At 40.7% G+C, this 72,089-nt stretch overlaps 3 pseudogenes; 2 read left to right on the forward strand and 1 right to left on the reverse strand.

Annotated features, from left to right (window-relative positions):
* Window positions 1-6,025: 6,025 nt before the first annotated feature.
* LOC128598351 (BAG family molecular chaperone regulator 3-like) lies at window positions 6,026-6,870 on the reverse strand (annotated as a pseudogene).
* Window positions 6,871-8,473: 1,603 nt separating this feature from the next.
* Window positions 8,474-11,091, forward strand: LOC128598352 (phosphatidate phosphatase LPIN2-like; annotated as a pseudogene).
* Window positions 11,092-15,452: 4,361 nt separating this feature from the next.
* On the forward strand, window positions 15,453-16,226 carry LOC128598353 (BAG family molecular chaperone regulator 3-like; annotated as a pseudogene).
* The last annotated feature ends 55,863 nt before the right edge of the window (window positions 16,227-72,089 follow it).

Raw genomic sequence — 72,089 nt, forward strand, 5'->3', positions numbered from 1 at the left:
AATGAGTTCTGAAAACAGGAAGTATAAGACCTCCAACTTTGTATTTTTCAAGATTGTTTTCTTTGGGGTCACTTGAGATTCCATATACCTGAACCTTTCCTAATTTTGCTTTGGTTTTTATAGTACTTTTAGGGAATCTTCAGTGTTTTCTACATATGAGATCACGTCATTTGCAAACTGATTACTTTACACCTTCTTTTTCTATTCAAGTACCTTTTCTTTCTTTCTCTTATCTAATTGTTCTTTCAGTTATTGGTGTCTCCACATTACATGTGTCTGAAACATCCACTCATAATAGCCTTAAATCAAGCACAAGACACAAACAGTACTAGGCTTTATCACTGTCCATGTATTTGCCTTTACCAGACATCTTTATTTCTTCATCAAGCTTTGGGTTCCTGTCTAGTGTCCTTTCTTTTCAAAAGAAGGACTCCTTCCATTGTAGGGCAGGGCTGCTGGTGCTGACCTTTTGGATAGCTGACAAATGTCTTAATTTCTTCCTCATTTTTGAAACACAGTTTCTCAGATGTTGGACTCTTGGCAGACAGACCTTTTTTCCCCCCATGACTTTGAAAATTTCAACCCATTGATATCCTGACTCCAAGGTTTTTCATGACAAATCTTATCTCAATCACGTGGAAAAATGATGAGACTCATCTTCCAGCAGCTCACTAGATGTTAATAAGGGACCTTGTTGTGCATCACACACCCCAGAATATTTCTGTATAGTATCATGATGGCAGCTATTTGTAGCATCCTTCCAACACTAATTCAAATTTAAAGAAATAGAAATTGAATATCTCCCATATAGACAGTATAAAGTCTCTAAAAACCTAGTTATTATAGGTTTTCAAACTATAAATGAGAAGGCCATGGATATGTGGTACGGGTTTTAATTTCTAATAAAAATTATCAATCTCTATAACCCATGTAAACAAGAAACACTTGTTTCTCTTTGAAGACGAAAATGCTTTTGTGCCTACGTAAGGGGAAAAAACCCTACCCTGTGTTATCCCCAGCCCTGATTGGTCCATTTCCCCCTGCCTCTGACCTCATAGAGAGCCATTGAGGCTGAAACCTATATAAGCCCCTGTCTGGGCTTGGGTCTTTGGTCGTTACAGCCCAGGAAGCTTCTTTCGGTGACCTGTGGACTTGACCTCCAGATAGCGTGTTTCCCTGATCGTAGTTCTTGCAGTTATCCCAGTGAGTAGTTTAGCATAGTGTACATAGTCTTCTTAGCGTAGTGTTATTTGTTTTGTTAGCGTAAGTTCACATATTATTTTTATCCTAGTTAGCTTTCATTGCTAGTGTTAGCCTATTTAGTGCCCCAGTTAGTATAGTTTGTTAGTGTTTTTAGCATAGTGAGTATAGTTGTTTTTCATTAGTTATTTACTGTAGCTTATATAGCGTAGTGGTAGCGTAGTCAGGCTCCCCATGGAGCCTGGGGCGTCCTCCGTGTCTCTGGACAAGGAGGTCCTCCAGGACTACGAGTTCTTAAGGACCCTTGGCCAGGGCGGCTTCGCTGAGGTGAAGCTCGCCCGGCACCGTGGAACTGGCACTGAGGTGGCGGTGAAGATCCTCAACAAACGCTTTATCGAGGGCCTCATGTCTGTGTCTTCAGAGATTGAGATCATGCAGAGACTGGACCATCCCCACATTCTCAAACTGCTGGAGGTCAGAGAGGGTAAGGAAAATATCTACCTCATAATAGAACATGCAGGTGGTGGTGACCTCTGTGACAGAGTAATGACATCTGGTCAGATGGAGGAGGGGGAGGCCCGAGCCATATTCTTGCAGCTACTGAAAGCCATGGAGTACCTTCACCAAGAGGGCATCGTGCACAGGGACCTGAAGCTTGAGAACATATTATTGGATTCCGAAAACAACGTCAAACTCGCTGACTTCGGCAGTGCTGCAACCTTCAGCGAAGGTAAGACCTTCACAGACTTATGTGGGACCCCCATGTATTTGGCCCCTGAAGTTTTCCTGGGCCCGAACTACAAGGGACCAGAGGCAGACATCTGGAGCCTTGGGGTCATCCTCTATTCGATGGCATCCGGGCTCTTCCCATTTAAAGGACGGGACCTCGATGAACTGCAAACGTCTATCTTAAGAGGCACCTATAGAACACCTGCTTTCATTACCCCCAAATTAAAATCATTTATCCACAAGATCCTAACCCTCGACCCCAGCAAGAGACCCACCCTCCGCCAGATGATGGACGACCCCTGGCTCCAGTCTCCCCAAGACAGCATGAGGTCACACAGGGCAATGGTGGACATGCTACCAGAGGCTGTCACCCCACTGGAGGCCTTCACCCCACTGGAGGCCTTCACCCCACTGGAGGACTTCACCCCACTGGAGACTGCCATCCCACCGGAGGCTGCCACCCAACCGGAGGCTGCCACCTCACCGGAGGCCGCCACCCCACCGGAGGCTGCCACCGCATCAGAGGCCTCCACCCCACTGGAGGCCGCCACCCCACTGGAGGCTTCCACCCCACTGGAGGCCTCCCTCCCATCGGTGGCTACCACTTCACAGGAGACTGCCTCCTTACCAGAGGCGGCAACCCCACTGGAGGCTTCCACCCCACCGGAGGCTTCCACCGCACCAGAGGCCTCCATCCCATCGGTGGCCACCACCTCACAGGAGACTGCCACACCACTGGAAGCCTCCATCCCATCAGTGGCCACCACCTCACAGGAGACTGCCACCCCACCGGAGGCCTCCACCCCACCAGAGGCCCCCATCTCATCGGTGGCCACCACCCCACAGGAGGCCACCACCCCACCGGAGGCCGACACGCCACCAGAGCCCTCCATCCCATCGGTGGCCACCACCCCACAGGAGGTCACCACCCCACAGGAGGCCACCGCCCCACAGGAGGTCACCACCCCACAAGAGGCCACCACCCCACCAGAGGCCTCCATCCCATCAGTGGCCACCACCGCACAGGAGGCCGCCACCCCAGAGGAGGCCACCACCCCACCGGAGACCTACATCCCATCAGTGGCCACCACCCCACAGGAGTCCACCACCCGACCGGAGGCTGCCATCTCACCGGAGACCACCACCACCCTGGAGGCCACCACCCTATTGGAGGCTGCCAACCCACCTGAGGCTGCCACCCCACTGCAGGCTGCCACCTCACCACAGGGGGACACCCTATCAGAGACCTCCTCCCCACTGATTCACCGTCCCCGTTGCACCCCCCAGCCTGGCCCCGTGTCCTCTCCCTCCAGCACCAGCCACCTGAGAGGAGGCCTGGCTGGAGACACAGGAACTGAGGGAAGTCCCCAACAGAACTATTCCCTTCCAGCTGGGCAGGTAGTGGAGGACGAACCCACTGAAGCGGGCCAGGGCCGGCGGGGGTGCGCTAGAAGGATTTTGAACTTTTTTTGCAAAATGTTCTGTCTCCCATCGGCTCAAAAGAAGCACCGCAGGAACAAGGTGGTGCCTGGGACCAGCCAGCGGACTTGAGGTCGAGACCAGGAGGCGAGTGTGGGGCGTCCAAGCCCCGCTTCCTCCTTTCATTTCTTATTGGATTTTCAATAAAGAGATTGAAATTGTATCTTTTACTGTGTGTACATGTATGGGGAACAAGGTGAAGTTCAAGTGTGTGTGGAAAGCTAACACCCTCATCCCCGCAGGCAGATGCAGCATGCTGTCACTGATGTGTTGCTGCTGAAAAGCTGACCTCATAGAACATTTGTGACACGGGGGTGAGAGGTACAGGGAGGGATTGGGGTATGTGTGTGGGGGAGTGTTTGTCACAGGGAACAAAGTGTTCAGACAGGATGAAGAAACCATGACATCCATTGCACAGCAGGGTGACAAGGTTAAGGAGAATGTAGGGCACATTTCATAAGACCTGAGAGTCCACTTCAAATGTCTCCTTGGAGGGCAAGAAGGCTCTGAGCTCCCGGGATCCTGAAACAAGGTGTGGGAGGTCCGCCAGGGCAGGACTCCCAACTGGGTGGGGAGCCAGACAAGCAGCCTGAGGCCTGCAGAGGCCTGACCACAGTGGAGCCAGCTGAAGCATGTCCTGGAATCCCCCACTCCCACCCCCCGAACAGCTGGAACAACCATGGAGCCCAGACTGTGACTCTGGGCACTTGTCTCCTCACTGCCCTTCTCTGCCTTTTCTTCCATGGTTGTGGGTGGTGGGGCAGGAGGGTGCTTAGTCATCTCCTGCTTCTTCCAGATCCATATAAATACATCTCACTCCAGAAGGCTGAGTCCTGGGCATTTTGCTGTTTGGGGTCCTCCCTGCACAGCTGGGGCTGTGCACCCCCAGTGCAGACAGCCTGGAGCACAGTAGTCTTTGGAGTTAATGAGAAACACTCAGTGGAAAGGGGCCGTGAGGGAACTACCAAGGTCACCCAACAGCAGCACAGCAATCTCTGGGCCGTGTGCAGGGCAGAGAGGCACACACCTTGCATGGCCTCCCCACACTGAAGGGCGTCAGTGACCTGGCTGGAGTCCCCAAAGTGCCCTAGGGGTCCACTTGTCCCGCTGTGTTTTCTGACTGAATAGTGTGTCACTGACACTTTCCTCTGTGATCTTCTCTCCTTTCATAACAGTAGCATGGGTGGGTCCCTCTAAGAGGCCTGAGCCATGTGTTGCCTTTCGTTCCCCCAAAAAACCATTCCTCTGTGTTTAGTCCTTTCTTTGAAAAAACACATTTCACATGGATAGCCTTTTTTTTTTTTTTTTTGGTTACCTCTTTATATACATATTTTTTAAATCCATACATTGAATCAACTTTGAAAAAACGTCTAACTTACATAGAATTACACACATATTCCCTCACTAAGAACATATTTCATGCCTTTTTCACAAAATATCCTCCTCCCTGGTTCACACCATATGCAGAACCACGTGCTTCCAGAGTTCTACACTTTTCATCACCAGTAACTTTAAACTGTGGTGAAAACCCTAAGAAAGGACATTCTGAATTGTCCTTTACAGAGATAGGTACTTGTAATAAAATAGCTTAAACATTAGCGTAGGCCCAGGAGATGTTAGCCTCCATAAAAATACATTTGCTAATAGAAATCAAGGATGCTGTTGAAAGCCTGTGTATGATCTTTTGCTTTCTTTAGAAATGAAGATAATGCTAATCACTTCTGTCTTCCCTTAACTGAGTTGTTTGAACCTAATATGCTGACTTAGCACAAATAAGGCTAATGAGCTGAGGGCAAGATTTTGATATTACAAAGCATCTACCTATCAAATAAACTGCTTGGGGAAATGTATCAACTTGAAATTATTTTGGGTTATCTGTGGATTCAAGCTCTATCTATATTCCTGTAACCTGTGGTTGATAAATTCGTGTGTTCAACAAATATTTATTGAGCACCCATTATATGCTTGGACTCAGGTATGTAGAATCCTAGGAACATAGAGGTGAATGAAACAGACATGGTCTTTTTAAGGTTTTCTGTTTACTTTTAAAGATGGGCATTCAATGAATAATTACACAAACCTTTTGTTACAAGTTTGTCAAGTGAAATAGTAGATGAAAAGAGAATGTTTAGAGCATTTTTTTAAGTTATAGTATTACTTCATTTTCCTATTTCTAAATGTAGCATTAAAATCATCCAACATACAGATATTCCTATGGCTCCTTACACATTGTACTCTATCTAAAGCTGGGTATTCTAATTTTGAGATGAAGGAAATCATCTCCTTAAATGGCAACATTTCTGAAAAGTAAGTTTTATATTCATGTGGTGGGAAATCAACTTCCCATCTACCCCATCAAAAAAATTCCTTCAGTCCACAGCTAAGGGAAGATAGGTCACACCCACGGCTAACATGGGGTGCCCATGCAGAGAGGGCCCCAAAACAACAAGCAATGGGGTTTAACTTCCGAAACAAGCGAATTCTTTATTTGTACAGAATAATACAGAAGAAAAGCATTATTTTCCTTTTAGCCCTTTTATTAGTGTTTTGGCTCCACCCAAGTTACCATGTACCAAGCTACAAATAATAGAAACCAACCAACTTAACATCCCTGAAATGCATGCAACTGACTCCCTAAAGCACACATCAGTTCTAAGCCTCTGAGTCTGACTGGCACTGGGCAGAGACTATGGTGCTGCTGGGTCACCAGCTGTGTCTGTCGTGCTGCTGGAGTTTGAAGTTGCTGCTGCTTTGGCTTCTGGCTGTGGGGTTTCCATCTGGGCACCTTCTCCATTGCCAGCACTTTTCTCCCTCTTGTCTGCTGCCATCTCTATAATCGCCTGCAGTGGCTGATCGGTTTCAAGGTTGCTGGGCTGGAGTTCATAAACCTGAACTTGACCTGGGACATCAATTGCTTTCTGTTTGAGTTTTTCCAAGATGGTCTGAACCTTCCTGACACCATCTCTCCTGGCTTGATGCTCATCAGCTCGTCCTTCAGGGTCCACAGAATCCGGGACCAGCAGCTCTTTGTTCAGATACTCTTCGATCATCAGGTCTTTTTGACAGTCTTCCTGCCTTCAAAGTTGTCTGCCGCCTGCTCTAGCCCTTGCACCTTCTCCGGGATGGCTTCTACTTTCAGCACACATGGATGTTTCAGGAGGGCCTCAGCTTCTGCTGGTTTTGAGGGTGTAGCTTCTGCAGGGGCAGGGCTGGGGGCTGGCTTCTCTTCTGCATCCACATTCTTGGGGAAAGAGGGGACAGAAGAAGGGCCAGGGCTAGGAGGAGCACAAGCGACTGGAACAGAAGGAAGCTTCACTTCCACCTTCTCAGCGGGAGGTGGGGGCTTCTGGGAAGCAGGTTTGGAATCTGCCTCCTATGGATCACTTGAATCGGGATGTGTCCAGGATGGAGATTTGGTCCAGCTGGGCCTGGTTTCTTTTCAGGTAGTTTTAGTGTCTTCATGCAATAGAAGCTAATTCAAGTGGCTAGAGAGATAGTTAGGAGAAGGGCCCCCTCTGTATTTTCCAGGATAGCATACATTCCATATGCCCTTTACTAGCAGAGTCTAGAAAAATGTGCAGACATTGTATCTTTTTTATTTATATGTATCCAATTTATTATTCTGTGACCTAAGAAATCAGGCATTCACACTAGGAAGACCTACGAAATTCAACACATGAGCATCTTTGTCAATACATACAACTCAGATGACCTGGCTGCTCTCACCCAACCAACGATACAGAAATAGTCCTACTCTTCACAGATCACACCAAGACAGATCCAGTCTTTACCCCAACTTCCAGTCAGGAGACACACAAATGAGCCATTTTTTCCCAACTCTTCCTAGCCATTTCAGTTGCTGAGGAGGCAGTCTAGTGGGGAGTCCCCTGCCATGCTCCCCTATACCATCTTGAACTGACATTTTGACAGAAATTGGGGTAGGGAAACCCCCAAACCTAACTGAGAACTGCTATGTTTCCACCTTCCCTCCCCCCTCTCATTTAGCAAAGTAATAATAATCAAACCCAGCCAAGTCAGAATTAGTGCGGTCGGAAAACGAACACAGAGTCTTGCCCAGGACAGATCCAACACAGTGATAGAAATGTCGCAATATCCAGAGGACAGCTTTTTCAGTTAGGGGGTAGGGCAGCTGGGAAGCACCAGAGAAAGAGTGAGCCGAACTCAACCAGAGAAGCTGTGGAATCCACAGAGGCTTGTAATTTACCTTCCACTTGGGGTTATCTGTGGGCTCAAGCTCTATGTATATTCTTATAACCCGTGGTTGATAAACCCGCAGGGGTAGGGAAGGGAGGAGAGAGACAGAGGTCCTGCCACTTTAGGAATTGAACACACTGAAATGGGGAATCAGAATGCCATAAAGACAAGCCTGCCAAGCCTCCTTCAATGAACAGAAAAAGGTGGACTGATCTGAGAGTCCCCTGTACTGGAGGAACCCTCTCAGCCTTCCCTGGCTTCCCGCTACCCAAATCCCAGGGTCCATGCCCTCCAGGCCTGCAGGTCATTGTTGTTCCCTGTTACAGCTGTCTCAAGGGCTGCTCACAATAGTCAGGTGTTGCTATTGCATTTAAGGCCCAATTTGACAAAGACTCTTTGCAACAATATCACTGGAACCTCTGGGATAAGCAGAAATTGGTGGCTTACTAACATTCCTTTTCAACTACATAATAATGTGTGTGGGGTGCTCCTGGTGGGGCACCCATCAATGCCACAGCTATACAAGAGGATGACAGGGATCACCACAGGTTATTATGATGAAATAGGTGGCTGCCAAATCAATTAGAAAAAATTTGCTTAATAGCCACATCCAGGGTTGGCCAGGGTTCTTCATGTGTGATTTGGAGGGGATGAGTGGGAGCCAGTGTGGAATCCTGCCACTTAGGGCCTGGTCATTTATGACCATGGTCACCAGGGTCTAGACATCCCCTCAGCCTCTCTGTGATCCAGGCACACTCCACACCCAATAACCAGGATATCCCCATTTGGGACAGGACCACCAGTGCTTCATGGCTTTTCCCTCTTCGCCTTTGGTCCCTCTGGGGCTAGCATGACAGTCTCTTTAAAAGGGTCCAGGTTTCCCTGGAGGGTGACAGGTCTTTCCACCATCCCCAGGGCACCTTGGAGTGAGTGTCTGGGGAGGACATTGCTACAAAAGCCACCCCAAATAATCTGGCCTTTGGCGCTCCCCTGTGTTACATATCCTCCTTGTTGGGGACAGTGGAGGCCACTGCCAGTAGCTGGGGCATGTCTGGGGGCTCAAGGTCATCTTCTGGTGTTTCCTGTGGGTTATCACAGTCAGAGGTGTCAATCGTGTATCAATCACTATTTCTGCCTTGGCTGAACTAGGCCCATGTTGTACACTTTCTGACAGCTTCAGTGATTCTTTCTCTACATATTGCTGGGCTTTCCTCCTTTCCCTGAACCACCTGTGTTAATTTGGAAAAGTTGAGGGGTTTTACCTGAATAGCTTCCGTATCCTTATAAAACACACTAATATGGCCAGCTGCCTGCTGCTCCGCCTCTGCTCCCACCGCTGGGTCCCATTCATGAGGGCCACTGGGCTTGGTGGTGGCCCAGGCAGCTCCTGAGACAGTGGCGACCCTGGCGGGAGCCCTGTCCCCTCCTGCAACCCTGGTCTGCAAATTTCCCTTGGCTGCCCGCCCTCCCAGTGGGTCCTCCCTGCTGCGGTCCAGCAGCCGCCTCCCCTTGGCTGCCTGCTGGCCGAGAGCAAAGCCTCTGCAGTCTCAAACTGTGAATTATGTGGGAGAGCTGATGGGGCGGGTGATTGTCACCCTGAAGGAACTCTACAAGGGCATTCACCAGGCCACCCTCTCTGGGGGTCTGGACGTCATCCTGGTGCAGCAGCAGGACGGCACCTGTCAGTGTTCGCCTTTCCACGTTCGGTTTGGGAAGCTGGGAGTCCTGAGATCCAAAGAGAAAGCGATTGATTTAGAAATCCATGGCAATGCAGTGGATCTTCACATGAACTTGGGTGACAATGGAGAAGCTTTCTTTGTGGAGGAGACTCAAGAGGAATGTGAAAAGCTTCCTGCTTACCTCGCCACCTCACCAATTCCAAGCAAAGATCAAATCTTTAAAGATACTGACACCCCTTTGATGAAATCGGGTGGAGATGAAAAACAATCCCAGAGTCCAGACGGCTCACACACCTTGGAAACAGAGACAGTTTTCACCCCGAGTTCTGTGAAAAAGAAAAAACGAAGGAGAAAGAAATGCAAACGGGACAGGAAGAAGGAAGAGCAGGCTGCTTCTCCCGCTGCGGAGACACGTGTGCTGGGGGCGGGAGCTCTGAAGACGACAGGGCTCCGGGTCAGCAAGAGGATCTTCAGATGCTTCCTGCAAGGAAGAAGAATACAAGGAGCCTCTGCTCTTTCATGCTGGAGATCGCTACCCCTTATCTGATGGAGACTGGTCCCCTTTAGAGAACACCTATTCCCAGGCAGCATGTCCTAAGAGTGATTCAGAGCTGGAGGTGAAACCCACTGAGAGCCTGCTCACATCAGAGTCTCACACGGAGTGGACATGGGGAGGATTTCCAGAATCCACCCAGGTCAGCAAAAGAGAAAGAGCTGACTATCATTCCAGGATGGTTACAATTACACCAGAAGATACCCATTTTCAGGTAATTCCCAGTGAGGACAACCTCCTAAGTGAAGTTGAGAAGGATGCTTCCATCGAAGACACTGTCCTATTGTGAAACCCAAGCCCACAGCCCTGTGTAAGCAGTTGAGTGACACATCTCCCACCGCAGAGCTCCTCCAGCCTCTGGAGAGTCCCCAGGTTCTATCTATGTTAGATGTGGACCAACTTCCCAGCCCATCCTCAGTAGAGGTTGCTTCAGAATCCAAACCAGCAGCTAAAGTAGACTCACCGTCAAAGAAGCAAGGTATCCACAAGAGAAGCCAGCAGCAGGGACCTGATGATATTAACCTTGATGACCTAAAGGCTCTAGAACATGAAGTTGCAGCTCTCTATTTCCCTAAAAGTGAATCAGATCCCGGCTCCAGGCAGTGGCCCGAGTCTGACATGCTCTGTGGCTCCCAGTCACCACAGTCTGTGGGAGGTAAAGGTGCTGATAGTGGCACTGAGTGCCTCTCAGATTCTGCCATGGACTTGCCAGATTTCACCTTCTGTCTGTGTGGGGGCCTCAGTGAGAAGGGAGAAATTTCTAAACAAAAATTCATGGAACATATTTTTACTTATCATGAGTTTGTAGAAAACCCTGGGCTCATAGATAACCCTAACCTTGTCATACGGATGTATAATTGTTACTATAAATGGGCATTGGCTGCTCCCATGACCCTCAGCTCACAGGTGTTTCAGAAGAGTCTGCTTAAGGCCACAGTCGTGTTCTGGGTTAAAGACAAGATGCCAAAGAAATCCGGTCGCTGGTGGTTTTAGCGTAAGAGAGAAAGCATGACCAAACAGCTGCCAGAAGCCAAGGAGGCAAAATGTGAGGTGCTGCCAATCCGTGACCTGCTGTCAAGTGCAAAGGAGCCGGCAAGTGCCAGGCTGGCTGAGGATGACTCCTTGAGTGCTGAGGGGTTGCAAGAGCTTGAAGAATCAATTGAAGTGGACCCCATTCCCGTGGAGCCCTTGAGCCAGGGCAGCACAACTTTATTTTTTTTTAATCATTATATTTGATTTAATTTAACACTCTAGTAGTCAAAGCTTTAAGACCTTAAATTCAGTTATATTTAATAAGTCTAACAAAATTCAGTAACAATACCCTGAAGTAAGCTAATATTCATATAAATTTAAATGTCAATACACTTTCTAAATAAATTTTTTCAAGCACACTTAAATTTAAACTGATCACATTAACTTACGAATATGAATGCAAGGAATCTCTCCAATACACTTAAAAGTTCATTAAAAATGACCAGAATTTAAAAAGCAAATATTGTATCGACATACCATCACCTTATATTCTTTTTTTTTCTTTATAGCCAAGTTTATTGGAATGTGTCTATTTTACAAAGAGAAAAAGTACCTGTAAGCTAATGCAATATCATTATTCTTATTTGAGCTAATGATAATTGAGTATAATTTCTATTACCGATGGCTTAAGCTTAGTTACGTTTTATTTATTTATTTTTTTTTATTTTTATTAAATCATAGCTGTGTACATTGATATGATCATGGGGCATCATTCACTAGCTTCACAGACCATTTACCAAGTTTCACATATACCCTTGTAAGATGCACCACTGGTGTAATCCCATTCCCTCTACCCACCTCCCCCCTCCCTCCCCTCCCTTTCCCCCTTCCCCCTGTTCTTAGGTTGTAACTGGGTTATAGCTTTCATGTGAAAACCCTAAATTAGTTTCATAGTAGGCTGAGTACATTGGGTACTTTTTCTTCCATTCTTGAGATACTTTACTAGGAAGAATATGTTCCAGCTCCATCCATGTAAACATGAAAGAGGTAAAGTCTCTATCTTTCTTTAAGGCTGCATAATATTCCATGGTGTACATGTATCACAATTTATTAATCCATTCGTGGATCGATGGGCACTTGGGATTCTTCCATGACTAAGTAATTATGAATTGAGCTGCAATAAACATTCTGGTACAAATATTTTTGTTATGATGTGCTTTTTGGTCTTTTGGGTATATGCCCAGTAGAGGGATTACAGGATTGAATGGCAGATCTATTTTTAGATCTCTAAGTGTTCTCCATATCTCTTTCCAAAAGGAATGTATTAATTTGCATTCGCACCAGCAGTGCAAAAGTGTTCCCTTTTCTCCACATCCACGCCAACATCTCTAGTCTTGGGATTTTGAGATATAGGCTAGTCTCACTGGAGTTAGATGGTATCTCAAAGTAGTTTTGATTTGCATTTCTCTGATGATTAAAGATGATGAGCATTTTTTCATATGTCTGAAGGCCACGCGCCTGTCTTCTTCAGAGAGGTTTCTCTTCAAATCCCTTGCCCAGTCTGCGATGGGATCCCTTGTTCCATTCTTGCTAATGCGTTTGAGTTCTCTGTGAATTCTGGTTATTAAACCTTTGTCGGAGACATAACCTGCAAATATCTTCTCCCATTCTGAGGGCTGTTTTCTTGCTTTACTTACTGTGTTCTTGGCTGTGCAGAAGCTTTTTAGTTTGATCAAGTCCCAGTAGTGTATTTTTGAAGCTGCTTCAATTGCCCGGGTGGTCCTCCTCATAAAATACTCGCCCAGCCCGATTTCTTCAAGCGTTTTCCCTGCACTCTCCTCTAGTATTTTTATAGTTTCATGTCTTAAGTTTAAATCTTTTATTCAGTGAGAGTCTATCTTAGTTAATGGTGAAAGGTGTGGGTCCAATTTCAGTCTTTTATAGGTTGCCAGCCAGTTCACCCAGCACCATTTGTTAAATAGGGAATCTTTTCCCCACTGAATGTTTTTAATTAGCTTGTCAAAGATTAAATAACGGTAAGTAGCTGGATTCATCTCTTGGTTCTCTATTCTGTTCCAGACATCTACTTCTCTGTTTTTGTGCCAATACCATGCTGTTTTGATCACTATAGATTTACAGTATAGCCTGAAGTCTAGTCATGTGATACCTCCTGATTTGTTCTTATTTCTGAGTAATGTGTTTGCTATTTGAGTTTTTCTGATTCCATATAAAATGAAGTACTATTTTTTCAAGTTCATTAAAGTATGACAATGGTGCTTTAATAGGGATTGCATTAAATCTATAGATTGCTTTAGGTAGTATGGACATTTTAACAATGTTGATTCTACCCAGCCATGAGCATGGTATTTTTTTTTTTTTCATTTGTTAACATCCTCAGCTATTTCTTTTCTCAGAGCTTCATAGTTCTCATTATAGAGGTCTTTCACTTCCTTTGTTAGGTAAATTCCATGAGATTTCATCTTCTTTAGCATATTGTAAAAGGAATAGTGTTCTTTTTTTTTTATTTGTTTGTTTTTTTTCAGCTTGACTATTGTTGACGTATATAAAAGCTACTAAATTGTGAGTATTGATTTTGTATCCTGAGATGCTGCCATATAACTTGGTCATATCTAAGAGTTTTGAAGTTGAGTCCCTGGGATTTTCCAGGTATAGAAATCATGTCATCAGCAAAGAGTGAGAGTTTGATCTCCTCTGACCCTATTTTGATCACCTTCTCTTGCCTGATTGGATAGCTAAGACTTCCATTACTATGTTAAATAGCAGTGGAGACAGTGGGCATCCTTGTCTCATTCCTGATCTGAGTGGAAATGTTTTCAATTTTACACCATTCAATATGATATTAGCTGTGCATTTGTTGTAAATGGCCTCTATCACTTTAAGAAATGTCCCTTCTATGCCCTTTTTCTTAAGAGTTCTGATCATGAAAGGATGCTGGATATTATCAAAGGCTTATTCTGTGTCAATTGAGAGAATCACAAGGTCTTTGTTTTTTATTTTATTGATGTGATGTATTATATTTATAAATATGCGTATGTTGAACCAACCTTGTAACCCGGGAATAAAACGAACTTGATCACGGTGTATAATATTCTTTCTTTGTTGGATCCTTTCCTGGTTTGGGTATCAGGGTGATACTTGCTTCATAGAATGTGTTGGGAAGTATTCATTCTTCTTCTATACTTTGGAAAATGTTGTATAATATAGGTACTAATTCTGCTTGAAAGGTTTGGTAGAATTCAGATGTGAAGCTGTCTGGTCCCGGACTTTTCTTCTTAGGGAGATTTCATATTCATGATGCTATTTCAGTGATTGATATAGGTCTATTAAAGATTTCTAATTCTTTCTGGTTGAGTCTAGGACCAGGAGCACCCCACACACATTAATATATAGTTGAAAAGGAATGTTAGTAAGCCACCAATTTCTGCTTATCCCAAAGGTTCCAATGTGATTGTTGCAAAGAGTCTTAGTCAAATCGGGCCTTAAATGCAATAGCAACACCTGACTATTGTGAGCAGCCCTTGAGACAGCTGTAACAGGGAACAACAATGACCTGCAGGCCTGGAGGGCATGGTCCCTGGGACTTGGGTAGCGGGAAGCCAGGGAAGGCTGAGAGGGTTCCTCCAGTACAGGGGACTCTCAAATCAGTCCACCTTTTTCTGTTTGTGGAAGGAGGCTTGGCAGTTTTGTCTTTATGGCATCCCGATTCCCCATTTCAGTGTGTTCAATCCCTAAAGTGGCAGGACCTCTGTCTCTCTCCTCCCTTCCCTACCCCTGCAGGTTTATCAACCATGGGTTATAAGAATATAGAGCTTGAGCCCACAGATAACCCCAAGTGGAAGGTAAATTACAAGCCTCTGTGGATTCCACAGCTTCTCTGGTTGAGTTCAGCTCACTCTTTCTCTGGTGCTTCCCAGCTGCCCTACCCCCTAACTGAAAAAGGTTTCCTCTGGATATTGCGACATTTCTATCACTGTGTTGGATCTGTCCTGGGCAAGCCTCTGTGTTCGTTTTCCAACCGCACTAATTCTGACTTGGCTGGGTTTGACCATTATTGCTTTGCTAACTGAGAGGGGGGAGGGAAGGTGGAAACATAGCAGTTCTCAGTTAGGTTTGGGGGCTTCCCTACCCCAATTTCTGTCAAAATGTCAGTTCAAGATGGTATAGGGGAGCAACGCAGGGGACGCCACACTAGACTGCCTCCTCAGCAACTGGAATGGCTGGAAGGGTTGGGAAACAAGGGCTCATTTGTATGTCTCCTGACTGGAAGTTGGGGTAAAACACTGGATCTGTCTTGCTGTGATCTGTGATGAGTAGGACTATTTCTGGTATCGTTGGTTGGGTGAGAGCAGCCAGGTCATCTCAGTTGTATGTATTGACAAAGATGCTCAGGTGTTGAATTTCATAGGTCATCCTAGTGTGAATGCCTGATTTCTTAGGTCACAGAATAATAAATTGGATACATATAAATAAAAAAGATGCAATGTCTGCACATTTCTCTAGACACTGCTAGTAAGTGGCATATGGAATGTATGCTATCCTAGGAAAATACAGAGGGGGCCCTTCTCCTAACTATCTCTCTAGCCACTTGAATTAGCTTCTATTGCATGAAGACACTAAAACTACCTGAAAAGAAACCAGGCCCAGCTGGACCAAATCTCCATCCTGGACACATCCCGATTCAAGTGATCTGTAAGGACGCAGATTCCAAACATGCTTCCCAGAAGCCCCCACCTCCTGCTGAGAAGGTGGAAATAAACTTCCTTCTGTTCCAGTCGCTTGTGATCCTCCTAACCCTGGCCCTTCTGCTGACCCCTCTTCCCCCAATAATGTGGTTGCAGAAGAGAGGGCAGCCCCCAGCCCTGCCCCTGCAGAAGCTACACCCTCAAAACCAGCAGAAGCTGAGGCCCTCCTCAAAGATCCATGTGTGCTGAAAGTAGAAGCCATCCCGGAGAAGGTGCAAGGGCTAGAGCAGGTGGCAGACAACTTTGAAGGCAGGAAGACTGACAAAAAGATCTGACGATCTAAGAGTATCTGACCAAAGAGCTGCTGGCCCTGGATTCTGTGGACCGGAAAGACGAGCTGATGTGCGTCAAGTCAGGAGAGATGGTGTCAGAAAGGTTCAGACCATCTTGGAAAAATTCGAACAGAAAGCAATTGATGTCCCAGGTCAAGTTCAGATTTATGAACTCCAGCCCAGCAACCTTGAAACCGATCAGCTACTGCAGGCAATCATAGAGATGGCAGCAGAGAAGAGGGAGAAAAGTGCTGAGAATGGAAAAGGTGCCCAGACGGAAACCCCACAGCCAGAAGCCAAAGCAGCAGCAACTTCAAACTCCAGCAGCACGACAGACACAGCTGGTGACCCAGCAGCACCATAGTCTCTGCCCAGTGCCAGTCAGACTCAGAGGCTTAGAACTGATGTGTGCTTTAGGGAGTCAGTTGCATGCATTTCAGGGATGTTAAGTTGGTTGGTTTCTATTATTTGTAGCTTGGTACATGGTAACTTGGGTGGAGCCAAAACACTAATAAAGGGGCTAAAAGGAAAATGATGCTTTTCTTCCGTGTTATTCTGTACAAATAAAGAATTCGCTTGTTTCAGAAGTTAAACTCCCTTGCTTGTTGTTTTGGGGCCCTCTCTGCATGGGCACCCCATGTTAGCTGTGGGTGTGAGCTATGTTCCTTTAGCTCTGGACTGGAGGAGTTTTTGGATTGCGTATATGGGGAGTTGATTTCCCATCACATGAATATGAAACTTACTTTTCAGAAATGTTGCCATTTAAGGAGATGATTTCCTTCATCTCAGAATTAGAATACCTAACTTTAGATAGAGTACAATGTGTAAGGGGCCATAGGAATATCTGTGTGTTGGATGATTTTAATGCTACATTTAGAAAAAGGAAAATGAAATAATACTATAACTTAAAAAACATGCTCAAAACATTCCCTTTTCATCTACTATTTCACTTAACAAACTTGTAACAAAAGGTTTGTGTAATTATTCATTGAATGCCCATCTTTGAAAGTAAACAGAAAGCCTTAAAAAGACCATGTCTGTTTCATTCACTGCTATCTTCCTAGGATTCCACATACCTGAGTCCAAGCATATAATGGGTGCTCAATAAATATTTGTTGAACACACGAATTTATCAACCACAGGTTACAGGAATATAGATGGAGCTTGAATCCACAGATAACCCCAAATAATTTCAAGTTGATACATTTCCCCAAGCAGTTTATTTGATAGGTAGATGCTTTGTAATATCAAAATCTTGCCCTCAGCTCATTAGCCTTATTTGTGCTAAGTCAGCATATTAGGTTCAAACAACTCAGTTAAGGGAAGACAGAAGTGATTAGCATTATTGTCATTTCTAAAGAAAGCAAAGGGTCATACACAGGCTTCCAACAGCATCCTTGATTTCTATTAGCAAATGTATTTTTATGGAGGCTAACATCTCGTGGGCCTACACTAATGTTTAAGCTATTTTATTACAGGTACCTATCTCTGTAAAAGACAATTCAGAATGTCCTTTTTTAGGGTTTTCACCACAGTTTAAAGTTACTGGTGATGAAAAGTGTGGAACTCTGGAAGCACATGGTTCTGCATATGGGGTGAGACAGGGAGGAGGATGTCTTGTGAAAAAGGCATGAAATGTGCCCTTAGTGAGGGAATATGGGTGTAATACTATGTAAGTTAGACATTGTTTCAAAGTTGATTCAGTGTGTGGATTTAAAAAAAAAAAAAGATATAAAGAGGTAATCCCCCCCCCCAAAAAAAAGGGTATCCATGTGGAAATGCGTTTTTTCAAAGAAAGTACTAAACACAGAGGAATCGTTTTGGGGGAACGAAAGGCCAACACCTGGCTCAGTCCTCTTAGAGAGACCCACCTGTGCTACTGTTATGAAAAGGAGAGAAGAACACTCAGAAAACTGTCAGTAACACACTATTCAGTCAGAAAACACAGTGGGACAAGTGGTCCCTTAGGGCACCTTGGGGACTCCAGCCAGGTCACTGACTCCCTTCAGTGTGGGGAGGCCATGCAAGGTGTGTGCCTCTCTGCCCTGCACACGGCCCAGAGATTGCTGTGCTGCTGTTGGGGGACCTTGGTAGTTCCCTCACGGCCCCTTTCCACTGTTGTTTCTCATTAACTCCAAAGACTACTGTGCTCCAAGCTGCCTGCACAAGGGGTGCACAGCCTCAGCTGTGCAGGGAGGACCCCAAACAGCAAAATGCCCAGGACTCAGCTTTCTGGAGTGAGATGTATTTATATGGATCTGAAAGAAACAGGAGATGACTAAGCACCCTCCTGCCCCACCACCCACAACCATGGAAGAAAAGGCAGAGAAGGGCAGTGAGGAGACAAGTGCCCAGGAGTCACAGTCCGGGCTCAATGGTTGTTCCAGCTGGTTGGGGCATTGGAGTGAGGGAGTCCAGGCCATGCTTCAGCTGGCTCCACTGTGGCCAGGAGGCCTCTGCAGGCTGCAGGCTGCTTGTCTGGCTCCCCACACTCCTGGGAGTCCTGGTCTGGCCGACCTCCCACACGATGTTTCAGGATCCTGGGAGCTCAAGGCCTTGCCCTCCAAGGAGACATTTGAAGTGGACTCTCAGGTCTTATGAAATGTGCCCTACATTCTCCTTAATCTGGTCACCCTGCTGTGCCACGGATGTCACGGTTTCTTCATCCTGCCTGACACTTTATTCCCTGTGACAAACACCCCCACACACACATACCCCAATCCCTCCCTGTACCTCTCACCCCCGTGTCACAAACGATCTATGAGGTCAGCTTTTCAGCGGCAACACATCAGTGACAACATGCTGCATCTGCCTGCGGGGATGAGGGTGTTAGCTTTCCACACACACTTGAACTTCACCTTGTTCCCCATACATGTACACACAGTAAAAGATACAATTTCAATCTCTTTATTGAAAATCCAATAAGAAATGAAAGGAGGAAGCGGGGCTTGGACGCCCCACACTCGCCTCCTGGTCTCGACCTCAAGTCCGCTGGCTGGTCCCAGGCACAACCTTGTTCCTGCGGTGTTTCTTTTGGGCCGGTGGTAGGCAGAACATTTTGCAAAAAAAGTTCAGAATCCTCCTAGCGCACCCCTGCTGGCCCTGGCCCACTTCTGTGGGTTCGTCGTCCACTACCTGCCCAGCTGGAAGGGAATAGTTCTGTTGGGGACTTCCCTCAGCTCCTGTGTCTCCAGCCAGGCCTCCCCTCAGGTGGCTTTTGCTGGAGGAAGAGGACACGGGGCCAGGCTGGGGGGCGTAATGGGGACTGGGAATGAGTAGGGAGGAGGTCTCTGATGGGGTGGCCCCTTCCGGTGAGGTGGCAGCCTCCAGTGGGGTGGTGGCCTCCTGTGGGGTGGTGGCCACCGATGGGATGGAGGCTTCGGGTAGGGTGGCAGCCTCCTGTGGGGTGGTGGCCACCAATGGGATGGAGGCCTCCGGTGGGGTGGCGGCCTCCTGTGGGGTGGTGTCCACCGATGGGATGGAGGTCTCCGGTGGGGTGGTGGCCTCCTGTGGGGTGGCGGCCTCTTGTGGGGTGGTGTCCACCGATGGGATGGATGTCTCCGGTGGGGTGGTGGCCTCCTGTGGGGTGGTGGCCACCGATGGGATGGAGGCTTCTGGTGGGTTGGTGGCCTCCTGTGGGGTGGTGGCCACCAATGGGATGGAGGGCTCTGGTGGCATGTCAGCCTCCGGTGTGGTGGTGGCCTCCTGTGGGGTGGTGTCCACCGATGGGATGAAGGGCTCTGGTGGGGTGTTGACCTCCGGTGGGGTGGACACCTCTGGTGGGGTGGCGGCCTCCAGTGGTGTGGTGGCCACCGACGGGATAGAGGCTTCCGGTGGGGTGGCGGCCTCCTGTGGGGTGGTAGCCACTGATGGGATGGAGGCCTCTGGTGGGGTGGTGGCCACCGAGTAGATGGGGGCCTCCGGTGGGGTTGACGCCTCTGGTGGGGTGGTGGTCTCTTGTGAGGTTGTGGCCACCAATGGGATGGAGGCCTCTGGTGGGGTGACAACCTCCGGTGGTGTTGTGGCCTCCAGTGGTGTGGCAGCCTCCAGTGTGGTGGCAGCCTCCGGTGGGGTGGAGGCCTCCAGTGGGGTGGTGATCTCCGGTGGGGTGGAAGCCTCAGGTGTGGTGGCAGTCTCCAGTGGGGTGAAGTCCTCCAGTGGGGTGAAGGCCTCCAGTGGGGTGAAGGCCTCCAGTGGGGTGGCAGTCTCTGGTGTCATGTCCGTCACTGCCCTGTGTGACCTCATGCTGTCTTGGGGAGACTGGAGCCAGGGGTCGTCCATCATCTGGCGGAGGGTGGGTCTCTTGCTGGGGTCGAGGGTTAGGATCTTGTGGATAAATGATTTTAATTTGGGGGTAATGAAAGCAGGTGTTCTATAGGTGCCTCTTAAGATGGACGTTTGCAGTTCATCGAGGTCCCGTCCTTTAAATGGGAAGAGCCCGGATGCCATCGAATAGAGGATGACCCCAAGGCTCCAGATGTCTGCCTCTGGTCCCTTGTAGTTCGGGCCCAGGAAAACTTCAGGGGCCAAATACATGGGGGTCCCACATAAGTCTGTGAAGGTCTTACCTTCGCTGAAGGTTGCAGCACTGCCGAAGTCAGCGAGTTTGACGTTGTTTTCGGAATCCAATAATATGTTCTCAAGCTTCAGGTCCCTGTGCACGATGCCCTCTTGGTGAAGGTACTCCATGGCTTTCAGTAGCTGCAAGAATATGGCTCGGGCCTCCCCCTCCTCCATCTGACCAGATGTCATTACTCTGTCACAGAGGTCACCAGCACCTGCATGTTCTATTATGAGGTAGATATTTTCCTTACCCTCTCTGACCTCCAGCAGTTTGAGGATGTGGGGATGGTCCAGTCTCTGCATGATCTCAATCTCTGAAGACACAGACATGAGGCCCTCGATAAAGCGTTTGTTGAGGATCTTCACCGCCACCTCAGTGCCAGTTCCACGGTGCCGGGCCAGCTTCACCTCAGCGAAGCCGCCCTGGCCAAGGGTCCTTAAGAACTCGTAGTCCTGGAGGACCTCCTTGTCCAGAGACACGGAGGACGCCCCAGGCTCCATGGGGAGCCTGACTACACTACCACTATGCTATATAAGCTACACTAAATAATGAAGAACAACTATACTCACTATGCCAAAAACACTAACAAACTATTCTAACTGGGGCACTAAATAGGCTAACACTAGCAATGAAAGCTAACTAGGATAAAAATAATATGTGAACTTACGCTAACAAAACAAATAACACTACGCTAAGAAGACTATGTACACTATGCTAAACTACTCACTGGGATAACTGCAAGAACTACGATCAGGGAAACGCTATCTGGAGGTCAAGTCCACAGGTCACCGAAAGAAGCTTCCTGGGCTGTAACGACCAAAGACCCAAGCCCAGACAGGGGCTTATATAGGTTTCAGCCTCAATGGCTCTCTATGAGGTCAGAGGCAGGGGGAAATGGACCAATCAGGGCTGGGGATAACACAGGGTAGGGTTTTTTTCCCTTATATGGGCACAAAAGCATTTTCATCTTCAAAGAGAAACAAGTGTTTCTTGTTTACATGGGTTATAGAGATTGATATTTCATTTATTAGAAATTAAAACCCGTACCACATTTCCATGGCCTTCTCATTTATAGTGTGAAAACCTATAATAACTTTAGGTTTTTAGAGAGTTTATCGTGTCTTTATGGTAGGTATTCAATTTCTATTTCTTTAAATTTGAATTAGTGTTGGAAGGATGCTACAAATACCTGCTATCATGATACCATACAGAAATATTCTGGAGTGTGTGATGCACAACAAGGTCCCTTATTAACATCTAGTGAGCTGCTAGGAAGATGAGTCTTATCATTTTTCCACATGATTGAGATAAGATTTGTCATCAAAAACCTTAGAGTCAGGATATCAATGGGTTGAAATTTTCAAAGTCATGGGGTAAAAAAAGGTCTGTCTACCAAGAGTCCAACATCCGAGAAACTGTGTTTCAAAAATGAGGAAGAAATTAAGACATTTGTCAGCTATCCAAAAGGTGAGCACCAGCAGCCCTGCCCTACAATGGAAAGAGTCCTTCTTTTGAAAAGAAAGGACACTAGACAGGAACTCAAAGCTTGATGAAGAAATAAAGATGTCTGGTAAAGGCAAATACATGGACAGTGATAAAGCCTAGCACTATTTGTGTCTTGTGCTTGATTTAAGGCTATCATGAGTGGATGTTTTGAACACATGTAATTTTGGTGACACCAATAACTGAAAGAACAATTAGATAAGAGAAAGAAAGAAAAGGTACTTGAATCAAAAAAGAAGGTTTAAAGTGATCAGTTTGCAAATGACATGATCTCATACGTAGAAAACGCTGAAGATTCCCTAAAAGTAGTATGAAAACCAAAGCAAAGTTAGGAAAGGTTCAGGTATATGGAATCTCAAGTGACCCCAAAGAAAACAATCTTGAAAAATACAAAGTTGGAGGTCTTATACTTCCTGTTTTCAGAACTCATTACAAGCTCCTGAGTTCAAAACAGGGTGGTACTGGCAGGGGCAGACTTAGAGAGCAATGGGAGAGAACACTGAGCACAGAATTCAACCTGCTCCTGTATGGTTAAATGATTTTACAAGGGTGACATGTGCACCCAGTGGGGAAGGGACAGTCTTCAGTGAATGGGACTGGGATGACTGGACATCCACAAATGGGGGGCTGAAGCAGGATCCTGACATGAAACCATACACATGAATTAACTCATAGTGAATTGAGGACTTAAATGTTAAGTGTTATAACTATGAAACTCCCAGAAGAAACCACAGGAGGAAAGCTTGAGGGCAATGGATCTGGCATTGACATTTTGCCTATAATACCAAAAGCACAGGGTACATATTTACACTCGGGAAACAGGACCACATCAAAAGGTAAATGTTGGATTGGGTGCAGAGGCTCACCCTCTAATTCTGGTACTCTGGGAGGCTGAGGTAGGTGGATTGCTGGAGCACAGGAGTTCAAGCCCAGGCTAAGTAAAGGACCCTGTCTCTAAAAGAAGCTGGAAATTGTGGGTCTTGCCTGTAGTCCCAGCTACTTGGGAACTGAGGGGAGAGGGTCACTTGAGCCCAGAAGTTAGAGGTTGCTGTGAGCTATGGATGCCATGTCCCTCTACCCAGGGTGACAAAGTGAGACTGTGTCTGAAAGTGAAAAAGAAGAAAAAGAATCTAAAATCCCTGAGTATCAAAGGGTGCAAGAGATCAAAGACAACCTATGAAATGGGAGAAAATACCTGCACTTCCTATACCTGATTAGGGGTTCACGTCTGGAATTTGTAGAGAACGCCAATACATTGACAACAATAAAGCAAATCACCCGATTAAACAACAGCCAAATGACCTGAAGAGATATTTCTCCAGCGGTGATATGCATATGCCCAATAAGCTCATGAAAAGATACTCAACAGCGCTCATCATTAGAGCACTACAGAGCTAAAGCTCAATGAAAACCCACTTTACACTCCTTAGGATGGCACACCCATTTCATGTATTAGCTCAGAAATCCTTAACACATAACCACAGCATGGTGGATCCTCAAAAAGTTAAACAGGATTCCATATGAAAGCACAGTCTCAAAGTGGTATTAGTCCCCCCATGTTCCTAGAAGTGTTATTCACACTCGCTGAAATGTGGAAGCACCCCAAGTGTTCATCAAAGATGAACAGATAAACCAAATGTGGTCCTATACACACAATGGAATGTTATTCAACCTTACCAGGGAGGGAGATTCTGACACATGCTACCACGTGGATGTACCTCAGGGACACTGCTAAGCCATTCCCAAAGGTACAGATTGTGTAATTGCTCTTATATGAGGTGTCCGGAGTAGTTAATTTCATGGACACAGGAAGTAGAAAGGTGGTTGTGAGGGGAGAAGGGGTGGAAATTGGGAAATGGGGCATTTATGTTTATTGAGGACAGTTTCAGTTTTACAAAATAAATTGTGTAGATGATTGGTGGTGACAGTTGCACCACAGTGTGAATGTACGTTGCACCACAGTGTGAATGTACGTCACACCACTGAACTGTACACTTAAAAGCTGGTATTTTATTAGAATCAAAATGAATAAGGTTGATGGAAAATATTGATGGAAATGAATAAGGTTGATGGAAAATATTGATGGAAATGAATAAGGTTGATGGAAGATATTGATAGAAAATAAAGGCAGGAATGTAGGGCAACTGTTGGTAGCAGTTTCCCTTGATGGAGCCACTTTGAGAAAGTTATTTGTCAATAACAGTGTGTGCCCCATGGCCTAGGAGTCTCCTTTTTTAGCACACATCCAAGATAAACTCCTAAGGGTGCCCCCAGAAGCAAAGGTGCCCAGATGCTCTTTGTAGCCCTATGGATCAGAGCCCCGGACTGGAAGGAACGGAAATGCGCGCAGTAGCATGGGTCGGTCTATTGCCCTGTATCCACACAACGGCATAATATATGGAAATGTACACGGGGACGAGCAATGTGACAGACATGGAAGCTCGGGAATGAGATGGAGCTGAGGAAGCCAGATACGGAAGAGGTTAGCTGTAGCATCAAGCAAAATTAGGCTTGTGCTGGTAGAAGTCAGGGTAGGGGTTTCCTTTGGGGGAAAGGCTAGCCATCAGATGTATCTCCAGGAGTCTTTGGGGTGCTGAGAATCTGTTTCCTGATCTGGGTGATGGGACACAGGGTGTGTTCGATATGTGACAAAAAAAAATGGAAATTGTATATTCATGTGAAGTATACTTACATTAAAAATGTGTAAGTGAAAATCATCAGACTGCCTATCAAGCCTGGGATGAAAGAGGGACCCTCAGCCTGTTGTGTCTTGTTCACAAAGGACAAGTTCACGATGACCAGGTGGTTCTCCCCTTGTTGCAGGGAGGCTGCAACCGGGCTCTAATCATTGCACTGCAGTGGCCTCAGGGTGAGAGCTGAGGCCCAGGGATCCAACATGTTCCCAGTGAGCTACGGCACGGCCATGGCCACCTGAGTGCTGGGATCACCATAGCTGCCTATCTGGCCCTCAAGGTGAGCTGGGATCCTGGCCCCTCCCCACCCCCCCTGCCCACTCCTTCCCTGGTGTGAGTTATTCATTTGCTCTTCCAGGCCTCCCTCTTCCTGTGACTTTCTGGCTGAAAGCAGGAACTGATGTAAAGGAGCAGAGTTCTCCCTCAGGGGACAATAGTTGCTGACATCCATGTGTTCATATAAGATAGACAGTGCTTGGCAGGCTTGGCAGGGCTCTGACCTGCCAGGCTGTCTTGACCAAGGCAGGAGTGTGGGCTTTAAAGGCTTTGAAATGTTCCCGACAGGGGTCAGGAGAGAGGGCCCCTTCTGGTCCACTCCAGTCACCTTCAGAATCCTCACACAGTTCCAGAACTGGACAGTGGCCTTTGGTGTCTTAGATTCTGAGGCCTCTACAAACCTAGGTCTGGGAGGATTCTGCCCCTTGCCTGATGTCTGTAAATCCCTCTTCCCATCTGAGGAGGGAGGTGGCCATGGCATGTGCACTTTGGAGCACACGGTCTGAGCTCCATACCAGTCCAAGGCTGCATCCGGGTCTGACACAGCAGCTCTGTGCTCTGGCTCATTTAACTTTTCTGGGCCTCACATCCCCCCCCTCCAAAAAAAAAATGGGGCTGAGACCACAACTGTCTCATAGGCTGTGGTGAAGATTCCTGAACTAAACATGGAGTGGGTATAGGAAGGAGCTGGGGAGGTACTGAGTGCTCAGTGAGGGTCAGTCAGTAACACATGAGCACACAGACCTGGGCCTTCTCCCAAAGGTGGTAGTGGGAGAGTCTCCCCAGGGCTGCCGCACAGCAGGCTGGTGAACGGGCTTGTTCTTCCTGTGCCTGAACCTTGCCTTGTCCACAAGAGGCCCAGAGGGCTGAGCTGGTGGCAGTTACTGTTCCCGGGGAAGCCCCCAAAGTCCGGGCTGGTCCAGGCAGCCCTCACATTTCCTGTCACCCAGAGTCAGGCAGTGCTGGTTCCCATGGTGTGTGATGTTTGTTTCTCCCTCTGTCCCATTAGAGGCCAGCTCAGTGACCTTAGGACCTTTCATCTCTGCACCTGTATACATGGGCCCAGTGCCTCATACAGACCAGAGACCAACCAAGTGTGGTTTTGTTTAGGGTGAATGAGTGAGGCAATGTGGCCAGGGTCACCTATCAGGGATGAATAGAAGGCGTCCAGATCCCCAGAGCAAACTCAGCAGCCCCTTCAGGTGTCTGCTAAGAGCAGAGGCTCCTCCTGCCCCTCCTGCCCAGCCATCCAGTTATGCCCAGCCATCCAGTTATGTCTTTGAGACCTCCCTGTCTCTGCTCTAGTCTGGGAGATGTCCCGGAGCTGAAAACACAAAAACCTTTGCCCCATGACCTGACACTCAAGCAGAGACTGGGGGTGGGTGTGGGGGCAGACAAGCCACAAATTTTGATAGAACTTTCAGCTAGGACAATAGGCATTTTTGGCAGCACCCTGCCACACCTTCAGAGAGATGGAGCTTTTCAGCAGGACCCTGGGGTGGGGGATCTTCAGGGCCCTTCCTGGCTGCTTGGCTGGAGCAGCAGAGGCAGTCAGAGAGCTGACTGTTGCTATCTGGGATGTAAGGATCAGAAAAAGGTAGATGTGTCCCTTCTCATGGTGGCTTCCTAACTGCACAAATATAAGGATGAGTTAAGTCCATTCCTGGGAACAAAACCCAAAATGACAGGGCCTTAACCAATGGAGAAGTTTCTCTGTCACATGTGATGTTTCATACAGGGGTAGTTTGGCTGTTCCTTATTCATAAGGGATCCAGACTTCTGTCTTTCTGTCATCGTGCTATTACGTGCCTTACATCCTTTAGGGGGCTCAGGGTCTAAAATGCTTGCCAGAGTTCCAGCTGTCACATCTTATTCCACATAGACTCAAAGGGAAAGAGCTCATGTTTCAGCTCACCTAGATTTTTGTTATTAGCCTTGCCTGGAGCCTAGAACAATTTCTCTCTACATCTCCCTGAGCAGTAGTTTGCCCATTATCCATACCTAGGGGCAAGAGAATCTGGAGATGTTTTCCCTGGGCAATGTACTACCCTAAAAATGTGGGGTTCCCTTCCTGAAGGAAGAGGGGAGTGTGGAAACTCGGAGGGCAGCTAACAGCCATTGCTGCCATCTATATTTGCTGGTCCATGTGTCCGTTCTCTCTGCAGCCAGTCCTGACCACTGCTCATTGTGAGCTCATGGCTCTCCTTCAAGCCTGCACAGACATTTGTGAGGTCAGTACTAGAGGCTGAGGCAGGAGAGGCTCCAGTGGCAGGGTGGGTAGCAGATCTGTGTAGAAAACATAGAAACCTTTGTCCCATGGTTTGGCCAAACAAAATCCGACCATTTTGGGTTTTGTTCCCAGTAAGTTGACTTAACTCTGGGACTTGTGCTTCTTTGTTCCGAGGCACTTCCATGAACCCCCTACAACTAAAAGTTGAGTCTGGGCCCTCCCACTGATCTCTGTTCCTCATGGAACCTTGTTCAGGGCCTGTTAGCTCATCACAGTTCACATGGTTTCTACAGATTCAGTTTTAAGTGTTATTTCTTTTATTTCTGATTAATAGGAGGGTACAATTAAGTTACAGTGTTTGCATTTGTTAGGGAAAGTCCCTGTCGTAGTTGTGTCCTACCCCCAGGAGGTGTGCCATGTGCCCTTACCTTGTGCCCATTCACTGGGAACACACCGATCTGCCCCTTTCTCCTCTCTCTCCCCCCTAACTTGAGTTTTTCCCTTACTTGGCCATATATTAGTTCATCTACTGCTTCATATTAGTATTGAGCACGTTGGATACTTGCTTTTCCATTCTTGCCATACTCTACTAAGAAGAATGTATTCCAACTCTCTCCAGGTTAATACAAAAGATGTACGTTCTCCATCTTTTTTATGATTGAATAGTATCACATGATACACATATACCAGGCTTCAGTAATCCATTCATGTTTTGATGAGCATTTAGGTTGTTTCTGCATCTTGACAATTGTAAATATACCCTTATGTTAAAATATGGTTTTTTTTGTTTGTTTTTTTGTTTTGGGTAGATGCCTAGTAATGGGATTGCAGGATCAAATGAAAGGTATTGTTTTAGTTCTTTTTTTTTTTTCAAATTATTTTTTATGAAATCATAACTTTGTACATGGATGCATTTATGGGGTTCAGCATACTGCTTCGATATACAATGTGCAATGCATACATTGAACTAAGTAACACATCCATCTCAATTATATTCATTTCCTAATAGTTTTGAAATGTACTATTGCATCATGCACATTAGGTGAGGTCCCCGCAAATAACCTCCCTCCTCCAATATCCCTCCCTCTCTCTCCTCTTCCCTTCTAGTTTATGTACTATAGTTGGGTTTTGTTTTTCTTTTCCTTTTTTTATTAATTATTTTTAATGAAATCATGACTTTATACATTGATGCATATATGGGGATCAGAGTGCTGTTCCCATATACAATGTGAAATGTTTACATTAAACCAAGTAATACATCCATCACAATTATACTCACTTCTTAATAGTTTTGAAATGTACCATTGTATCATGCACATTAGGTGAGGTCCCCCCAAATACCCTCCCTCCTATCATATCCCTAGTCCCCCCCCCCCACTCCTCTTCCCTTCCACTTCATGGACTATAGTTATGTTTTGCCATGTGCTTGTGTGTGTAGGTGGTCATAATGTTTTTATAGTAGTATTGAGTACATTGATACTTTCTTTGCCATTCTTGAGATACTTTACTAAAAAAAATATGTTATAGCTCCATCCAGGTAAACATAAAAGATGTGGAGTCTCCATCCTTTTTTATGGCTCCATAGTATTCCATGGTAAACATATACCACTATTTGTTAATCCATTCATGGGTTGATGGGCCCTTGGGCTGTATTCATGTCTTGCCTATTATTAATTGGGCTGCTTTAAACATTCTGGTGCAAATGTCTTTGTTGTAAAATAATTTTTGATCACCTGAAAATATACCTAAGTAGAGGAATTGCAGGATCAAATGGTATGTCTACTCTAGTTCATTAAGTGTTCTCCAAACTTCTTTGCAAAATGGTCATTTTAGCTTGCATTCTCACCAGCAGTGTAGAAGCGTTCCCTTCTCTCCGCATCCATGCCAACCGTTCCCTTCTCTCCGCATCCATGCCAACATCTGTGATGTGGGCTAATCTTACTAGAATTAGATGATATCTCAAAGTGGTTTTGATTTGCACTTCTCTCATGATTAAGGATGATGAGCATTTTTTCATGTGTTTGTAGGCCATGCACTTGTGTTCATCAGAGAAGTTTCTGTTCAAGTTTCTGGCCCACATAGAAATAGGGTTATTTATTCTTTCCTTATTGATTAGTTTGAGTTCTCTGTAGATTCTAGTTATCAGACATTTGTTGGAAACATAACCTGCAAAAATCTCTCATTCTGAAGGGTGTCTGTTTTGCTTTACTTACTGTGCTCTTGGCTGTACAAAAGCTTTTTATTTTGATCAGATCCCAGTAATGGATTTTTGCTGTTGCTTCAATTGTCCAGGGGGTCCTCCTCTTGAAATATTCTCCCAGGGCAATTTCTTCAAGTGTTTTCTTTCACTCTCTTCTAGTATTTTTTGAGTTTCATGTCTTAACTTTAAATATTTTATCTTGTGAGAATCAATTTTTGTTAATTGTGAAAGGTGGGGGTCCAGTTTCAGTCTTCTACAGGTTCACCCAGCACCATTGTTAAATAGTGAGTCTTTCCCCACTGAATATGTTTGATAGGCTTGCAGAAGATCAAATGACGTTAAGTAGCTGCATTCATCTCTTGGTTCTCTATTCTGTTCCATAAATATACCACTCTATTTTTGTGCCAGTTACCAAGCTGTTTTGATCACTATAGATTTATAGTGTAGCCTGAAGCCTGGTAATGTGATACCTCCTGATTTGTTCTTATTTCTGAGTAATGTATTTGCTATTCGAGTTTTTTTCTTATTCCATATAAAATGAAGTACTATTTCTTCAAGTTCTTTAAAGTATGAAAATGGTGCTTTAATAGGGATTGCATTAAATCTGTAGATTACTTTGGGTAGCATGGACATTTTAACAATGTTGATTCTACACAGCCATGAGCATGGTATGTTTTTCCATTTGTTAACATCTTCATCTTTTTTTCTCAGAGTTCCATAGTTCTCATTATAGAGATCTTTCACATCCATTTTAGGTAAATTTCCAGATATTTTATCTTCTTTGGTATATTGTAAAGGGAATAGAGTCCTTGACTATATTTTCAGCTTGACTATTGTTGGCGTATATAAAACCTACCGACTTGTAATTACTGATTTTGTATCCTGAGGTGGTGCTGCATTCCTAGATCACTTCTAAGAGGTTTGAATTGGAGTCCCCAGGATTTTCCAGGTATAGGATCATACCATCAGCGAAGAGGGAGAGTTTGATGTCCTCTGACCCTATTTGGATACCCTTGATTGCCTTCTCTTGCCTGATTGAGATGGCTAAGTTTTCCATTGCTATGTTGAATAGCAGTGGAGACAGTCGGCATCCTTGCCTTGTTCCTGATCTGAGTGAAAATGTTTTCAATTTTTTACTGTTCCATATGATATTGGGTGTGGGTTTGCTGTAGATGGCCTCTATAAGTTTAAGAAATGTCCCTTCTATGCCTATTTTCTTAAAAATTCTGATGATGAAAAATGCTGGATATTATCAAAGACTTTTTTCTGCATCAATTGAGAGAATCATATGGTCTTTGTTTTCTATTTTATTGATGTGATGTATTATATTTATAGATTTGTGTATGTTGAACCAACCCTGTGACCCTGGAATAAAACCAACTTGATCATAATGTATAAATTTTGATGTGTTGTTGAATTCTGTTTCTAAGACCTTATTGAATATTTTTGCATCAATACTCATTAATGAGATTGGCCTATAATTTTCTTTCTTTGTTGGAACCTTTCCTGGTTTGGGTATAAAACCAGGGTGATATTTGCTTCATAGAATGTTTTGGGAAATATTCCATTTTTTTCTATGCTTTGGAAAATTTTGCATAATATAGTTACTAGTTCCTAATGAAAGGTTTGATAGAATTCAGATGTGAAGCCCTGTGGTCCTGGACTTTTCCTTTTAGGTAGATATCGTATTGTTGATGTTATTTCAGTGATTGGTCTATTAAAGATTTCTAATTCTTTCTGATTGAGCCAAGCAAGGTGGCAAGCTTCCAGGTATTGGTCCATTTCCTTCAGATTTTCATATTTCTGGGAATAGAGATTTTTATAGTCATCATTGAGGATTTTTTTTTTTTTTGAATTTCTGAAGTGTCTGTTGTTATTTCTCCATTGTTTCTGATAGATGATATTAGAGATTTTACTTTTCTATTTCTATTTAGGTTGGCTAAAGGTTTATCAATTTTGTTAATCTTTTCCAAAAACCAACTTTTGGTTTCATTGATCTTCTGAATGATTCTTTTGTCTTCAATTTCATTTAATTCTGCCCTAATTTTGGTTATTTGTTTTGTTCTGCTTGGTTTGGGGTTGTGATGTTCTTCCTTTTCCAGTTGCTTGAGATGATCCATTAAGTTGTTGGCTTTGTCTCTTCCTGTTTTCTTGATAAAGGCTTCCAATGCTATAAATTTCCCTCTTAGGACTGCCTTTGCAATATCCCATAGGTTTCAATAATTTGTGTCTTCATTATCATTTTGTTCCAAAAACTTGGTTATTTCCTTCCTAATCTCATCTTTGACCCAGCTATCATTCAGCCTAAGATTATTTAGTTTCCATGACTTTGAGTATGAATATTCCTATTGCTGTCGTGTTCATGGTGGTCTGAGAAGACACAAGGAATAATTTCCACACTTTTTAATTTTCTGAGGTTAGACTTATGTCCTAGAACATGATCTATTTAAAGGATAACCCATGGGCTGATGAAAAAATGTATATTCAGTTTTATTAGGGTGAAATTTTCTGTAGAGGTCTGTAACATCCAATTGTTCTAGGGTCAGGTTTAAGTGTAATATTTCTTTGCTTAATTTCTTCTTGGAGGATCTATCCAAAACTGTCAAAGGGGTATTAAAATCTCAGTGCAGAGATAGATATCAAGTTGTTCATATTCATTAGGGTCTGTGTTATGAAATGAGGAGCATTCTGATAGGGTGTAATTGTTAATTATGGAAATCTCTTCATGTTGGTTGACTCCCTTGATGAATATGTAGTGATCTTCCTTATCTTTCTTTATCTTTGTTGGTTTAAAGCCAATTATATCTGCTACTAAAACTGCAACTCCTGTTTTCTTCTGGTTTCCATCTGCCTGTAATATGCAAGTCCATTCCTTCACCCTAATTCTATTTTTATCCTTTAATGTAATGTGAGATTTTTATTTACAGCAGATTTCCGGTCTGAGTTTATGTATCTAGTCAACCAGCCTGAGCCTTTTTAGAGGACAATTTAAAGCATTCACATTAATTGAGAGAATTTATAAGCCTGGTTGTGTTTTGGGTGTCATGATTTTTGGAAGTCCAGTGGACAATTTTAATCCTTTCACCACTGTGGAAGTTGGGGTTTGTTCAAAAAATTTCTGGGTGAGTTTACTTTGGAGGTAGAGCATTGCACTGATCATTGTGGAGAATGGGTCTGAGAATATCCTAGAGATCTGGTTTAGTTATGGCAAATTTCTTCAACATGTCTATGTCATTAAAGTATTTGATTTCTCCATTGCAAATGAAACTCATTTTAGCTGGATAGAGGATCCTAGGCTGAAAGTCATTTTGTTTTAAGAGATTGAAGGTTGATGACCATATTCTTCTGTCTTGAAACGTTTCAACTGAGAGATAGGCAGTTATTCTGATATTTCTCCCTTTGTAGGTGATGCTTTTCTTTCATTTGGCTACTTGCAAAATTTTCTCCTTCATCTTACCTTTGGCAAAGTTAATCACAATGTGTGTAGGAGATGCTTTATTTGGAATGAGTCTTGCTGAGGTTGTGAAACTGTCTGCTATCTGAAGTTCTGTATCTCTTGCAATGTTTGAGAAATTCTCCTGCAAAATATCTTGGAGTAGAGCATCTGTGACTTTAGGACCATCCTCTTCTGTTTCGGAAATTCCTATAAGATGAATGTTTGATCTTTTGGAGTGATCCGCCAACTCTCTCAGGGAATGATCAGTTTTTGCTCTCCATTTGTCTGCCTCTTTGAGTGATTGGGAATGTTCAAAAGCTTTGTCCTCAGTTTTGGAGATCCTTTCTTCTGCCTGGTCAACTCTGTTTCTGAAGGATTCTACTGTATTTTGGAACTCCTCAACTAACTTTTTCATTTACTTGAGCTCTGCCATCTCTTTTTTCATTATGTCCATATCTTTGTTGACTTGGGCTTTGAATTCATTAATTTCTTGAAACAACTTTAGAACTACTGTTTGGAATTCAATTTCCATCTTTTCTTCCATTCTATTTGTCTTATTTGCAATCCATATTCTGAATTTAGTTTCTGACATTGCTGCCATTTGTCTATGCATGGCATCTTCAGTTGTATCTCCTTTGTCATTTTTTGGGGGGGGAGTTGATCTACTATGGTTATTCATATTTCCAGAGTTATTCTTTTGGGTCCACATCATGTTCATTTTCCACTGTTTGGTTATTAGAACTGGTAGGGTGAGATTGAATTGGTTTTCCCTGGTAGTAGAGATAGCCCCTTGCCAAAGTTCTGTGCTTTGTAATTGTGACTTATCTCCTACAACCTTACAAAGGCCCCTTTCAGAGTTTTGGCCAGAGACTCTGAGGACTTACTTGATGAGATAGTGCAGGCTAGCTCTGTTTTGATATCAGCCAACCTGTACCTTATCCTAAGAGACCACACTCTCAGATTAAAATCTTGACTGTGAAGAGATACAAACAGCTGCGGTGCCCACCCCCCACCCTTCAGATCTTTTCCACTACAGAGGTCGACCTCAGAATGTCCCAGAGTGGACAGCCCCAAATGTGAGTTCTGACCAAATTGTCTCTGGCAGTGAAAACGCTGCCCCACAGAGAGGGATTCAAGGACAATTCAAAGCAGCAGGATTCAAAGCACAATTGGAGCCAGGGATCCATACTCCCACCCGCTGGACTCAATCCACACTATTGTCTGCTTCTCTGCTCACAGGCCCAGCTGGTGCCAGGGGCAATGCCCCTTTCCACCAACTCAGTCCACACACAACTAGCCTCTGGAGTAGGGTCCAGAGTATTGCTTGCCAGACCAGTTGGAGTCAGGGGATCATGCTCCCCTTGCCAGTCTCAGTCCCCTGCCAGGCCAGCCTCTGTTTGCAGGCTCTGTTGGAGTCAGGACACTGGGCCTGGTCTCATCCACACACAACTAGCCTCTGCTTGCCAGACTAGTTGGAGTCCGGGGACCACACCCCGCCTGCCAGTCTCAGTCCACTGCCTGGCAAGCCTCTGTTCACTAGCCCCCCTGGAGGCAGTGGAGCATGCCCTAGCCCTTAGGGCTTGGTTTACATCCAGTAAGCCACTGCTTGAGGGTTCTGTTGGAATCAGGAATGATGCCCTTGTTCTCAGGTCACAGTCCATGCCTATCAATCCACCATGTGAGGGGGAAAGAGTGGACTGGGAGTTTGGACTTGTGGAGAAAAATATCTGTTCAATTATATGCCTGGTGGTGTGGTGTCTAGGTTCATGAGTGGGACCTCCCTGGAGAAAGATATCTGGAGTTTAGGGGCTCTCTCCAGAGAGGTAAAATGAGAGGTCTTTTGTTCCCTCCTCCTTTGCAGATATCCTGTAGCAGGCCTCCTGCTTGGGGGAAGGGTCTCCCGTCATCTAGTCAATAAGCTTTGTACCTGTAATTTGTTTTCTTGAATGCTTTTCCTTGGAGTTACAGCTTGCTGAACTTCTTTATTGGCTCCGTTCCCCATCTTTAGCTTCGTAGATTCTGATTCCGTGCAGTGTTTCCACCTCTGCTCAGGAGCCTCTGACGAGGGTTGCTACCAGTCGATCATCTTCCCAGAATTCCTTTGAAAAATACTCTTTTTAACAAATGCATTTGGGAAATTTGGCTTTTAGCTTACACCATACCAAAAAAAAATCAACTTAAAATGAATCAAAGCTCTAAATATAAGACCTGAAATTATAAAATTTCTAGAATAAAGCATATTAAAAACAAACAAACAAAAAATGCTTGTTTTGGCAATAACAAAAGTACAGATAACAAAACCAAATATAAACAAGTGAACTATAATATCAAACTAAAATGCTTTTGCAGGGCAAAGAAATAATCACTACAATGAGAAGGCAACCTATAGAATGGAATAAAATATTTGCAAACTATATTATCCGATAAGGGATTAATTTTGAACATGTGTAGCTAATTTCTATTGTATAATAGGTAATCCTATAACTCAATAGTTGACTATAACTTGGACTACATACTTTGAATATATTTATCACCAAAGAATATACACAAATGGTCAACAGATATATGTAAAGAAGCTCAACATCACTAATCATCAAGAAAATGTAAATCAAAACCACAATAAGATATCACCTCACGAGCGGTGCCTGTGGCTCAAGGAGTAGGGCCCGGTCCCATATGCTGGAGGTGGCGGGTTCAAATCCAGTCCCGGCCAAAAAAAAAAAAAAAAAGATATCACCTCACAATTATTAGAATGGATGCTAGAACAAAAACAACACAAGTTTTGGAGCGAATGTAGAAAAATCAGAACTTCTTGTGCATTTCTGATAGGATTACAAAATGGCACAGAGCTATAAGAAAACAGGTTAGAGGACCTTCAAAAAATTAAAAATATAACTTCAATATCATCCAGAAATTCCACTTTTGTTGTTGTTGTTGTTGTTTTCTTTTTTTATTTTTATTAAATCATAGCTGTGTACATTAATATGATCATGGGGCACCATACACTTGGTTCGTAGATCATTTGACACATTTTCATCACACTAGTTAACATAGCTTTCATAGAATTTTCTTAGTTATTTTGCTTTACATTCCACATTTACTAGGATTCACATATACCCTTGTAAGATGCACCGCCGGTGTAATCCCATTAATCCCCCTCCGTCCACCTACCTCCCCCCTCCCTCCCCTCCCTTTCCCCCTTCTCCCTATTCTTAGGTTGTAACTGGGTTATAGCTTTCATGTGAAGGTCCTACATTAGTTTCATAATAAGGGTGAGTACATTGGGTACTTTTTCTTCCATTCTTGAGACACTTTACTAAGAAGAATATGTTCCAGCTCCATCCATGTAAACATGAAAGAGAATTGTGGTATATGTACACCATGGAATATTATGCAGCCTTAAAAAAAGATGGAGCAATTCCACTTTTGATATTTATGGAAAAGCATTGAGATTGGGATCTTTAAGAGATATTAACACTTCAGTGTTCAGTGCAACATTATTCACAATAGCCAAGGCATGGAAACAACTTAAATGCCCATTGATGAATGAGTAGATAATGAAAATGTAGTCCATAGTATAAAGAAATATTGTCAGCTTAATAAAAGAAGGAAATTCTGCAATATGCACCAACATGGATGAACCCAGAGGAGAATATACCAAATGAAATAAACTAGTTACAAAATGGCAGATAGGGAATGATCCCACTTACATGAGGTATTTAAAAATAGTTGAACTCATATACAAAGGCTACTGATTTGTGAACATTGATTTTATATCCGGAGACATTACTGTATTTTTTGATCACTTCTAGGAGTCCCCATAGCCTTTGTATACACCAATAACAGCAAAGATGAAAAGCTAATTAAGGGCACAGTAGCTTTAAAGAAAATGAGATACCTAGGAATATACCTAACAAAAGAGATGAAGGATCTCTATAAAGAAAATTATGATACCCTAAGAAAAGAAATAGCAGAAGATATTAACAAATGAAAGAACATACCATGCTCATGGCTAGGAAGAATCAATATTGTAAAAATGTCTATACTTCTACAGATTTAATGCCATCCCTATATAAAAAAACCAGCATCATACTTTCAAGACTTGGAAAAAAAATTCTTTATTTTGTATGGAATCAGAAAAATTACCTGAACAGCTAATGCAGTTTTTAGTAATAAAAACAAAGCTGGGAGAATCAGCCTACCAGACTTTAGACTGTCCTACAAGGCCATAGTGATCAAAACAGAGTGGTATTGGCACAAAAATGGAAACATAGACATCTGGAACCAAATAGAAAACCAGGAGATGAAACTAATATCTTACAGCCACCTAATCTTTCACAAACCAAACAAGAACATACACTGGGGAAAAGAATCCGTATTCAATAAATGGTGCTGACTGAAATGGGACCTGCACCTTTCTCCACTACAAAAATTGATTCGAGATGGATAAAAGAGGTAAATTTAAGGCATGAAATGATAAAATCCTCAAAGAAAGCATGTAGAAAACACTTGAAGATATCAGCTTTGGGATAGACTTTATGAGGTAGACTTCCATGGCAATTGCAACAACAAAAATAAACAAACTGGACTTAATTAAATTGAAAAGCTTCTGTAAAGCTAAGGAGACAATAACCAAAGCAAATAGATAATCTACACAACGGGAAAGGGTTTTTGCATATTTTTAATCTAACCAAAACTCGATAACTAGGATCTACAGAGAACTCAAATTAATCAACATAAAAAGAGCCAACAATCCCTTATCTCAGTGGGCAAAAGAGATGAATAGAACCCTCTATAAAGGTTAGGCAAATGGCTAACAAACATGAAAAAATGCTCATTGTCCCTAATTATTAGAGAAATGCAAATCTAAACCACCCTGAGATATCTAACCCCAGTGAGAATAGCCCACATCACAAAGTCACAAAGCTTCAGATACTGACATGGATGCAGAGAGAAGGGAACACTTTTACACTGTTGGTGGAACTGCAAACTAATACAGCCTCTTTGGAAATAAGTATGGAGAATCCTCAAAGAACTCAAACAAGGAAGAGTTATTCAAATTCTGGGAAGATGGCCGACTGGTAGCAACCCTCAGCAGAGACTCCTGAGCAGAGGAAGAAACACTGGATGGAATTGGACTCTATGAAGCCAAAGATGGGGAGCTGAACCAAGAAGAGTTATGGCAAGCTGTAAGTCCAAGGAAGAGCATTCAAGAAAACACATTACAGGTACAAAGCCTGTCTGCAAGAAGATGGGAGACCCCTACTCCAAGTTGGAGCCTGCCACAGGCTATCTGCGAAGGAGCAGGGAAAAGAAGAACTCTCATTTTACCTCACTGGAGAGAGCTGCTAAACTCAAGGTCTCTTTCTCCAGGGAGGTCCCACTTATGAACCTAGACACCACCTCAGCAGGCATAAAATCGAACAGACATTTTCTCCCACAAGTCCAAACTCCCAGTCCACCCTTTCCCCTTGCATGGCAGTCTGAAGTTCTGCACCCTACAGAGTACAGAGTGTTTGGTCTTGTCCTGAGAGATTTGGGCATAGGGTGGACCACCAACCATGAGGACAGAATCTGTGACTAACGGGGAAGAAAGAGGGTGTAGGAAGAAAGAGACACTTAGTAGGAGGAGGAGCAGTCCCTTGGTTATGACTATGCCTGGCCAGTGGTAGTGTTGACCCTCAGTTCATGCTGTGTCTGGTGGGATGGGATGCAGAACCCCCAACTCTGATGGCACCCACAGTGGGAGAGTGGTTGCCCCATGTGGAATAAGATTGGCAGACAGGGCTGGTCCCCAGCTCCTGCTGGGCCTGCAAATAGAGGCTTGATAGGTGTGGACTGCAACCTGAGAGCAAGGGCAGGGTCCTCTGACTCCAACAGAACCCTAGAGCATTGGCTTACTGGGTGTGAACCAAGACCTGAGTGCTGGACAGTGGACCACTGTCTCCTGTGGGGCTGGTGAGGAGAGGTTTACCAGGTGAGGACTGAGACCTGTGGGTAGAGTGCCGTGCCCTGAGTCTGGGCCAAACAGAGGCTTGCCAGGCAGTGGACTGAGACTGGCATGTGGGGGCATGGGCCCCTGACTCCAACTGGTCTGGGAAGCAGAGGCTACCTGGGTATGTACTGGGACCAGCAGGCAGGGGCATGGCCCCTGGCTCCAGCAAGGCCTATGAGCAGAGAAGTGGACTACAGTGTGGACTGAGTCTGATGGGAGGGAGTAGTGGATCCCTGGCTCAAATTTTGCTGTTGGAGATCCTTGAATCTCTCTCTGTTGGGCAGGGTTGCACTGCCTGAGACCATTTGCTTGCAACTCGTATCTGGGGCTATCCACTCAGGGATATTCTGAGGTTGACCTTCAAATTTCTGTAGTGGAAAAGAACTGAAGGGTGGGGACTGGGTGTTGCAGCTGTTTGTATCTCTTCACAGTCTAGATCTAAGTCTAATACTGTGATTTCTTATGATAGGGTAGAGGTTGGCTGATATCAAAACAGAGCTTGCTTGTGCTACCTCACCAAGTAGGTCCTCAGAGTTTCTTGCCAAAACTCTGAAAGGGACCTTTGTAAGGTTGTAGAAGATAAGCCATAGTACAAAGCCTACTGCTTTGGTAAAGGGCTATCTCTGCTACCTTGAAATCCCAATTCATCTCACCCTACCAGTTCTAATAACCAAACGGTGGAAAGTAAACATGGTGCGGACCCAACAGAAGAACTCTGGCAAAAGGAATGAACAAAGTAAATCAACACCCTGAAGAAATGACAAAGGAAATACAACTGAAGATGCCATGCATAGACAAATGGCAGCAGTGTCAGAAATCGAATTCTGAATATGAATGGCAAATAAGATAAATAGAATGGAAGAAAAGATAGATATTGAATTTCAAAGAGTAGTTGTAATGTTGTCTCAAGAAATAAATGAATTCAAAGCCCAAGTCACCAAAGATATGGACATAATGAGAAACAAGATAGCAGAGCTCAAGGAAATGAAAGTTAGTTGAGGAGCTCCAAAACACAGTAGAATCCCTCAGGAATAGAATTGACCTGGCAGAAGAAAGGATTTCTGAATCTGAAGACAAAGCTTTTGAACATTCCCAAAGAGGCAGACAAATGGATAGCAAAAACTGATTAATCCTTGAGAGAGTTGTGGGATCACTGCAAAAGATCAAACATTTGTCTTATAGGAATTCCCAAAGGAGAAGACGATGGTCCTAAAGGTACACATGCTCTACTCCAAGAGATTTTAGAGGAGAATTTCCCAAGCATTGCAAGAGATACAGAACTTCAGATAGCAGACAGTTTCTAAACCCTAGAAAGACTCTATCTCCTAGACACATTGTAATTTCACTTTGCCAAAGTTAAGTCAAAGGACGAAATTCTGCAGTCAGCCAGATGTAAGAAAAGCATCACCTACAAAGGGAGAAATATCAGAATGACTGCAGTTCTCTCAGCCAAAACGTTTCAAGCCAGAAGAAGATAGTCATCGACCTTCAGTCTCCTAAAACAAAACATCTTCCAGCCCAGGATCCTGTATCCAACTAAACTGAGTTTCATTTGTGATGGAGAAATCAAATACTTTAATGACATAGACATGTTGAAGAAATTTTCCATAACTAAACCAGCTCTCCAGGATATTCTCACACCTATCCTCCACAACAACCAGCACAATGCTCTACCTCCAAAGTAAACTCACCCAGAAATTTTTGAACAAAATCCAGCTTTCTAATAATCAAAACGAACATAAAGAAAGAGAGAATGAGAGAGAGAGAGAAAGAAAAACAGGGAACAAAACAAAACAAAACAAATTCAACAGTGGTGAAAGGATTAAAAATGTCAATTGAACTTCCTAAAATCATGGCACCCAAAACACAAGCAGACTTGCCAATTCTCTCAATTCACGTGAATCGTTTAAATTGTTCTCTAAAGAGACACAGGCTGGCTGACTGGTTCCATTAACTCGGACCAGATATGTGCTGTATACACGAATATCACCTTACCTTAAGGGATAAAAATAGATTCAGGGTGAAGGGATGGACTTGTATAATACAGGCAAATGCAAACCAAAAAAAAAAGGCAGGGCTTGCAATATTAGTAGCAGATACAATTGGCTTTAAACCAACAAAGATAAAGAAAGATAAGGAAGATCACTACATATTCGTCAAGGGAGTCAACCAACATGAAGAGATTTCCATAATTAACAATTACACCCTACCAGAATGCTCCTCATTTCATAACACAGACCCTAATGGATATGAACAACTTGATATCTTCCTGCACTGAAATAGTTGGAGATTTTAACACCCCTTTGACAGTTTTGGATAGATCGTCCAAGAAGAAACTAAGCAAAGAAATATTACACTTAAACCTGACCCTAGACCAATTGGACATTACAGACCTCAACAGAACATTTCACCCTAATAAAACTGAATATACATACTTCTCATCAGCTCATGGGTTATCCTTTAAATAGGTCATGTCCTAGGACACAAACCTCAGAAAATTGAAACGTGTAGAAATTCTTCCTTGTATCTTCTCGGACCACCATGGAATAAAAATTGAACACAACAGCAACAGGAATATTCATACTCAAACAAAGTCATGGAAGTTAAATAATCTTAGGCTGAATGATAGCTGGGTCAAAGATGAGATTAGGTAGGCAATCACCAAATTTTTGGAACAAAATGATAATGAAGACACAAATTAATCGAAACCTATGGGATATTGCAAAGGCGGTCCTAAGAGGGAAATTTATAGCATTGGAAGCCTTCATCAAGAAAACAGGAAGAGATGAAGCCAACATCTTAATGGATCATCTCAAGCAACTGGAAAAGAAAGACGATTACAACCCAAAACCAAACAGAACAAAACAAATAACCAAAATCTGGTCAGAATGAAATGAAATTGAAGACAAAAAAAAAATCATTCAGAAGATCAATGAAACAAAAAGTTGTTTTTTTGAAAAGATTAACAAAATTCATAAACCTTTGGCTAACCTAAACAGAAATAGAAAAGTCAAATCTCTACTATTGTCTATCAGAAACAATGAAGGAGAAATAACAACAGACACTTCAGAAATTCAAAAAACTCCTCAGTGATTACTACAAAAATCTCTATTCCCAGAAATACAAACATCTGAAGGAAATGGACCAATACCTGGAAGCATGCCACCTTCCTAGACTCAACCAGAAAGAATTTTAAATATTGAATAGGCCTATATCAATCACTGAAATAGCATCAACAATATGGAATCTCCCCCCAAAAGAAGTCTGGGACCAGATGGCTTCACATCTGAATTCTATCAAACCTTTCAATAGCAGCTAGTACCTATATTACACAACCTTTTCCAAAGCATAGAAAAAGAAGGAATACTTCCAAACCCATTCTATGAAGTAAATATCACCCTTATCCCCAAACCAGGAAAGGATCCAATAAAGAAAGAAAATTATAAACCAATATCATTAATGAATATCGATGCAAAAATATTCAGTAAGATCTTAGCAAACAGAACTCAACAACACATCAAAAAAATTATATAACATAATCAAGTTGGTTTTATTCCAGGGTTACAGGGTTGGTTCAACATATGCAAATCTATAAATATAATACATCACATCAATAAAATAAAAAACAAAACCATATGATTCTCTCAATTAATGCTGAAAAAGCCTTTGATAATATCCAGCATCCTTTCATGATCAGAACACTTAAGAAAACAGGTATAGAAGGGACATTTCTCAAACTGATAGAGGCTATCTACAGCAAACCCACAGCCAATATCATATTGAATGGTGTAAAATTGAAAACATTTCCACCCAGATCAGGAATTAGGCAAAGATGACCACTGTCTCCACTGGTATTCAACATAGTGATGGAAGTCTTAGCTATCACAGTCAGGCAAAAGAAGGTGATCAAGTGTATCCAAATAGGGTCAGAGGAGTTCAAACTCTTACTCTTCACTGATGATATGATCCTATACCTGTAAAACCCCAAGGACTCAACTTCAAAACTCTTAGAAGTGATCAAAGAATATAGCAGGATACAAAATCAATGCTTACAAGTCAGTAGCTTTTATATATGCCAACAATAGTCAAGTTGAACATATAGTCAAGGACCCTATTCCTTTTACAACAGTGCCAAAGAAAATGAAATATCTGTGAATTTACCTAATAAAGGATGTGAAAGATCTCTATAAAGAGAACTATGAAACTCTGAGAAACGAAATAGCTGAAGATGTTAACAAATGGAGAAATATACTATGCTCATGGCTGGGAAGAATCAACATTGTTAAAATGTCCATACTACCAAAGCAATCTACATATTTAATGCAACCCCTATTAAAGCACCATTGTCATACTTTAAAGAAATTGAAAAAAATAGTACTTAGTTTTATATGGAATCAGAAAAAACCTTGAATAGCAAATACATTACTCAGAAATAAGAACAAATCAGGAGGTATCATGATACCAGACTTCAGGCTATAGTATAAATCGATAGTGATCAAAACAGCATGGTACTGGCACAAAAACAGAGTGGTAGATTTATGGAACAGAATAGAGACAAGAGATGAACCAAGCTACTTATCGTCATTTGATCTTTGACAAGCCTATCAAAAATATTCAGTGGGGGAAAAACTCCCTATTTAACAAATGGTGCTGTGTGAACTGGCTAGTGACATGTAGATGACTGAAACTGGACCCCCACATTTCACCATTAACAAAAATTGATTCTCACTGGATAAAAGATTTAAACTTAAGACATGAAACTATAAAAATACTAGAAGAGACATGAAACTATAAAAATACTAGAAGAGGGGCGGCGCCTGTGGCTCAGTGAGTAGGGCGCTGGCCCCATATGCCGAGGGTGGCGGGTTCAAACCCAGCCCTGGCCAAACTGCAACCAAAAAATAGCCGGGCGTTGTGGCGGGCGCCTGTAGTCCCAGCTACTCGGGAGGCTGAGGCAAGAGAATCACGTAAGCCCAAGAGTTAGAGGTTGCTGTGAGCTGTGTGACGCCACGGCACTCTACCCGAGGGCGGTACAGTGAGACTCTGTCTCTACAAAAAAAAAAAAAAAAAAAAAAATACTAGAAGAGAGTGTAGGGACAACACTTGAAGAAATTGGCCTGGGAGAATATTTTATGAAGAGGAACCCCTGGCAATTGAAGCAACACAAAAAATCCTTTACTGGGATCTAATTAAACTAAAAAGCTTTTGCACAGCCAAGAGCACAGTAAGTAAAGCAAACAGGCAACCTTCATAATGGGAGAATATTTTTGCAGGTTATGCTTCTGAAAATGGTATGATAACTAGAATCTACAGAGAACTCAAACTAATCAATAATAAAAGAACAAATAACCCCATTTCTATGTGGACAAGAGACTTGAGCAGAAACTTCTCTGATGAAGACAGGTGCATGCCCTACAAACACATGAAAAAATGCTCATCATCCTTAATCATCAGAGAAATTCAAATCAAAACCTCTTTGAGATATCACCTAAGTCCAGTATGTTGCTGTCCACTGGCCTAGTCAGAGACACAGAGGCAGACACTGCAGATGAAATGAATGATTTATTAAGGGATGGCTGGTGCTCGCTGGGGCACAGCAGCAATTGGCTGTCTTTACTCACTTTCTTATATACCCAAACTCATCAGATAAAAATAATCCAAGAACAAGGTACACAAAAGGTAAAGATGCCTTATCGTGTTAACACAGCAGAGTATGTACACACCTTTCTAAACCAAGAATATCTTGTTTAGAGATAAACAACAATGGAGATGAACCACAAAGGGCTGGGTTGTCTGTTCTGTATGCCTACTTCTCTATATGACTAACTGAAAGCTTTTGTGTAAATAGAGGTAGGGGATTAAGTGCAATGGTTTGCCCCAGGAAAATGAGCTGTCTCCAGCTACGACTTGGCAAGGGTCTCCAGCACATTCTTTCCTTTAAGGTGTGACGGCAGCCCAAGTACTGGAAATGTTCCTTCTCAGAGCCTCGTGGCCTCAAGGAGCACAAATGAAACTGATTCACCTTACAAGGGTGCAGTGGACTGTGCCCCCTCACAGTAAGATTAGCCCACATTACAAAATCCCAAAACTATTTTGGCATGGATGTGGAGAGAAGGGAACGCTTCTACACTGCTGATGGGAATGCAAGCTAATACGACCTTTTTGAAAAGAAGTTTAGAGAACACTCAAGGAACTAAAAGCGGACCTCTGTTTCTACCCTGCAATTCCTCTACTAGGTATATACCCAGATGATCAAAAATTATTTTACAACAAAGACATTTGCACCAGCATAATTCATAATAGCCAAGACATGGAAACAGCCCAAGTGCCCATGGATCCATGAACAGATTAACAAATTTTGGTATATGTACATCATGGAATATTATGCAGCCATAAAAAGATGGATACTTCACATTTTTTATGTTTACCTGCATGGAGCTGGAACATAGTCTTCTTAGTAAAGTATTTCAAGAATGGGAAAAAAAAAAAAAAAAAACTATCCAGTGCACTCAATACTACTATGAAATCAATATATAATCACCTACACAGTCATATGAATGGTAAAATGTAGCTATAGTCCAAAAAGTAGAAGGGAAGAGGGGTGGGGGAGAACATGGGAGGAGAGAGAGAATTTGGGGGGACCTCACTAATGTGCATGATGCAGTGGTGCATTTCAAAACTATTAGGAAATGAGTATAATTGTGATGGATGTGTTACTTAGTTCAATGTAAGCATTTCACATTGTATATTGAGGCAGTACCCTGCACCTCATAAATTTCATCAATGTACAAAGTTATGATTTAATAAAAAATACTTTAAAAAAGAAAAAAGAGAAAATAAATAAATAAAATAGTTTCACATGTCCACCTCTAAGGATGTATTTAAGAACAAAAGTTTATTCAAAATTCACTTGCTGAAATTAAACCCTTTCTTAGTTTTTCAGTAAAATAGACATATATGGCATTAAATTATTCTCTATTTGTTAAACTTATCAAATAGACTATTTTTACCTGTGATTTCTTTACCTCCTATCTTATTGCATGTTATTTTGTGGTTTTAAAACACTTTAATAACCAGAATTTGTCTTCATGTTATCCTTCCAATGTCAATTATCACGGAGACAATACGTTTCATACAAAAATACAAGTTTTATAATTCCTCTTTTACATAAATATAAACTACCATTATCTCTTTAAGATTTTGGAAGCAATACAAAACTTAAGCTGTTCAATTTGTTCTTTCTTCTACCTAATAACTGACAGTAATGTTCTAAGACTTTTTATAGACTTTGTGCCTTGATATCCATGTTTATAAAAATGAAAATATTCATGCTGGTTGTGGTGGCTGATACCTGTAAACCCATACCTGTAATTTGGGAAGTCGGGGAGGCAGAATCATTTTCAAGCAGGAGTTAGATACCCTAGTGGGACTCTAACCCTAGTGGGACTCTAAAAGGACAAAGAAAAGAAACAATGAGACTTTTTAGTATGGACTATAGGCAACCTATGTATTAAATTATTTTAGATATGGCTCAGCCCCCATAGTTCAGTGGTTAGATTGCCACTACAGCAGGGCTGGTGGGTTTGAACCCGGCCTGTGCCTGCTAAACAACAATTAGAACTACAACAAAAAGTAGCCAGGCGTTGTGGCGGGCGCCTGTAGTTCCAGCCACTCGGGAGGCCGAGGCAAGAGAATCGTCTTAGCCCAAGAGTTTGAGGTTGCTGTGAGCTGTCATGCCACAGCAGTGTACTGAGGGTGACATGGTGAGACTCTCAAAATAAATAATTTTAGATAAAGACACATTGGTGGTAAGCAAAGGAGAAGGAGAAGTAAGATGAGGGGAGGAGGAAGAGGACAAGTTGGAGGAGAAAAGAGGAAGAAAGAGGAGGAAGAGAAGAAGAAAGAAAAAAGGGGGAGGAGGGAGGGAAGGGAAAGAGGAGAAGCAGAGGAAGGGGGAGACAGGAGGGCAGAAAGAGGAAAAGAAACTTTCATCACAAGAAAACCCCAGGAGGGCTTTCAAGTCTTAAAAGATTTGCAATGATGTTTAAGTCTAGGAAGTGTGAAACTTCCTAAATAAAGATGGACACAGGGCATTTTCCTTGGAAACAAATTACATCTTATAAATTTACATTAGTCTATTAAAATGACATGACATTTTTAAAGGAAATGGAGTCATTTTCTCATAACAATAGAGAAACTTCAACAATTTTATGAAGTCTGAGTTCATTGCCGTCTCAGAAGGCACTCTACATTCAATCTCACTTAATTTGCTTGGACATCTTTAATCAAAGCACTCATGTGGACCGTCAGTTGCAGATTTTCACCCAATTTTACACCTGAGCTGACTGAGGTAGGAGGAATTAAATAACGTGTGCAATTCACCAGGTGAGTTAATGATGCAGTTGAAGGTAGAAAATGGCACTTTCGTCTTCCTTCTAGTCGTTATCTGCTAACGCTTAAACAACTTTACTTTATCTTTGGGTGGAGAATTACACCTTTAGAATCTATATATGTTAATGAGCAATCAGTAGGCTGCTGTTAAATAATTTTTAAAAGAAACCTTCTGAATAGAATATGGCAAGCAGAACAAATAATAACTTTTGTGCAAGTGCTCAACATAGAAAAATAATCCCTAACATATATTCTTTATTTTCTTATCATCCACCTCTTCAACATTCCTTACATATATTCTTACAATGGCTTCCTAAGGTTGTATCACTCGTCTTGTCCACTTTTCTGTGCATTTCCTAGGTTCTACTTGTGTTTGATTCATCTAGCCTCTTTTATGTATTCATTGGTTCAGTTATTTATCTGTGCTGAAACTGTGTTAGGTGCTGGTTTACAAATGTAAATAGAACGCTAGCCCTTCCTTTAAAAGATTATAGTCTGAAATGGAAAGACGGAATCACTGAAACAAAATAGCCTCTTATATGTTAAGCTATAAATATTCCAGAGGACAAAATAAAGTGTAAAATAGTCAGTCAGGAAATGATCATAGAAAATACAATCATGAAGTTCTTGCAGATGGGCATTGAGTTCACTTAACAATTATTTAAAATCACTAGCAACAGCATTAAACAAACCAGATAAAATTGTAAGAGCAATAATATTAACTGCATGGTTTTTCAGCACCAAACAGGCCCTGCTGTCTGTCTCAAATCAACTGAAAGAATGTTGTGTTACTATTTAGATCTTAAAGTAAATGCAAGGGAAAATATTAATATATCAAGTCTGTTGTATTTCAGATTTTCTCACTTTTACCAGCTTCTGGGATTTTTTAGTTTTTTTTTTTTTTTTTTTTTTTTCTGAGATTGGTGTATTGCTTGAATTCAGGAGTTTGAGACCAGCCTTAGCAAGAGAGAAACCCAACCTCTACTAAAAATAGAAAAACTAGCCAAGCATCATGGCAAATGCATGTAGTCCCAGCCACTTTGGAGGCAAGAGGATACCTTGAGCCTCAAGTAATGGAGGTCACTTAATACTATGGTATCAAGTGAGCTATGATACCATAGTACTCCACCCAGTGAGACTCAGAAAAAAAAAAAATTAGGATAAGGATTATGTAATATATGCCGACCATTTCTTAAGTGCCTATTTTGTGCCAGAACTGTTACAGGTCCTCTATAGATATTTATTTCTAATCATCACCTTATATTCACTTTACAAATGGAGGATGGATTTGAGGTTCAGAAATGTTAACTAACTTGTCTGAATTTATAGACAGCAAGTGTTAGAGTCACAATCCATTCATACTCAGTTTTGTAGAGATACATAGCCTCTGTCAAAATTCTTGAATCCAGTGGCCTTTACATAGTATGAGAGGGATGGAGATTTCCTCTTTTTATTTTTGAAACAGAGTCACTGTTGCCCAGGCTAGAGTGCCCTGGTGTCAGACTAGCTCAAAGCAACCCCAGAGTCCTAGGGCCACAGGATCTTCTAGTCCCAGCATCCTGAGCCGTTAGGACCTCACACACCCACCGCCACGCAAGTCCTGGGGGAAAAAATGCAATAGCATCATTATCTGGATGTACATTTTGGGAATCACTGTGAAAGAAAAGTCCACGATAAATTAAAGTTGTCTAAACATGAGCCTTCATTCAGAAGACCTCAGTCATGCCTTAGGAAAGGAGGGGCGATATTTCATAGAACTGTAGCAGCAGGAATGGGCCTAAGATCAGATGGTTTCAGGAATGTTTGATCAAAAATACTTCTTGGAGCATAAAGTTTTTTGTGTGATTTAGTAATTATTGGTTGGGCAATGGAGGATTATCGAGTGATGAATTAGATAGAAGTATTAGGGACTGAGATCATGAACAAATGGATGGGGACGAAGATTTTCAAAGGCTGAGGATATGCAAATCCTAACTGAAAAAATTGTAGTACTTCACAGATGCTTACAGAACTTACACATCCTTGAAGGGTAAGTCTTCCTGTAGGAGAAAGAGACCTGAGATCTCCTGGGAGGTTTTTTTTTTTTTTTTTTTTATTGTTGGGGATTCATTGAGGGTACAATAAGCCAGGTTACACTGATTGCAATTGTTAGGTAAAGTCCCTCTTGCAATCATGTCTTGCCCCCATAAAGTGCGACACACACCAAGGCCCCACCCCCCTCCCTCCATCCCTCTTTCTCCTGGGAGGTTTAAGAGCTGATGTAAACCAACTACTTTCCCTCTGTCCAGCAAGGGGCGCTGCATCCAATGCTATTTTCCTGTAAGATTAAAAGGGCTTGAAAGGCTTGGGCAGCTGCATTTTTCAGAGCTCTTCGAAACTTCCTGGGACTTCAAAAACCACGTCAAACTCACCATCACGATATGACACACTTACCTACATAAAGTGATCTGAGCCTGCCTAGAGGAAGATGGAAATAGAATGTCTTTCTTGGAAACGAATTACCTATTTTGCTTTATCCCATTAAAATATGTGACTTTAAAAGAAAAGAGAATAATTAACCTGGTAACCACAAAAAATATTTTAATATAAATAAAGGGAGAGACATAGGGGCCAGAATCCCCCGCCCCCCACCCCCCACCCCCGCCGGATCGTGCTCCAGGGCACATCCAGCTGAATCCCAGCCCAAGCGTTTTTTTTTAGGATGTGAAGAAAATGGGGTCACATACCTACTGGCCCTTCTGGTTCTAATTTCAAGCCTGCAGCAAGTGACAGCTCATGGCGATTACCTCAAACCCCAAAATATCCAATAGCCTTAAATGTGAAAAAGAAAAGATCTGGAGCAAAGTAACATATGTCTTTCACAGTGAGAATGAATATAATTTGGGGGGAAATATTGAAAATTTCCAGTTAGGATTAGTTATAAATATATTCAGTCTGAAGAAGCTATCCTTTAAGTTTATGTAAATCATTCTTGAGTTGAATCGTAAGAAGTAAGCCAATTTAAGAAACTTGTAATGGCTATAAATCAGGTGAGGTCTGATGCAGTAAGCCCAAGTTGGACTGTACTAAACAATGGCTGGTAAATCATATTGAAGCACATATCCTGCAACCTTATGGTTTTCCTTTTTAGGATAACCAAGAAACACATCTAGAGAATGAATGATATGTTATTGAGGGAATAAATCATGTTTTGTTAATAAAGGTTAGCAAAAGAATTTGGATTTTCAACTATTGAATAAAAACACATCTGAACTTAAATATGGAAAGACTTTATTCAAAAGGATGATTTCGGCACAGGGAAAGGGACTATTTGCAATAGTGGGAGGGATCTGCTTAAAGAGAGAGAGAGATATCTCTAATAAAATCTGCAAATACTGTACAACCTCTGCCAAGTTGACCACCCAAGGGACTGGAACGAACCAGCCAACCTACAGAAGTAGCGTACTGTACTACACGTGCATGTGGTACATGTTAGCTTATGAAAATTAGGCCAACTGAAGGAGGGACTCGAGATGGGAAGGTGTCGACTATGGAAATTCAACTGTATATCAAAAGTTAGGTAGAAAATGGCCTTTATGAAATAAACAGGTCTAGAATAAATGAGTATGAGTGAGTGGGTGGTATACTTAGACAACTGATAAGGAACTGATTTGCTTGGAGGTCAGTCTGTCCTTAAAAAAGGATGAGAAAGGGTCATGTACTGTTTTAGATTAAGATTGTTTGAAAACTCTGGTGTCTAGAGAAAGGAAAAAAGCTGATTTAAAATTTGATCAAGTTAGGAGGTACGTGGTCAGTTGGCACCAGCAGTTGAGCTAATCATTTGGGGGGCAAGGAAATCTGGAGGGTCTGTGTCTATGTCTGGCCTTGCTGCAGGTGAACACAGTGGTTATTTGGTTTTATCTAATCATGCGCTTTTCTGTAAAGTCCACCAAAGGACAGCGAAATGATGGGCTGATTAATTATTGTCGTCCTCAGTTTTCCAGGATCACAGGACTCTGGCAAAGTTCAACAAGTCACAATTAATAAACTCTTTATTAAAAGTGATACTCTATCTTTTTCAAAGGTCATTTTTATGAACAGATTTTGTGGCAGTGTCTTGTGGCAGAAAATACAGAGTCATCAAAGAAATCATTATAATACTCGCATGACTAAGAAAATTGATTCATAAATTCCAATATTCCACTATCTGACCAGGAAGCCTGGATATTTTTTCAACCATATTTAGTTCTGAAGGATAAAGAATCTTCCTAAATTGAAGAAATTCAGACAAGTAGTCATCATTCCATGGCACCATATCTAACAAACATAGTCTCTAAACTAGCTATGTTCTTATCCATCTGTTTGTGTGGCATGCTGCCCTTTTAAGCTGCACTACCAATTTTTGTCAAAAAAACAACTTATCAGGATAAGGAAAGATGAATCACCTCTACAGGAGCGGGACTTAGATGTCATAGACCAGATGTTTGTATTTTTTTCTTTTTGTTACCTTGTTTTCTTTAATTTTTCTTTGACATCTCTTTTATAAAAGAAAAATGTACAGTAATGTCTTAGGTCTTTGAAATTATTCACCACTCACTGGCTTATCCAGAGCAACTTCCAGCTTTGCAAACTCCATTCATGGTAAGTGCTCTTTAGATGTGTACCATTTTTTTTTAATCTTTCATAGCATGTTTTTACTGTACATGTTCTACGTTTAGATATACGTATATACACAAACACTTTCATTGTTCTACAATTGCCTATGCTATTCAGTAAAGTAATATGCTACACAGGTTTGTAGCCATATAACCTCAATGTAGTAGGCAATACCACCCAAGTTTGAGTTAGTACACTATGATTTTCCCACAACAACAAAATCAGCTAATAATACATTTCTCAGAATGTAAGTTGGATCTTAAGTGATGTATGACTATATATATATACACACACACACATATACACACATTACATATATATACACATGCACACACACACACTCACATATATATATATATATATATATATATATATATATATGTATGTATCTCCTAGAGGAAAGCAACAATTATTTGTACATAGATGGAAGTGATACAGTTACGGGTATATGATACAACATACAATAGGGTTCAAGAAGGAATTAATCTCTGAGAAAGTGAATATGGCTGGGATTTTGAGGCTGAGAACAGGGACTGAGAATTACTTCCTCCTTTGTAAAAGAAGATAATATGGTGAAGATGATATTGTAGTTACTGTTGGTTTATATTAATAGATTTGGCTATGGCAACTTGGAGAAGATTTTGGTAGTGCCTTTCATTTGCTCATTGAAATACATTAAAGAGTAAATAAAATCATCACCTGGAAATGATAAAGAGGTGGAGGTTTCTATGAGTAAGGAAAAAGTGTGGAAAGGTCCTGTGAAGAGCAGCAAAGTTTTAAATGATGTATTTTCAGTGGTATTTAGGACCTGTTCGAGGTAGTATAGATTCCTTACTACCAACCTGCCCAGATTGTCATTTTATGTAGTAATGCTTAATTGCTGGACATCTGATTAAATTAAATTTAAGCTTTTACCAAGTGATTAAAACTGAGAAGAAGTGATAATTTTAAGGGAAATATATTAATGAAGAACCTAGAATTTAGGCTGACTATGAAAGAAAATGAAAAAAAAAAAAAATGGCACAGAGGAGTTGACCTGGCCAGGGCTGTCCCACGTTTGTAATGTCTACATAGCATAGTAGCTATGGTGCAATCAGGCACAGCCCAATTTTTCTTCTTTAATATCAGTATTGATTCTGGGATGTTTTAAAGACCCACATGGGCATACTCAGAGGTAAAAATTTAATTGTCTATCCATCTATGGGGTATTTTTGAGAAGGTAGAACCTATATGTTATCTCACACATTCGGCAAGTCTGAGCACATGTGCCAGCCTGATATCCAAAGAAAGAGTAGCTGGTGATACCAAAACATTCATGAATCCACATTTCCCCAGTGGAATAAAAGTTTCTTTAGAATAATCAACCCTAACTTATTTGGAATATAAGGTTTATAAAGAAACCATCAGTTAATTGATAAGTGGGTTATGAGATATAATGTATAACTTTCTGCTAGCAAAACTACTCTCTAATTCGTGCCTTAGGAGGCCAAACTGCAAAAGGAATGATCCGAAATCACTTTATAAACATACAAAAATTAATTAAATGAAATTTATTCTTTTAACTTGAAGTAGTTGATGCAAATGTGAAAATAAATAAAGACCATCAAATGAGAACATGCACAGCCTATTTAGTCAGAAATTCCTATAGCAGGGCAGCCAGCCGCCATCGTGTGCATTTATCAGAGACTCAGAGGCAGGCAGAAGAGTGGGGAAGCTTCATAGTGGGGGGGAGAAAGGAAGGCATTAAATCTGCTCTGAATGGGGATGGAGGCATTTGGCATGGGAAGCTGGAGGTGGGTTAACTAGAAGTGGAACTTATTAGATGATTGGTTTAGGAAGTGTATTTACTTTTTTTGGTCCTTAGTTAGAAGCAGGGCAAGTAATAATAATGACGATGATGAAAAGGAAGCTGGCAGTCATGGGCCAAGCCCTACCTGTTCTGGGCCATTTGCTGCAGAAGCTGTGGGCTGGCTTCCAGGCTCCTGTAGGGTTCTGTTGTCGTGTATGGTCTAGACATTGTTTATGTAGACGGTATCGATAGGTTCTCATAAAGTTATTCAATACATAGTAATTTAATGATTTGCATTTGTAAGTTGTATTTCAAGATAAAAAAAATGCTCAACTTTACAGATTAGAACAAAATAATACAGCAGAATGTAGTATTAATCACTCCTAAAGACTTCTTACTCTAGAGAAAAGCATAGCTCATTAGGACCTGCCGACTGACACTCCTGTTGTAACTCCTTACAGAACTCCATTAGATGTTTTCATTCTCCAACATGGAATAACACTTTTTAGTCTATTTTAAGAAACGTTGATGCAATCCAGTTATCTTTAAGGTTACATGACTAGCTATCCTACATGTCAAAAACGGTACCTAATATGAAAAAAGATTTCAAAAGATTTTTTTTCAGTCTGCTGCAGAAATAATCCCCAAATGCCCCGAAGACCTAGCCTTGAGTATATTTTGCAGTGTTACTGTGTTCCCCAGGAATAGATGATATAAAACAGCAAAGGCAAAAGAACACATCAAAGAAAATACAAACAACAAAGAAAAATGTAATGAAGTTAAAGGCAAACTACAAGTTAGGAACATAGTCAATAAAGAAAAACAAAAGGTCAACAGACCTCTGACAAGACTCCTGTGAGAAAAAAATAAAGAAAAGATGCAAATAAATGACATATAAAATAAAAACATTTGGAAAGGTGATAATTAACAAACGAAATGAAATAGAGACAATACTATAAACATACAGAGTAGTGAATTAAAAAATTACAATATACCAAAATTGGCATGTGCATGAATTGAAATGAGGAAAAGATAAATATTGAAAGAATTGAAATGATAATCACTCCAGACCCAGATGATGTTATTGAATAAGGAAAGAATACCTCCTACGTGAGCTGAAATGAACCAAAAAGAAAAAAAAGAGGAAATTAGGGTTATCTGCTCACCTCAGTTTATACATAACACAGTTTTATATAACTGTAATAAAAAGTATCAAAAATAGACTTAATAAATATGAGAAAATTTTAAATATAATTAGTTAATTCCATGCAACAATGCATTAAAATTACACATTAGTATCAGTAACGTAATTCAATATATATGTTATCATGCATAATTCCATACATAATATTTCAAGAATAGACACATATCCCTCATTTATTTTAAACACGTCATCCTGGGTGCTATTTGAGGGAGAGTGAGTGGCATTTGGGATGGGATGAAAGGAAAATATAATAAAAGTGAATGGATTAATTTTATATGAACAAAAGAAAAATTCTGAAAGGACATTTATTAGTAAGGAAGAGAAATGAGCCTCAGGCTTTAAGACAGGAAGGCATAGTCTATATCTACTGTTTTGTGCAAATGCAGTCAGAACTGGCCTTTTCATCAATAAAGTTACTGACTCCTGTAATTGAAGAGAAAAGATAAATACCAGCTGCCAGTCTTTTTAGTTGTATAGCAAGAAGGCCTGGAAAATGAGAATAATTTTTCTGAATTGGTTCCATCAATCCTTTGTCCCTGAAGTAAGGAAGCACTTTGTCAGTAGGGGATTGCCTTTTAAAAATCTTCTGATATTTAGCAATGCCCCTGACAACCTAGAACTCCATGATTTCTATACTAAAGGTGTGAAAGTGGTTTACTTACCCACCCACCCCCAACACTGTCTCTAATTCAGACTCTAGATCAGGGACCTTTAAGGCTCATTACATATGGTACTCTATGGAAAGTATCCTGAGTGCTATGGAAGAGAACTCTGACAGATACAAATTCATGAAAACCTTGAAGGATTTTATACCATTGAAGACACCATTTTTATAGAAATAACTATAATGGCCATCAAACCCAAAACAATAAATGCTTGTTGGATAAAACTGTATCTAGATGTTGAGTATGACTTCACAAGATTTTTAACAGTTCCAATTGAAGATATTATGAAAGAGATTATGAATTTGACCAAAAAGATGGGAGCAGTAACACTCCAACAGTTGGGCCAGTACTCTTTTTCTGGTTACACACAAATTTTATTTCTTTTCTCAAGTACCCGAATTCTCTTACAATTGATATCAGTTCAATACATATGCCTGAAAAGATAGTAATAACATTTTTCATATAATCATTTATCATTTATATTGCTTCACTAATTAGACTTGGATTATGCCTTTTCTTGTCTGGAACTTCTCTAGTATGTATTTTAATGTACTTTTCCCCTAAACTAAAATAAATTGTAAGATAATACACAATATTATAAAACATAGAGGAAAGATGATCTAAGATGGAATTTTATTTCTGTGGTTAAGTATCCCAACAAGAAGTAATAATTTAAAATTATTTGTATTAGACATGCACAGTGGCTCATGCCTGGCATTCAAGCACTTTGGGATGCTGAGGCAGGAGGATCACTGGAGGTCAGCAGTTTGTAAATGGCCTAATCTTGTCCCTGCAAAAATAGAAAAATTGGCTGGGTGGGTGGTGTGTGCCTGTAGACACAGCTACTTGGGAGGCTGAACAAGAGGATCTTTTGAGGCCTGGAGTTTGAGGTTGCAGTGAGTTAGTATGATGACACCACTGCACTCTAGCTCAGACAATAAAATAAGAACCTCTCTCAAAAATGAATACATAAAAAGTAAGTACATAAGTCTTTTAAAATAATTATATAGTACTATATCTATTTTCAATACTATAAAATCAAATAACTCACTAAATAACATGAAATAAAAAATTAAATAAAAAATTATTATAATTTAATGCAATTTATAAAATACATTTTATAAAAATTTTAGAATGTATATGGTATATTTGGCCACTTAAAAAAAGTCTAGAAAAACTGGCTAGAACCTGAGCTCTCTGAGATCATAAACTAAGCCTTATTTTCCTTATATTCCTTGAAAAACATGGCACTTGGCAGTAGGAATGAAGTCATTAAATGGAAAAATGATGAAATCTATACAAGATGTTCTATGTGTACCCCTAACATAATAATGAAAATATTTTAATAAACGTAATGCTAATTGCTATCATCATTTTTGACAATCACAAGTATTGGTGCAATGATTAGATAAAGATGAAGTTCTGAAGCACAGCCCAAAAGTGAGTATTTCTCAAAAAACAAAATCTAATGTTGCCTTTTTTGTGGCCCAGCTCTGGTATTATCCACCACAGCTTCATGAAACCTAGTCAGTGGATTACAGATGATGTCTACTGCAACCAAATTAGATGAAATGATGAGTATGCTTGTGATTAAGTCACTGAGGTTGGTCACTTGAGAAGAACAATTCCCTTGCTGGACAATGCTTGGCCACATGTCACATAAAAGCACTACTCAGACTCCAGAAGCTGAATTTGGAGAGTCTCTGTCAGCCACTATATTCACCAGAGCTTGCACCAACTATATTCTTCCAGGCTTTGGAGCACCTCTTGCAAGGAAAAGTATTCAGTTCTCAAAAAACTGTGGAAAACTCTTTTGTGATTTCATCACTACTTGGCTCTCCAGACTTCTCTGATGCTGGCATAAAGAAGCAACAGTTAAGATGGAAAAACTGTCAATAACTTAGGTACATGATTTGATTAATTATACTTCTTCTGGTATGAAATATAATACACTAAACTTCTGATTTGAAATTGGACATTTCATATTTGATGACCTATACTATGCAGCCAGAGAGAGCTGATTTGATTGGAGTGAAAGGGGAAAAAACAGAATGCTCAGAACATGGTATAAGGCAATAGTAATTTTGGTGGCAAACAAGCAGTGAAGTTCATCAGTGCAGATGGAAGAAGTTATAATACTGCTTAATACAAATATGTTGTTTTTCACCATTTAAAAGGACATTAGCCATAAGTTTCTTGTGTCTTTTATCAAGTTGTGCTAATTATTTTCTTATCTTCAACTTTATTGAATTGTTCTTTATTTGTTTGTTTTTTTGAGACAGAGTCTCACTCAGTTGCCCTGGGGTTGAGTACCATGGCATCATAGCTCACAGCAACCTCAAATTCTTGGGCTCAAGTGATTCTCTTGCCTCAGTTTCCTGAGTAGCTGAGACTACAGGCACCTGCCACAGTGCTGGGTTTTTTATTTATTTATTTATTTTAAGAGACAGGTTCTTGCTCTTGCTCAGGCTCAGGTTTGTTTCAAATTCCTGAGCTAAGGCAATCTATGAGCTGCCTGGGCCTCCCAGAGTACTAGAATTACATGCATGAGCAACCAAGCCCTGCCCTGAATTTTTTTTTTTTTTTAAACAAATAAGCATTGGATTTTATTGAATGCTTTGTCTCCACTTTGAAGTGGTCATATTTTTTTTATCTCAACTTTATGTTAATATGTTATATTACATTAATTTATTTTCAGACGATAAGCCAGCTTTGCATTTCTGAGATAAACTGTACTTGGTTATGTGGTATAATCCTTTTCATATGATGCTGGATTTGATTGTTAGTATTTGTGAAGGATAGTGGCATCTTTCTTTCCGAGGATATTATCATGAAATTTTCTTTTCCGTGATGTCTTTGAATCAAACATCAATGTAAAACCATGTATATATATTCATTAGTGTAATTGATTGTTACATAGAACTCACAGAATCCCAAACTGATCTCATCATTTATTCTACACCTAGAAATTTCAACATCCTTTTCCCAATCTTATTAATTTATCATTCTTCCAATTGAACCCATCATTTTTCCAACTTCAAAAACTCGAAATATAGGAGTCTAATATATCCCAGCTCTCTCTGCTTATATTAACTCATCACCTGGTGCTATCGGCTCCCACTTTGACACAAGTTCTATCTAACTTCTCCTTAGTCCAAAGATTGTCACTTGTTCAGCTTTTGTACCTTGCCGCAATCCATACCTATAAAAATATAAATAATAAGCTAAGATAAACAGTAAAGACCCCTGGGCCAATGTCGTTTCCATCCAGGTCCTTCATATCTTCCTGCTGGATCTCAGTCGCAACCTGTGCTCAGGCTGTATTTATAATGCCTGAGACATGGTTAGATGTAATACATTTTTGCAGAATTGAGCTGACTTCTCTAAAAACTCACCTTACATCTTGTCTCTCCTCATCTCACTTTTCTTATATCAGTTCTTACTTCAGACTCTTCTCCTTCCTGGCCCTTAGCCATAAGCTGTAAACTTTCACATCATCTGCCAGTCTGATTACTGACAACATCTTGGTCACTCCTTTTGATGGAGGCAGTTCTATTATTCTTTAAATTTAGTTCAATTATTTTCTCCTCTCCTAAGCTACCCCTGCCACATTTGAGATATACCTCTTCCTGAGGTGGAATTAATTATATTCTCATTTGCATGGCTTAACCCTTCATGGTACTTTTTTAAATAACATTTCAAAACACTGGCTATATTATATGTATTTTTGTTGATGAATTTCACTTAAATGGGAAAAGAGAATTTATGTAATTATCTGTTTCACCTTAATTTTCTAGTAAAGCTTGGTTTATTTAGCTAAGATTTAATGTGAAAGAATCTTCTGAAAGATACTATTAATTTGTTTGATATATACAGGAAAATTGTGTACTTTTCTTTAGAGATACTTTTAGAGTACTTGGTACTTTTTCTTTAGAGATATATATGCAGGATAATCTATTAGAAGTGAATTTATAGATTGAATTGTGACAATAATAAATGAGTGAGGGCTCTATTGGTTGTGAAGATGTCACATTGTGCTATTAGTTTACTTGTGTTTATCAGGTAAAGAAAATATTTCCACATGAAACATAACATTTTAAAATTTAAAAACTATGTCACAATCTAAATTTAACACATAGTTTGTTATAATAACTCTAAGAATTAATATAAACACATTATTCAAAAATGGCTTCATTGTCACAATGTTTTATGGTCACCATATTTTGTACTTTTTAACATATTCAAAATAATGTATATGAATTTTAAGTGATTTGAAATGTTATATGATGTTACATCAGCTTATTAGCATCATTTATGCAAAATCATATATTTTGGCTACTTTTTATATTTACAGAAATCATATACACAGCTCTAATCTCTAGAGGTTAATAATATCAGAAATTTAGACATTAGATGTGAAACAGTAAAAAACAAATAAATAAAAGGGTTCTGCATGTGAGGATTGACATTCTAGATTCAAAGTTAATTGACAAGACTCTTTGAAGAAAACATTATATAACTCAATTATTTTTGAAGCTGGTATATTAGTTATCTAATACTGCATAACAAATTGTCAAATTCTTATCCCACAAAAGTATAGCACGTGACAATGTGGTTTGTTTCTCAGTCCTAAAATTCAGAGTGAGCTGATAACACAATAGGTAGTTGGAAAATCTAAATTGGCCCATCTGAAGGCAGGCCCATCTTTCTGATCCATTGAAGATTCAACAAATATCAGAATCTTAGAAGGCAAATACCTTCAGGTCTCTGGGAGATGGTCTCAAATTCCCCAGGATTAGACCTAAGGGCCTTACCTCCTTGTGCCAGGCCAGAGGCTCTATCAACAGCTGCTAGAAAAATAAATATGCAGAATCTACAAATATTTTTACTAATCATAGTTATACACTATTTTTTGTTTTTTTAATGTCTTCTTGTCTTAAAAGAAGGATATTAAAAAGGTCAAATTGCCAAGGATCCCAAAAATATTAGTTGAATAAATGCTGTGAGATTTTTAAAAATACAAGAAAATCTGGCTTTTATATAGCAATGATACAACCCACCCAAAAGAATATTTTTCAAAACCTCTAAAAGTGTTTCACACATATATACCTCAATTACTTAAAAAAACAAAACAAAACAGAAATACTGAGGCTATAGTGCTATAGTAAGTTGTTGATGCTTTATTACTCTCTTGTTTAGAGAGTAATTTACCTATATTGAGATAATCAGAACTTTAAGTCTACTATAATAATATTGTCATGTTTCAAAATGTCATGCCAATTATAAAGCTATGGGTTCATATTAAATTCTTTTAGACCATAATATAAATTTGAATATGTTGCCTATGGAAAAAAATGGTTATACAAACAGAAGTATGGGAATTGTGTCTAATATATATATATATATATATATTTTGTAGAGACAGAGTCTCACTTTGTCGCCCTCAGTAGAGTGCTGTGGCGTCACACAGCTCACAACAACCTCCAACTCCTGGGCTTAGGCGATTCTCTTGCCTCAGACTCCCGAGTAGCTGGGACTACAGGCGCCCACCACAAAGCTGGCTGGGGCTGGGTTTGAACCCGCCACCCTCAGTGTATGGGGCCGGCGCCCTGCCCACTGAGCCACAGGTGCCGCCCTAATATTTAAACTCATTGCTGACCTATAAAAAGCAAAGGACTTTTGTAAACCTACTAAAGCAGGATTAATGTACACATTTATTATGCATGTATTTGTGATGTATAAATTCATGTACTATTTATGGTAATTGGGGCCTTGCTAATTGAAAGACCCTAAAGAGATTAGTTCACAAACTTACTTTGAATACTTTGTATGTGGTGCTTCTACTCTTAAATTCTTACATAAGATAGCCACAGACACTGTTTTATACTTGAGAATAGCAAAAAGAAGGGTTTCAGGTTTGCTTATATTTTTAGTTTCACAGCAATATGGTCCTAACCCTGCCCCTGGTAACTGTCAACCTTAAAAGGAAGGCCAAGATATTCAAATGTCACTTCTGGAATTGGTAGCCAGCAGCTAGATAACTACGATATCTGAATATCAACTAAATCCCTTGACAAGATTCTCCCTTTTATAAAATCAATTATTTTGAGAGCAGTAGTTCATGTATACTAAAATGACAGAATTTGAAAGGCCTCATACTTGCAGCCCTGAGACTTCTCACACTAACAATATAACCAGAATTTATGAAACCCATTTCAAAAGTAGCTTAAATTTAAAGAAGTCCAACATCTTTTTAACAGCATATTACTCACATTTCTTAATTTGGAATCAAAATGGCTATTGCAAAGTTTCCAATGTTGGTGGAAAAGTTATATGGCAAATCATGGGATCAAGACTGCAGTTTAGTGGACCAGCTTCCAAACTCTAATGCTAAATTAACTCCAGTGTTCTCATTCCTAATCAGATAGATTTTTTTTTCTGTTTTATATTCCTGTCATTTGTTTTAATAATTCCCCTTCCTAGGTACAGGTGTCAGTTTCTGCCCTAAGGGTCAGCCAAGCAGTGTCTTAGTTTCTGTAATCACTCAGACAAGCAGAGCCAACAACCCTCAGGAAAGAGCATAAAACCTCAGCAGAGTAGTTCACCCCTCAGTGAGCAGACACAATCTAACTGCTGATTTTTCCCTGATGTACTTGTAGATCTTGAGCCTAAAAGCCCTAGTATTGCTTTCTGTTTACTAATTTACTTTTATGTGTTTTAACCTGATATTTGGATCCTTTACCTTTTAAGGTTTGGTTATGTTTTGATACAACTCTAGGGTTTAACAATCTTGTAGAATTTTTTTTTGCAGTTTTTGGCCGGGGCTGGGTTTGAACGCCCCACCTCCGGTATATGGGGCCAGTGTCCTACTCCTTTGAACCACAGGCACTGCCCAGAAAATTTTAATTGCTTCACTAAGGAAACTCTAACTCATCTCTAACATCTGAATTTGAGATTTGGTTTTAGAGGAGTCAAGTAAGAATGAATGGACAAATACAACATTTCTAGTATGTATAAATTATTACTGTAGCTGTTTAATATTAAATATATTTTATTTCATCCTTATATATAATTCAATGTATTACTGTCCATATGCTTTAAAAATAAGGAAATTACATCTTGTAAAGGCTAACAAATTGCAAATGATAAACTTCTTCCAAAGTGAAACAGTAACTTAAGATATATGACTCATTGAAGATTGTAAGGTAAATCCGTGTTGGTCTGAGGGACGTCCCTCAACCAGGGACGATTTTGCTCCCTCTGCCATGGGATATTTGGCAATGTGTAGAGTTATTTTTGATTATCATGGGAAGTAAAGAGGATGTAACTGGCATCTATTTTATACAGGCCTGAGATACCATTTAACATTCTTCAATATAATGTCCCCGCAAAGGATTATTCATTTTGAAATGTTAATAGTGCCAAGTTGGGAGTATTTTGGATATAGATTAACAGACATTTTGATTCTCACACTGCAGTGCTTATAATACTATTCCTCTTCAGATGTAAAATCTTATATTCATGGAACTAACATGTAGAATTATCCTGGGAAGCAATTACAGTAATTACTGACTAATATTCCAGAAGAATAAATCTCAAAAAGTGATTCTTCCTTGCTCCTGTATAAATTGAACATATTAATTCCATATAATATGCCCATGTATAACATTGTTTTGTAAGGCTTTTGTTTGTATTAAATAAGTTGAAATGTGGAAATATCAGTCATTATGGGTTAATAATACAGTACAATATCTTATTTAAAAGTACAATGTTTATATGTAGCTGTTTGACATAGAATTGCATTCATAAAAGTACTTATAAAATAAGTGCAAAAATAAATTTAGAGAGAAATCACTTGAAGTTATTTTGGAAGATTCTTCCAAGTACGCTTTGCCATGAGCATATCCCAATGTAATGGACTGATGTGTCAAGAGGAAAAATTTGTTTTCTTACAAAATATCTCATAATTTTAAATAAATAAATAATTGTGGTAAACCTCAATTATTCAGATGAATCTGGAGGAAAACAAGTCAGCATGATGACAGAGTATGGTGTGTTAAAGTAAATGCAGCTTGATCAAACCAAATCAACAATGATATTTACAATTTTCTCAGAAGCATATAGCCCATATAAATATTTAAGGATTTTCTCGATTGCATAAGTAAATATTTGTAATTAACATAGAGATGACAATTATAAAGACCTGGTTAAACCACAGGTACTATACTACAGTAGCTTGAGGAGACTAAGGCAGCACTTTAGGGGGAATATGTTTTTAATTACCCTTAAGAATCTTAAGTCTGCTCAAGGTGCTATAACAAGTACTTTAGGCCATGTGGTTTAAATAGACATTTATTTCTCACAGTTCTGGAGGCTTCAACATCCAGGTCAAGGTGACAGAGGTGCCAGCTGTCTCCTTGGGTTGTAGGTAGTCCCCTTCTCACTCTGTCCTACCACGAGGGAGAGGACATGAGGTCCTGGGTCTCTTCCTTCCTCTTCTTATAAGGCAACTAATCCCTTTACGGGAGTCCCACCTTTAAGAACTTATCTTAACCTAATTATTTCCCAAAGGCTCAATCTCTAAATACTTCAAAATACCATCACATTAGGGGGTAGGGTTTCAAAATATGAATTTCAGTGACAAAAACATTCAGTCTATAAGAGTTTAATCATCATTAAGGGATTTATTTATCTTGCAAAACTTTTTAAGTAGGAGACCTTAAAACTCATTCTAATCTTTATCCAGGTAATTGCAAGTTATGAGCACTGCAGTCTCAATTAATGAGATTTTACTCTAACCTCTACCACTTAATTTACAAAGATATAGAAAGTTTGATACTCAGGAAAGTATTTTTCAATCATTGATGGAATGTTTATTATAAATATTGTGTCATTTTAACCCATACCATATGAAGGGGAATATTGAAAGCCCTTTAATGCTACTTCTTAATGTGATTTTTCATTACTTTTGTAAGCATAGATGCAGAAACACTAAGCATTATATGATTAAGTTTGCATGTCTTAAACATTCCTAGTGTCTTTGTAGAACTTGCAATCAATCAGCAGGTTTCAGAAGCTGCTGAACAGCAGTAGCTTCCTTTCAGGGAAAAGAAGTTTTCACATTTATTTGAAAATTATGCCCTCACTACAGGATAACATTTCCATTAAAATTTGACATATGACTCAGTTTTAATCAGGAAAAATCAACCATGGATATCAAACGAAACCACAAGCAAAGTTCGATGGTGAATGTTTCCTCTGACGAGGACGCAATGTTTGATTACAGGGGGTGTCTAGTGTACAATGCTAGGACAAACTATTGAGCCAAAGAAATGTCCACACAAATCTATATTAAATTTTTCCTTGGCTCGGCGCCTGTTGCACAGTGGTTATGGTGTCAGCCACATACACCGAGGCTGATGGGTTCAAAGCCAGCCCGGGCCAGCTAAGCAACAATGACAACTGTAACAGAAAAATAGCTGGACGTTGTGGTGGGCGCCTGTTCTCCCAGCTACTCAGGAGGCTGAGGTAAGAGAATTGCTTAAGCCCAAGACTTGGAGGTTGCTGGGAGCTGTGACATCATGGCACTCTACCCAGGGTGACATAGTGAGACTCTGTCTCACGAAAAAAAAGTTTTCTTTTTCCAAAACAATATCTGCACAAGAGAAATAAAAACATGTCCACACATAGACTTGTACATGAATATTCATAGAAATATATTCATAAGACCCTGAAAGCGGAAACAACCCAAATGCCAATATGGATGAATAAATGAGATATGACAGTCTAGTCATACAAGAGAATACTATTTTACAATATAAGAAATGAAATACAGGTGCCCATTACATTATAGAACAGCCTCAGAATGTTGTGTTAAGTGAAATTTTGAAGTTTTGTGAATTGTTATAGCCATGAGGAACTCAAAGTTGCTGATAACCACAAAAGCATGAATATGGATCCTTTTCCTCTTAAAATATGATGAGAACTCAGCTTTGGTGGACACTTTAATTGAAGCCTTATGAAATTCTATTCAGTAAACCTAATGAAGCCATGACCAGACTTCTGACCCACAGATATTGTGGGTACTTAATTGTGTGGTTTCAAGCCTTTAAGTTTATTATAAATGTCAAATGCAGCAGTTAGAATATAACATATTTAATAAGCTGTTCACAAGTTTTTTCAAGAGACAAGAAAGAAAGTTCCCTACGTAATTCTTGTAACTTCCTCATAATTAATGAGGTCAGAATTTCTCCAGAAATCCAAGATCACTTAAACATTTACTTCTTTGATTCAGAATTTATATGAAGAGTCATGCTGAAAGCTCTAACAAAAACTCACTTGATCCAGCTTGGCTCAATTGTTAGGACTTCAAGGTTAAATGAGCCTAATTAAGATGTTAATGATTTATAAAATTATTCTGATTTTATTCTTCCATTTATCACATATTGTTCAAAAAAGCTAAATGTTAATACTATCCATAGGCTCACTTTTAGTGGCATAAACATTAAGTAAAGTGAAATTCCATATTTAAGAAAAGAACGAGGCTAGCGACTTAGCATGATGAACAATGGTTGATTTATTTTTTTGAGCTTGAGGACAGAAAGTATTTGGTTGCCCTACTATATTGAAGGACGCTGGAATGATTTGTCTGTAGTAGATTTTTAAAACTTTGAAACCAACACTTCAGCGTATTTGTGGTTAGATCAAGTGAAATCAGACTGGGATTACATTTTTAAATATTGTAAACATTTCTATAATGCATTATTTATGCATTATTTATGGATAATGATAATGGAAAAATAGAAAGCCAAACACCAAAGCGAAGTCAAGAATCAGTTCATCTCACTGAAATGAAAGCTATCAAAACATCCACTTTATTATTTCCCATTTGAATGAATGGGAACTTCAAACACCGTACACCAAATTTAGACTGAACTCCTCCGTATTTGAGTTGGACACTGGGATGGAATCAAAATGTTATCACAATGGTAATGGACAAATAAAAGAGAGTCAAAAGCACAGTTGTCAGAGACAAAGTATAATTAAGACTTGGATTTAAAAGGGGGTAAAACAGAGAAGCAGAATACTGAAATGAGGCAAGCGCACAGCTCCAGAATGGGTTATGCAATATAGGTACAAGTTACAGAAAAGAAAAGAAAAAAGAACTCAGATCTGAGAGGACAATGATTTCAACCAAGAGACCAGTAACAAATTTTAGCCAAGAAAAATTTCATAGCTGGATATTTGAGGTCTAGTTCAAGTATGAGGAGCAGGTTATTAAGGGATGAAACCCATTCAATACAGAAGAAAAGCTATTTGGACTGTATGTAAGAAGAACAAAGATAAAGCTACTAAACCATGAGTTAATTAATAAGAACATGCTTTTACAAAAACAAAGTAGTTTAAAGTTGAAAATATGAAAATTGTATTTTAAAGTTGTTTAAAGTTGAAAATATGAAAATTTAGGGAATAACCAAAAGGGATCTGATGAAAGCCCACAGAGGGTAAAAATAGAGATGTTAAAATAATTGTAGAAATAAGAACAGGGAGGATACTAATTAATTCCACCATGGTTATAACTGCCTCAAACACGGCAGAAGAATGTCATAATAACAGAGGCAACACAGCAAAGAATAATGCAAAATGTATTATAATTTTATACTATTATCATTCCATATATCATAGGAATGTACGAGGATTTTTAAAATGTTTGTGCTCGTATTTTTTTTTTCACTTGTTAATGCAAACTGCACACATTCTAGTTTGTAGATGTTGGGAAAGTGTGAGATTCATGTTATACATTGCAAAGCATGGTGTTTTTTAAAAACAGTTTTAGTATTAATTTAAAAAAATAGTTGTTATAGTTTCTTTTGTTAAAACAATCTAATTTGCAAAGATCATTCAAGGAAAATCAAATATGAAAGACAAAATAATTGAATATTAGGATTATGGTTGGTATCTATCACTCTCAATGAATATTTTAAATACACATTTATCTTTATATTTAAATCACACAAACAACAACAACAAAAAGGATTTTTTATGGGTGGCATCTGTGGCTCAAAGGAGTAGGGCGCCGGCCCCAAATACTGGAGGTGGTGGGTTCAAACCCAGCCCCGGCCAAAAACTGTAAAAAAAAAAAAGGATTTTAAACAAAATAGTCATCAATCACTGGAACTGGCCATAATGCTAGCGCCTCTAGGAGGATTTTGAAGTCAAGTTCTGAGTCAAATAGGAAGCTTCATTTCTATTTAGCCATGCTTTCCAAGGGCAAAGGGGACTTAGAACTTTACTTTGTAATGCTACAGTGCTCACAAAATCAATGTGATTCATCATAGAGCATAATACCCACTACCTGACGTCTTTCATTAGGAGGAAAATTAAGTAACATTTTTTTCTTAAACAAAAGGTTATATTTAATACATAAGATCCCTGTTTATTTTTTTCACTACAGATTATAAAAAGGAAGTAAATTTCATGAAAGATTTAAGATATAATAAGACTTTTATGTATGTAAGCACAGAATATTTAAATGTATAATATTCCATGGTGTACATATAACACAATTTATTAATCCATTCATGGATCGATGGGCACTTGGGCTTTTTCCATGACTTAGCAATTATGAATTGGGCTGCAATAAACATTCTGGGATAAATATCTTTGTTATAATGTGATTTTTGGTCTTCTGGGCATATATAGTAGAGGAATTATTGGATTGAATGGCAGATCTATTTTTAGATCTCTAAGTGTTCTCCAAACATCTTTCCAAAAGGAATGTATTAATTTGCATTCCCAGCAGCAGTGTAGAAGTGTTCCCTTTTCTCCACATCCACGCCAACATCTCTGGTCTTGGGATTTTGTGATATGGGTTAATCTTATTGGAGTTAGATGATACCTCAAAGTAGTTTTGATTAGCATTTCTCTGATGATTACAGATGATGAGCATTTTTTCATATGTCTGTAGGCCGTGCGACTATCTTCTTCAGAGAAGTTTCTCTTCAAGTCCCTTGCCCAGCCTGCGATGGGATCACTTGTTCTTTTCTTGCTTATACGTTTGAGTTCTCTGTGGATTCTGGTTTTTAAACCTTTGTCAGAGACATAACCTGCAAATATCTTCTCCCATTCTGAGGGCTGTTTGCTTGCTTTACTTACGGTGTTCTTGGCTATGCAGAAGCTTTTTAGTTTGATCAGGTCTCAGTAGTGTATTTTTGAAGCTGCTTCAATTGCCTGGGGGGTCCTGCTCATAAAATACTCACCTAGACTGATTTCTTCAAGGGTTTTCCCTGCACTCTCTTCTAGTATTTTTATAGTCTCATGTCTTAAGTTTAAATCTTTAATCCAGTGAGAGTCTATCTTAGTTAATGGTGAAAGGTGTGGACTTTACCTCTTTCATGTTTACACAGATGGAGCTGGAACATATTCTTCTTAGTAAAGTATCTCAAGAATGGAAGAAAAAGTTCCAATGTACTCACCCCTACTATGAAACTAATTTATGGCTTTCACATGAAAGCTATAACCCAATTATAACCTAAGAATGGGGGGAGGGGGGAGAGGGAGGGTTGGGAGGGGGGAGAATGGGTTGAGGGAGGGTGATTGGTGGGATTACACCTGTGGTGCATCTTACAAAGATACATGTGAAACTTAGTAAATGTAGAATATAAATGAATTAACACAATAACTAAGAAAATGCTAGGAAGAGGGTGGCACCTGTGGCTCAAGGAGTAGGGCGCCGGTCCCATATGCCGGAGGTGGCGGGTTTAAACCCAGCCCCAGCCAAAAACCACAAAAAATAAAATAAAATAAAAAGAAAATGCTAGGAAGGCTATGTTAACCAGTGTGGTGAAAATGTGTCAAACGGTCTATGAAACCAGTGTATGGTGCCCCATGATCACATTAATGTACACAGCTATGATTTAATAATAAAAAAGAATATTTAAATGTTAGGTTATATTAGTGACACAACTTCCAAGTGTTGTTCGACACACAAAAACTTGTCAAATCATATTACACATACTTTCAAAAGATATTGTTACTGTTGTATTTCATAATAACAAAAGGTTTCATGAGAATATAGTATTTCCTCTGAAAATTCTTTAATTAAAATGTGCCATTCATTTTACATACAGAAATGTAAAACAAAATAATGTGAATTATGCTGACCTAAAATACATCTAAAACTTGTTTTCATGTGCATTTAATTTTTCACTTATGGATTCAATTGTCTCATCTTTAAAATATAAGAAACAAAACTTTGTTTTTCAATTTGTATCTCTATTGGAAAAGAATAAACATGTATTAAAAATCTTCACTGAGAGTGATAGATACCAGCCAAAAGTCAATTATTTTGTCTTTCATATTCAAGTTTCCTTGAATTTTCTTCACAAATAATATTGTTTTAAGAACAGAAAACTATAACAACTATTTTTTTTTTCAGGCCATCCTGCCAACCCAAAACTGTAGAAGCAAATTTTCAATCTAGCTGTTCATGTCCTGTAAGTCTTCAGTGTAATTTATTATAAAACCTAAATAACCTCAGAATCACATAGAAAGTTTTAGAAACACTGAAATTCCTAAACCCTGGTCTCATTATATTATTAATAAACCAGAATCCCCCAGATATAGAATTCAAGGAGCTATGCATATAAATTCTACCACAGATGCAAGTGACCAGCCAGGTTTGAGAGCCACTCACTGATGTTTTTCTAAAATAGGTGGGTGGGGTGGGGAGAGAGTGGTTCATGTGTATGCTTTCTGTAGGAAACCATATAACTCAAGGAAGGAGAAGCGCGAATTAAGCTCTGAACATTCTGTGACTATAAGAAACATCTGTGACGTAACATCTGGATAACACCTTGGTGATAAGGGCATGGGGAAGGAAGGGATTTGGCTCTTCCTGAGTGCTTGGCAATCTTCACACCTGCGGTGCAAACAGCCACAGGATCGCTTCTATATGTAGCTGCAGGAGAGGTCAGTCAATTTCATTTTCTCAGGGACTTGCTCACCCCAACTCTTTTGTTCCTCCTGCTCAGAGAGTGTCTGCTTGGTGCCCTTTTAAGAGACTGCTATCTCCCTCAAAGACTCTCTCTGTCTCTCTCTCTCTCTAAGATGAATGGCCCTCCGGCACCTAAGGGGAGTTGATCCCAAGCAAGTTAGCACAGCATTCTGCATTCAGACAGTTAGATAAGCCAGGGCTGGAGACCTGACATCTCGGGCCCACAAGCGGCCATGAGGATGGGATAGTGGATGCGGACTAAAGGGGAAATAAGGTTGTAGAAAACAAAAGAAAAAGAGAAAGGAGAAATATATAAAGAGGGAAAGGAAATCTGTAAGAAAAAGACAGCTAACAACAGGCCTTCCTCATTTAGTTTCTTCCCTTCTCTCCTGTGCTTTCTCTTTCAAAATCCTAATCACCTCTCTGTGGAGTGGTGTAGAAAAAAACAGACAAATCTGTTAGAAACAAAAGGGAAAGAGAAAAGCTAGAACTCGGAAATAAGAGGAACCTTTACCAAACAAAAACCATTAGATTCGGGAGTAAGAGAAGCCTTTGGCAGATAAAAATAGTAAGAGGAGGAAGAAATATATGAAAAGTAAAAAGAAAAAGAGAAAGACACAAAGTTTAAGAACAGGTTGTAAGTGTTCATCAGTTAGGGAAAAAAACCTCTAACTACCTTCCCCTGTATCAAGGTCCACTCTCAGCAGGCAGGAGTTTTGGAACGATCGACACCCCCGTGTTCCTTTAAAACCGTCAAAGGTTCTATTTGGAAGGGAAGGATTGTAAAAGGTAAAGGAAAGGCCAATAGGAAAAGGTGGAAGAAAAAAATCCTGGCAAAAGAGGTAAAACAGTTAATAGATTAGACCGAAGAGCTAAAAGACCAGATTAAACAGTTAGAAGACAGGATGAATAATGTCACAGTTGAAGCCAATAAATGCTATACCACCAGGGCAATTCAGATTGAGCAGTTAGAAGATCAGTAAAGGAATCCCTCCATCAAGATTAAATGCCATATGTGTGTGGGAATCTAGGCCATATTTCAAACTATTCTGTGGTAAAACAGTACAATTTATTCAACTTTATGCCAAGGGATGATCCTGCCTAGGGTGCCAGACCTTTGGCTCCCCAAATATAAATATGGGGAAGTTAAATCAGCATTTCAAACTATTTTTTGGTAAAACGGTATAATGTATTCAACTTTATGCCAAGGGAGGATCCTACCCGCAGTCTGCCAGACCTTTGGCACCCCAGATACAAATATGGGGAAATTAAACCAGACTGATAAATGATAATGGAGGAAAAATAGATAAACTAAATTCTTTCTTTAACTAAATTCTTTCTTTACTTATATGGCTTGGGAAGCCTCCCTCTTGCAGTTTTGTAAACTAAAGTCTTTCTTTCTTTATGTATATGGATCTCCTTTGAGTATGGGAAGACCCCCTCTTGCAGACCGAAGGAGGAAAGTACGCTCAGTAGATAGTGCACCCTTTGTAGACAGCAAGAGGGAGTAGGAAGCGGACCTTTGTATCAGTTAGGGAGACTCCATTTGAAATAAGGCCTGGATTCAAATAGCAACGGAAAAGCTCTGCAAGAAAAGCAGTGCCTTTGTTTGTCAGCTACTGAAGGCAGAAGTGGCAAAAGGTGGTACTTT

The sequence above is a fragment of the Nycticebus coucang genome, chromosome 11, assembly GCF_027406575.1.
Source record: "Nycticebus coucang isolate mNycCou1 chromosome 11, mNycCou1.pri, whole genome shotgun sequence".
In the NCBI taxonomy this organism is placed as follows: domain Eukaryota; kingdom Metazoa; phylum Chordata; class Mammalia; order Primates; family Lorisidae; genus Nycticebus; species Nycticebus coucang.